Here is a 61065-nt window from a genome sequence, read left to right as displayed (position 1 = left end):
TACTGGAACTACTGAACTATTGGAGACATCTGCACACAGCCAAGGCAAGCAAAGTGTTAACAGCCCAGCCTCTGCACATGCCAACAAGTCGCTGCTGACAGGTTTCTACATGCATGGCATCGTGTGAATGGAGACAGAAGAAGGGATTCCAGCCCTGGGTCTCCTGCAGGTGTGAACCCTCCCCAATCTTTTACCTGCCTACATAGATGACAAGATGAGGTTTGGTCACTGTTGCAGGAGGAGCCTGAGAGTTTACACTAAAGTTGTGCTGTGGTTCTCAGAGTGGCCACTGGGGGCGCCCTCCTCATTCTGCTGGCCGGAGTTTTGCTCGGGTCTTGTTCTCTCTCTCTGCTGGAAATGTGCTCTTAATTATCATATGTATAAGAGAGTTTCAGGAAGGGGCTGAACAAGGCGAATCCCATCAGAGCCAAGAGCAGGCAGTAACATCCAGGGGGCTGGAAACAGAGCCCTGGAATAAAAGTGCAGAGGACAGGACAGAGCAGCAGCAGCAGAGCCGCAGAGCTGAACTCACTCAGCCTTTGTGCCTTGGATTCTACTTCAGCCACTTCTCAAGAACTTGCCCTAACTTTTCCTCTATGTACAAGCTGGGATTGTGATCTGCAAGGACTTTGCTCCTGGGATTGTCAGCAGAGGACAAAGTCAGAGACTGTCTGTGCTGTCAGAGAGCAAACCTGGGCAGCCTGGATTTAAAGAAAATTGTCTCTAGTTGCTCCACCAGCATGCAGAACTACAAGTATGACAAGGCAATGGTGCCAGAGAACAGGAATGGGGGCAGCACCACTCTGAACAACAATAATGGCCCAGGAAACTGCAAGAAGATCCTGCTCATCTTCCTGGATCTCTTCTGCCTTATAGTCGGTGAGTCAACTCTTAGGTTTTCCTTTACACCTTGGGCTCTCAGGTCAGAGCTGCGGGGCTGTCACAGTGTGTAAGGTCTGGCATATACTCCTCTGACAATGCACACTGCAATACTTACTATATCATATTGGATTACGGTACACTGTGCATTATATCATGGCTGCAGCAGATATAGACTGTCCTTGGATTGTGCAATATTCTGCATTACATTACGTTTGCATTATATTATATTTTGCATTCTGTCCCTTTACATTGTGTTGTATGTTGCATTATCTTGTGCTTGTCTTGTGTTATATTTTTTACTATATTGTATTTGCATTGTGTTGTATGTTGCATTAGTTTGTGTTATATTATGTTACTATATTGCATTTGCATTGTGTTGTATGTTGCATTAGTTTGTGTTATGTTGTTATGTTACTATATTGTGTTGTGAGTTGCATTGGTCTGTGCTTGTCTTGTGTTATATTACTTTACTTTATTGTGTTTGCATTTTTTTTTCCACTGCATTGTTTTGTGTTTGCATTGTGTTACACTTTGCTTTATATTCCCTTTGCATTGTGTTATATGTTGCACTGGATATTTTGCATTGTGTTGTGTTTGCATTATGTTACAATGTTGCAGTAGATTGTTTGCTTGCATTCTATTTTGCATTGTGTTGCTTTATGTTGTGTTACATATCGCCCTATGCTGTGTACGTTTTGCACTAGTCACTATAAGTATTATATTGCGTTCCCCCTGCAGACTGATGCCGGCCCCCCACCAGCCCCTTACCTTCAGCTTTTACTACCCACAATATTTTCATTCCACTCCATATTTTCAGGAAATATTTTTGTTAGGAAAAAGTGATGTGTAACATTGTATCCTGTCTGCTCCACTTCTGCAAACTCTCACTGACTTCATAGTCCTAGTGCCTGCTGGAGGTGCAGGGTTGAGTTTCGCTTGTGGTGTAAATTGTCACAGTAAAAGGGAAAGTGCGATTAATATGTGGAAAGCACCAGCAAATCCAGATCGACCGGTTGTATTCCACAATATTATAGTATTTCCCAATTAAATTCCACAACCATCACCAATGTCATGGATTTGGGCTGGATTTCTGGGTCTCTGCCATATACAGCCTGCAGGCACATATGGAGCAAGACTACAACTCTCAGCATCTAATGAGTATATGGCTGTATATGGTGCTGATTATGGACACCCATCTGCTGGGAGTGCGCGCTTGTGTGTGTTTAGATTGTAGCTTTTGCTGTATAAACCATACAGATGGAGTTGTACACACTACTGTGTGGTCTGGGAGAAGGCAGCTTAGGTTCCTATAGATTGTATATGGGAGAGGCATGTGATATCCCCCAGTGTAAAGCAGCTGGTGCATGTATGATGGGGGGAGCTGGCCAGGGGGTTATGGGTTGTCTGGGTCTGTTTGGGGAGAAGGACTGCCTCAGTCTTATCAGATTGAAGAAAAATCCCATCAATATCATCAAAGACCTTCCCTTGTCCTGTCAGGCTTGGTCTGAATTCTCCACATTGCCTTCTGCAATCTCCGTTGTCTGACTTCTCCTCCACTCAGCTGTACAACACTTATGAAATGATTTTCCAAAACCACAATTAGACCCCCCTCCTCCTTCCAGCTTACTGTGGGCTGTAACCTGATAAGTAGGAGTAAGAGGCGCCGGGTCTACAGTCACTTACTGCAGCAGATATATGATCAGGACACTATCATTGCACCGCCATATGCTGCCCCTTTAAGAGTGCCCTCCATAGTGACAAATGTCCCATTCACCCTGACATGTTTCTAAAGGTCATGTCATGACAGCCTACGTCTATCAGGAACATATTGCAATGACTTGGCTCGGTGGCTAAGCTGCATGTCAACAGTGTAGTAAGTAGCCGGTCAATAGTAGATACTTAAAGTTGACTTAAAGGGTCTCTAAAGCTGAGCTGAATCCATAAATCATTATATAATTGACATCTGGTTTGCATTGTGTCCCATGTAACTGAGAATGGTTGGAGATTGGATAGCTTTAGGTCCTTTAAACTTCATGAGCGCCCCCTTGATATACAGTCTGCGTTGGCTTGGCTCCATCCACTACAGTTGAGATCTCACTTTGTGGCTGTCATTGCCGGGGTAAGAAGGTTTGTGTTACAACCATTAGTGCAGATTGCAAGGATTCTGCCTTAGGAGCTTTGCTGGGATTCAGAAATGTAAAGCTGATTCTTCTATCTTTCTATCTGCACTTCTACCTCCACCATTGACTCCATTGTCCGTCCAGATGAAAGGCGCAGATTCCAGATAACAGGACCCAGAGAGGAGAAGACACTTTGGCAGGTTCACTTGACGTTTGCTCTGTAAACTTTCCAAATATAGGAGCTAATCCCAAACCGCCGGCTAATCTCTGACCGTAATCCTCAGATCACTGGCAGATCCGTTTTATTTGTGGCTTTGCCCTATGATTGTAGTCATTCTAGGGTGTTTCTAGATTTGCTCTGTGATATACATGGGGGCGCTGTCTTCTATCTTCTATGACGAGTCTCCTGAGATCCGTAACTTGAGTGTGGGTTACCTTGCTCCTTTGAGGACGCTTTAGTGTCACAGGATTCTCCCTGTTCACTTTATGGCTGGCAGCTATGAAATCTGATGTGCTAAAGGTTTCTGCAAGGCGCAGCTATCGGGTGACACCGTGCAGGCGCCTCCTAAGCTGAGGGGGACTGGTCCTTGCGATCAGGCAGAAGATGTTGTAGATCTGGTGATCTGTAGTGAGTGGAATTATGGGAATTAAGAAATGTACAATGTGGCAGAATGGATACAATGAGACAACTTAGTGGTACAGACTGGACAGACGGGTCCCTTCTTCCCAAACTATCTCCCCATCATCTAGGACCAGATTTATAGAAAGCCAATAAATCTAAGTATGTTCTAGAGTGTAGAAAATAACTGAAGTGTCCAATGAAGACACAAAACTCCATCTAGAAGTTGCCCTGGGTCAGATTAGACCCGGGCTGTGACCTTAAGACTTCCTTCTGTAGGGTCTTCGCTCTCTAGGTAAGGAACCTGCTGCCGTCTTGACTGTAGACTTGAGACGAGTCCTGACTTCTGGGTCTTACCTTAACACTGAAGTGAAGGCTAAATCTTGAGTCAGATGTCTCTAAATCTAAGTCTATAAATCAAGGAGCGGAGACTTTGACTGTCAATAAGATGTCTGCTTTGCCAGGGGGAGTGAAACGTTTCATTAACAACTTCTGTCCTCCTTATTGCAAAATTCCTCAGGCCGAGGAGGTCGGAGTCATCTGTCTTGTCTGTCCATGTTTTCTTTTTTTGCATTGCACCCTGGTCCAAGTCCAAGAATGACTATTCAATGTGTGAGGGCGTTAACAGTAATCCCCAGAAATGGTTAATTGTACTTTACGGGTAATTAGTTTTGCTGCCCCAATTATTGTCATTATTCTCAGTTTCATCAGAAGCCCCTTCACCCGGGAACGTCTTGACAATGACTTCAATTAGAAGTGCTCTGCATCTTAAAGAACCTGCATGAAACTCATTTGCATGACAGATTGCACAGGCTGGCCTGTAGTATCATCCATAGTAGACAATCATGGTGGAGTTTCATGATGGGTGTAAGTTGAAGGCCACCATGGATGTTGGAGACCTTCATCATTAACACAAACTATATAAAGCGTACTATATAAAGCGTGCTCAACCTTTATAACATTCAGTCCAGCCCAGTAAGAAGTTGCATTAGTATGGCTTGGAGAGCAGAGGTTGCTATGACATGCTTAGAAGGTATCTTAGATAAGAACCAGGGTTTCCACTCAACACCAACATTCCCTGACACATTGATATGCATTACCCTAAGCACATATGACTGGAAACTGAGGGCAGATCCCACATTCTGGTTATTGTGATGGGATCTGGAGATTGGTACGACTGTGCACCTTGGTCGTCCAACTCCTCCTGGACTCTCTGTAATGTCTTGTTTGAGGAGTACCATGTATTAGTGAATGACAAGTGGTCAGGTTGCAAGGCCATGCTGGAAGGCATCTTGGAGAAGAACCAGGACCTGTACTCAACACCAGGATTCCTTGATAGACAAATGTACATTACCCTGAGCACAAATGACTGGAAACTGAGGGCAGATCCCACCAACTGGTCAGGGTGATGGGATCTGGAGAATATTACGACTCTGCACCTTAGTCATCCAACTCCTCCATGATTATATATGTAATGTTATCTGTGATTGATGTATACAAATATGTCTTGACTTATGTCTTGAAAGCCAGGGCTTCCACTCAACACCAATCCATTATCGTGAATAGGGATGACTAGGACTTGAGGGCAGAATCCACCATCTGGTGAGGTGAGCTGGAGGTTACATAGGCGCATACTACTCTCCATCTTGGTCTTGCTACCTCTTCACCACTGTCTAGAAGGTTCCTTTGAGGGGCACCAAGTAACATCAGAGTGAGCAGGAGGTTTCGCAGACTGCACCTTAGTCTTGCTACCTCTTCACCACTGTCTAGAATATCCCCTTCGAGGGGCACCACATAGCGGCAGAGTCCACCACCTGGTGAGGTGAGCTGGAGGTTACGTAGACTTGTAGGATGATCCATCTTGGTCTCGCTACCTCTTCGCCACTGTCTAGAATATCCCCTTTGAGGGGCACCACCTAGCCGCAGAGCCAAAGTTTTCTTAATGAATGATTGACAGGTGCAAACACTTCTGGGCTTTCCTTCGAAACACGCCAAGGAGATTTACAAGAGAACTTTCTTCATCCTACATTTTCCATGGTCTTAGATGGTATCGTAAACTTGAAGGTGGTAAGAAAATCCCAAGTATTTCACCAATGCCGGACAACACATTGGAGTAATTTCATCCACCCAGTTAATAATATTTACAGAAACCTTTCTGATTCCCGTCTTGCTACAGTGGAAGGGGCTTCGGGACCATCTGGAATAACTTTAAGAGGGAAGGGGGTTGTTTAACCCTTTGTGGTACCACCAGCCACAGACCATTGCTTTCTTCCACCCCACTGTGGCCTCCTCTGGGCCATTTGGGGACCAGGCATCTGCAAATCCTATAAACTTGAACATGTCTGTCATGTGGGCACAGACCAAGTGGGAAATGTAAACCTTCCAGGAAACTTCTAATGAAACAGCAGGTACCGCGCCATCCTCCTCTTGTGGTCAGAATTTTCGGAGAGATTTCGTTACTTTTGACTTATTTTTTCTTAATTAGTTTCCTTTTTTTTCCCTGGAAACTGGATCTCCCTGTTGGTCTTTTAAAGGGGATGCAGAGGAGGGGGCTTCGTGCTCCACAGACAGGCCGGACGGGGTCTGGAAACTGGCGGTCCGCTGATAGATTGGTGTCTGGCAACTTTTTTTTTTTCTCTGGTGCTTAATTTTTGGGAAAAACAATCTAAACCTACATAACCCTGTCTGTGATCTTTGATGTTAGCCTTGAAATAGGAGAAGCCCAAAATGGAATCTGATTTTCAGCTTTGGAGGTGACCGTGGGCCGGGCGTCTAATTCCTCATAGGGACAGTCATGTAGCTTGGAGCGTATGGACATATAGATTTGTATACACCTGCTGACCCCGATCTGCCATGCATCTCCAACATTGGGAGGGGGATTATCCTAAACTCTGATAATTCATTTGTTGATCGATTGATTCCGGCGCCACCTAGTGGTTAGTTATTCTGAAAAACCTATTTACAGATATGATTTCCTCATAGCTTTGAGCAGTGTTTTCTTTATAGGATCTTTTATGGGTGAAGTGCGAGTCTCCAGTGTGGGCGGCGAAGTCCCGTAAATGCAGATTCCTGTAAATGCCGCTCTAAAAAGTTACTAAGTATAGACCGAGCCATAGGACATCATCCAATTATACAATCACTTTACTGCGCTTCGCCCAATGCCACCGGCTACAGAACTGAGAGAATCTGATTAGGGCTATTAGCAAGGCAGCAAATCCTGGAAGACAACCAACATGGAGGGGGTTATCATCCAGCTTTCCCAGGACCAGATATAGGACAGTTCAAGGTCATATAGTGACAGGGGAAAGGCTAATATTAGTGTTACCATCTGAAAGCTTTGGGCTTCGAGGTCAGTTACATATTAACCAAGATATAGCCTGAGAATGGAAGTCAGAGGATGGAGGCTCTGCAGGCGCGGAGCAGGGTCAAAGTCTTGTCGGAGCTTGTAGTCAGGAGGTTCCTCTGCAGAATTTACTTTCCAAGGTTCCCTCACCTTCATCTTCATGCTCCATAGTGATAGGACATCTCTGGAGTCATGACCGGGATGTGATTTCACATTTATTTCTGTGTATTCTTCCAGAATTCTTGATGCAGTTTGAGAGACGTCTTATCTTCTTCTTCTTCTATTGGCCAAAACCCAAGTATGTAGGATCGTAACATCTGCAGGATTTGTGGGAACAGCTGACCGGAATGAACTAGAGTCATTGCAGGGCGCCCGAGAACTTCATGTCCGTGTACTCTACTATTTGGGGCACTGGACTGACCACCATTCCTCCATTGTTGAGTTATGGACTAGGATTTGGTAGACTGAAGTTGGTCATAGCCCCATTAGATGCTGGGGTCAGTGGTTGTACCTCCTATGTGGAGCTTTCTGATGTGTGGCAAAGAAGAGAAGGTTTGACAGGTGTCTCCATCACTGGTGGCCAGACTTTCCACCTGTTGAAAGACCTAGACCTTGACTGTCTATGACTTTGGCCTGGATCCAGTAGGAGGCGCTGTCTCGGCTGTGTTGGCTGTCCATCCACCAGCCTGTCACGACTAACACCCCCCACGCCTCGGCATTTGTTGTTGCAGTAGCTCCAAGTCGTTCCAACTAAATACATCTCTCCTAAATACAGCTCTTTCCTTAACCCGCTAAGTTTGCGGTAGAGAGATGGCGCCTAATACTAATAGTCACATGAGGTGGTGTGGACATCAGAACTGAGACAGCGCCCCCTACTGAATCCAGACCAGATCAGGGAGAACGTACTTCTAACCTCTCCATCTAGTATCTCGTCTTTCTTTGGCAGTTACCCTATTACGTGGCCTTTATGATTCCTCCAAGATGACAGGTTGTCCATTAGACAACCTCCCTTAGACCTAAGAAAGTCACGCTATTCCTTAGAGGTCGTCCACATCGACCAGGGCTTATGTGATGTCATTACCGGTAGTAGGTTGTCTTGTTACCCAATGGTTTGGCCAAAAAGTATCAAAGACTACTGATTCCATCAAGATGATGTGCAATGGTCTCTCTTAAGTCAAACACCAAGAGACATAGGAAAGTCACCCCATCCCTCAGAAGAAGACCAAGGACTTGTCATTACTATTAATACCCAATTGGAACCATCCAGCAGTAACTTGGCTGCATGGAAGTTTGGAGTTGTGCATTGACTCCAGTGGACAGAGAGGTGTCTCACATCTAATAGATAGACCTACCCACCACCTAAGAAAGCGCCAAGTGTGGGAAGTCTGAGGCCTGAGGTCATCTTCTAGTCTAGGCCTTCCTCCTCTGGTCTCCTCTGAAGGCTCCATCATTGCGTCACCTTGTTGCAGGACGTCTCCCATCTCTGCTCATCCACCATGACTCCTTCATCTTGTGTCGCCATCTACCTTTTTCGTGTCTCTCTTCCCGTCAGCCCATTTGATTAGGAAATCAAGACGAGCGGAGAGGGGCGAGAACAATGCCCCTTTCAACTGCCTGATCTAATTTAGTATCTTTGAGAAGTGAATACCGCCTTGTACTCGGGGCTTTCACCGGCCATACAAATGTCTCTGTGAATGCCAATTCATGCCGCACATAACTCCGACAGAGCCAAATGGCCGTTATTTTTTTCCCACCAATTCTATTGAAAAGTTTGCACAATGGACATTGTTTCAGGGCTGTCGCCTTGGAAACCGCCATTGATGGCCGATCGTACATCTCAGTCCCAGTAATCCGTCCTGGTCCTGTTATATGACCCCCCATAAACAACCTAAAAATTCTGGTGAAGTATCAGAAGGTGACAACTTGTGTCAGGGCTCCGTCGTGTTCGCACCTTCTCATGGCCGGGCCTGAATATTAATTGATACTTTGTAACCTGTTTGGAGTCGGGTTGTGTTCAGACTTGTATGAAGTCTCCTACAGAAAGTGAGGACGGCCGCATCCTTAAATTACACGGCGTGGTTTACGAGCTCTGGCTAATAAGTCTTATCATTGGGGTTTCCCGCAGTGAAAGGACGGAGGTTTGTGCGGCAGGTTCAGGGCGCCCCGGCCCATGGTCAGAGCCCTATTCACATGAGGCTTTAGCTGAATCCTGCAGTGATTAACATGGGATGGGATCTGCTGCGCTGTGTGTACAGGGCCAGGACGGGCCCCGGGGAAGACGAGGCGAGATAATAACAGTGTGATGTGTTATGGAAGGCTGGGACTTGTAGTGTCATTTGTATAGGGTAGTACAATGTCAGACTATATAGAGTATAATAGGATTGTATTATGGTCGTGTCCAGTGGTCGGTCATGTTGGGGGTTGTAGTGCCCTATATATAGAGTATAATAGGATTGTATTATGGTCGTGTCCAGTGGTCGGTCATGTTGGGGGTTGTAGTGCCCTATATATAGAGTATAATAGGATTGTATTATGGTCGTGTCCAGTGGTCGGTCATGTTGGGGGTTGTAGTGCCCTATATATATAGAGTATAATAGGATTGTATTATGGTCGTGTCCAGTGGTCGCTCATGTTGGGGGTTGTAGTGCCCTATATATAGAGTATAATAGGATTGTATTATGGTCGTGTCCAGTGGTCGTTCATGTTGGGGGTTGTAGTGCCCTATATATATAGAGTATAATAGGATTGTATTATGGTCGTGTCCAGTGGTCGCTCATGTTGGGGGTTGTAGTGCCCTATATATAGAGTATAATAGGATTGTATTATGGTCGTGTCCAGTGGTCGCTCATGTTGGGGGTTGTAGTGCCCTATATATAGAGTATAATAGGATTGTATTATGGTCGTGTCCAGTGGTCGGTCATGTTGGGGGTTGTAGTGCCCTATATATAGAGTATAATAGGATTGTATTATGGTCGTGTCCAGTGGTCGGTCATGTTGGGGGTTGTAGTGCCCTATATATAGAGTATAATAGGATTGTATTATGGTCGTGTCCAGTGGTCGGTCATGCTGGGGGTTGTAGTGCCCTATATATAGAGTATAATAGGATTGTATTATGGCCATGTCCAGTGGTCGGTCATGATGGGGGTTGTAGTGCCCTATATATATAGAGTATAATAGGATTGTATTATGGCCATGTTGGAGGTTGTAGTGCCCTATATATAGAGTATAATAGGATTGTATTATGGCCATGTCCAGTGGTCGGTCATGTTGGGGGTTGTAGTGCCCTATATATAGAGTATAATAGGATTGTATTATGGCCATGTTGGAGGTTGTAGTGCCCTATATATAGAGTATAATAGGATTGTATTATAGCCATGTTGGGGGTTGTAGTGCCCTATATATAGAGTATAATAGGATTGTATTATGGCCATGTTGGGGGTTGTAGTGCCATATATATATATATATATATATATATATATATATATATATATATATATATATATATATATAGTATGATGATCTCTGTCCATTGTCTTGTATATTCTTCCACTTTGCCGCCAGTTAACCCCGTCCTTGCCTCTCGGTCCCTTTATCTGGTAAGATATAAAGCAGTAGCAGAAAGTATACAGAAGAGTTTATCGTTTCATCTCCAGAATTGGCCGCATACAGGAGACCCCGGAGCCGCCGCCGCGACTTTATCGCAGAGTTCCAGAACTCTCTTTGAACCCGCTACACGTTGTTAATCCTTCTTTGTTTTTCTTTTAAGAAATTGCTTTTATTTCCTTCCCATGAAAAGGTTTCCTTGGAGCGGTCGCCTCTTCTAGGGTTTCCAGGCCTATTATGAGCACAGACCTGCTGGCAGAGCTCGGTTTCTTCTCAAACATTTCACCCGTTCAGATCTTTGGGGTTCAAGTTCAGGATAGCGAGTATCTGAGAGCTGCGGGGGAAACACAATGAGGCTTTTCAGGAGGCCGCGGCCGCTTGGCGTGAATGTAGAGCGACTTCTATAGAGGAGAACACTTGGGAATGTGCGGAGAACAGGAGCCGCCATGACAGACAACGCCTCCCATTTGGATTCCTTCAATCTGTTTCTGCTTGGATTTTCTTTAGTGGGAAATTCATTTACAGAAGAGGAAAAAAAAAAATCTTCAGAAGTTTTTGTGTTTGTGTTGGAGGAGCCGGCGAGTAAATGGCCCTGAATTAGCTGGGAACTGATCCCTGCGCTCATCCCTCCAGACTACACCCGTATACTCCACTTCATATGATCCCCGGGCCCAGCCTACACCCGTATACTCCGCTTCATATGATCCCCGGGCCCAGCCTACACCCGTATACTCCGCTTCATATGATCCCTGGGCCCAGCCGTACACCCGTATACTCCGCTTCATGTGACTCCGGGCCCAGCCTACACCCGTATACTCCGCTTCATATGATCCCTGGGCCCAGCCGTACACCCGTATACTCTGCTTCATGTGACTCCGGGCCCAGCCTACACCCGTATACTCCGCTTCATATGATCCCCGGGCCCAGCCTACACCCGTATACTCCGCTTCATATGATCCCTGGGCCCAGCCGTACACCCGTATACTCCGCTTCATGTGACTCCGGGCCCAGCCTACACCCGTATACTCCGCTTCATATGATCCCCGGGCCCAGCCTACACCCATATACTCCGCTTCATGTGACCCCGGGCCCAGCCTACACCCGTATACTCCGCTTCATGTGACCCCGGGCCCAGCCGTACACCCGTATACTCCGCTTCATGTGACTCCTGGGCCCAGCCATACACCCGTATACTCCGCTTCATGTGACCCCGGGCCCAGCCTACACCCGTATACTCCGCTTCATGTGACCCCGGGCCCAGCCGTACACCCGTATACTCCGCTTCATGTGACTCCTGGGCCCAGCCATACACCCGTATACTCCGCTTCATGTGACCCCGGGCCCAGCCTACACCCGTATACTCTGCTTCTTGTGACCCCGGGCCCAGCCTACACCCGTATACTCTGCTTCATGTGACCCCGGGCCCAGCTGTACACCCGTATACTCCGCTTCATGTGACCCCGGGCCCAGCCTACACCCGTATACTCTGCTTCATGTGACCCCGGGCCCAGCTGTACACCTGTATACACTGCTTCATGTGATCTCCGGGCCCAGCCGTACACCCGTATACTCTGCTTCATGTGACAGTCTGCTAATAGAGTCTCCATAAATACATATATGTTCATAATGTGATGTTTACATCCATGTAGTCATGTGGGAGGAGCTTAACATGCTCTAGTCTCAAGGGAGGGGCTTAGTCAATGCTCCAGTCAGGTAGGAGGGGCTTAGTCAATGCTCCAGTCAGGTGGGAGGGGCTTAGTCAATGCTCCAGTCAGGTGGGAGGGGCTTAGTCAATGCTCCAGTCAGGTGGGAGGGGCTTAGTCAATGCTCCAGTCAGGTGGGAGGGGCTTAGTCAATGCTCCAGTCAGGTGGGAGGGGCTTAGTCAATGCTCCAGTCAGGTGTGTATGGATTGGGCCACCACTCGATGCTCTGTATGGGAATATCCCGATCACTATAAGGTATTGGTCGTTCCCTTAGTTATAGGGTTACCTCGGCTCCCGCGTGTGACTTATAATTATTAACCCATTATTGTTGATACAAATTAGCTACAAGTTAATGAGCAATGATTGAAGACGACATTAGAAGGTTTGTAGTCGAGAGAACATCTTCACCTTGGGTGTAAAGGGCAATGGTGGGTTCATTGTGGAACCTGCATTAACTTCCCACCTTGGATCCTTTGCATTCTTGCCTCCATAGATTGCTAGCTCTTGGGACCAGCGCCCTCCACGGTCTATTCCCAGCACATGTATGTCACTAATGTCCTGTATGAGATAGACGTGTTCTCAGGCATGTTCTCTCTTCCATGGTGTCATATCCTCCAGCGTCTTGTGGTTTCGGACCCTTCGGACCATGTTATGTCTTCCATACTGCTTGGGTTTTTCTTGCAGGTTTCCCACTGAGCTTTCTCCAAAGACAATGGAGAGACAATGTGTCTTATCTGTATACCCTGAGTACAAGCAGATAGCAGGCGCTCTGGAGAGACTCTCGGCCTTAGTGATTAGACGGTGCCAAGTCAAGATGTCGGGTGCTGGAGAGCAAAGGTGGAGGCTGCAAGGAATGGATTTGATCTGGAGAATGGTTATAGTGGGGGGGCCGAGAAGCGATAGTGGGGGGCCGAGAAGCGATAGTGAGGGGCCGAGGGGCGATAGTGGGGGGCCGAGGGGCCGAGCACCCACAGGGGCAATATAATATAATAGACCGGTGACTGGTCAGTGTAGGGTCCTGGAGCTTCTCATTGGGAGCAGCAGAGGTGAGTAGAGCCGTGTACACACTTACTGAGCGAGACTGCATTGTCCAGCCACAGAGCAAAAGAGAAGAAGCGGGAAATGTAACCCGGAGACTCCATCACATATTATATAACCTATTACTGTATACTGTATATCACATATTATATAACTTATTACTGTATATCACATACTATATAACATTACTGTATATCACATACTATATAACATTACTGTATATAACATACTATATAACCTATTACTGTATATAACATACTATATAACATATTACTGTATATCACATACTATATAACCTATTCTAACCTTCCTGTCCTATTTCAGTCCATTTAATGACAGACCTCACAGGCACTTGGAGAAACTCATTATCCTCAGCTTGTGGGAGGGGAAGGGTCTACAATTACCCCTCCCCCACCTTCTCACAGACACTTAAGTGTCAGCACCTTCTCCTCTGTGTCCAGTCTTATGTTATTCTTGTATTTTATCATCTGTCTAGGTAACAGTGGAGAAGTATTATTACAACCCAAACTGGATATATACTCTGTATACTAGAGAGCTGTGACTGACCTATCCTTTATACTAGAGAGCTGTGACATCGCTGACCTATCCCCTATACTAGATAGTGGTGACATCACTGACCTATCCCTATACTAGAGAGTGGTGACATCACTGACCTATCCATATACTAAAGAGTGGTGACATCACTGACCTATCCGTATACTAGAGAGCGATGACATCACTGACCTATCCATATACTAGAGAGCGGTGACATCACTGACCTATCCGTATACTAGAGAGCGATGACATCACTGACCTATCCATATACTAGAGAGCGATGACATCACTGACCTATCCATATACTAGAGAGCGGTGACATCACTGACCTATCCATATACTAGAGAGCGGTGACATCACTGACCTATCCATATACTAGAGAGCGATGACATCACTGACCTATCCATATACTAGAGAGCTGTGACATCACGGTTCCCTTAGGATGTAGATGTGTAGTTGACACCTGCGAGCAATAGTGGCCTCCTCCTTCTATAGGTAATGACTTAGTCACTGGCTGGACACTTCCAGTCTTACTTGCTCTGCTGATTATACCGTTTCCCCAACCCCCTCTCGCTTGATGATGGTTTGGCCCCCGGGTGCCGCCCGCACTCTCCGCCAGCTCCTTCCCTCTTTATGAGGTGCTGCAGTGTTTTTGCCTTTTTTAGGAATGACCTTGTCGTCTTCACACCCGGCTGGGAGAGTTTTTGCTCCCTGATTAATTGGAGCATTGAGCGTTGCGGTGAGTAAGACCTGGCAGGGTCTGATTATTATCTGAGTGAGGGGCCCTGAGACGTGACGTCCGCCCGGGGGCCCCATGACTGTCAGCGGCCCCTGAGCCGGATCCCGTTGCATCTAACCACCCATTTCTGTGACATTGGTGACAAGTTTTCCAGTTCCCTCTGCAGTGAGGTTTGGAGAAATCCATTCACAAGCTGCAGGAACAAAAACATTCAAAAATTTCTGCAGCAAATCTGCGACGTGTGAATTGACCCCGAGAGTGGCCGCCTCCCCGGGAGGACATTCAGCGGATCCATCTGTATTTCTACGCCAGGACAGAGCGGATATTGTGCCGGGCGCGGTGAATGACAGGGTTTTTTTTCCTCATTTGGCCGTAGAGCTTAACCTGTTCACTGCTGGTGGGCATTAGAGGGGCGGCCAGTGTGCAGGGCGGAGGGGACACAATGGCTCCTTCATAGCCGGCCCTTTGTCTCTCTGGGAGTAGGAGAGCGGTGAATGGAGGTCAGAGGCTCAGCCGCCATCACAGTGAAATCCCTCCCGTGGGAATTGAAAGGACTCCCTTGTCACCCTGTGATCCGCACAAACCTGCGTGCCACAACACAATGGCCGGGGATTTAGTGCGGCAGAACCCTATTCACACCAGGTGATTGAGCAAATGTAAGCAGAATCCGCCCGGCCTGAATACCAGCGCTATCCTGAGCAGTATACAGGGGCCGCCCCAACACCGGGTATATACCGGGACCCTGGAGACTGTATGGCAGCAATATCTATCTATCTATCTATCTATCTATCTATCTATCTATCTATCTATCTATCTATCTATCTATCTCTCTCCTATCTATCTATCTATTTATCTCCTATCTATCTATCTCCTATCTATCTATCTATCTATCTATCTATCTATCTATCTATCTATCTATCTATCTATCTCCTATCTATCTATCATCTATCTATCTATCTCCTATCTATCTATCTCCTATCTATCTATCTATCTATCTATCTATCTCCTATCTATCTATCTATCTATCTATCTATCTATCTATCTATCTATCTCCTATCTATCTATCTATCTCCTATCTATCTATCTATCTATCTATCTATCTATCTATCTATCTATCTCCTATGTATCTATCTATCTATCTATCTATCTATCTATCTCCTATCTATCTATCTATCTATCTATCTATCTATCTATCTCCTATCTATCTCCTATCTATCTATCTATCTATCTATCTATCTATCTATCTCCTATCTATCTATCTATCTATCTATCTATCTATCTATCTCCTATCTATCTATCTATCTATCTATCTATCTATCTATCTATCTCCTATCTATCTATCTATCTATCTCCTATGTATCTATCTATCTATCTATCTATCTATCTATCTCCTATCTATCTATCTATCTATCTATCTATCTATCTCCTATCTATCTATCTATCTATCTATCTATCTCCTATCTATCTATCTATCTATCTATCTATCTATCTATCTATCTATCTATCTCCTATCTATCTATCTATCTATCTATCTATCTATCTATCTATCTATGCCATCCATATGTCAGGGGATAGTCGGGGCACTCCCATACACATTATATGATTGGCCGGTCTTGTTGGTTGATATGTAATGTGAATGGTGACATAAGCAGCGCTGTCGGCCCGCAGAGCGGTTTTGTATATTTTTGGTATGAAATTGTCTATAAAATCTACTTTGCAGGATATGTCGGGGACACAGAAGTGATGGAGCGTCTAATAGTCCATATACAACATAAACTTAGGAAATACCTTAAAAGACCCCCCACCCCTCCCCCCAATATAAAGTGATTAGTGGATTTTTGGAGGGACTCTTAATATTTCCGCTCTGCGCGCTCCGGGCTTGGCTTTCATGCACATTCATGGCCGTGCGCTGTTTGTGCAGGTGGCAGCTGTCGACGCTGAAGAGAGATTTCCAGATCCACAATAGATACATTGACAGAGCGGCGGCTGGCGCGCGGCCGGGACGCACATGATACATAAATTTGCTGCTTTATGGCCGCATCCTGGGATTCTGCTGAATCGGATATTACATTAAGCAGCCATTCACCGAGTGACGGCCACGGCGGATCGGCAGGAACCCAGTGTTTACTATTATTGCCTTTTACGAGATTCAGAAATGTCGTTACTGCGGCGGAAATCGCCCATTAAAGCCGCCGCGTACAATCCCGTACTGTCCTTAAATTGGCTACTGCGACTCAAGTGCCGGTAAATAACCTTTTATTTCTCTCCGCTGTTTCGCTTTAAAGTGGCGGGAAATGGATGGCCCACAAAATCATAAATAATCTGATTGTGGGAAAGCTGGGTGACAAACAATCCAGCTCTCCCGGGGATTAGGATCCAGCTTTCCCAGACAACTGAAAGTCAAATCTGCCTAATTAGCCAGTGATTGATTCCCTCCTAAGTCTGTTTGGTCTCTCCTCCTTACTTTACACTGCAGATTTGCAAGTTCCAGAATTTGCCTAGTGGTCTCTGCTACTTGTCCGCCATGCTTTACAGTGTAGATCTGCCTAGTCCTACAGTGAACTCTTGTACTTGTCCGCCATGCTTTACAGTGCAGATCTGCCTAGTTACACAGTGATCTCGGTGGTCTCTACTATTTGTCCCCCATGCTTTATAGTGCAGCTCTGCCTAGTCAAACAGGCTGCAGTGCTGGATTGCACAGGAGGCCTTCAATATCTCAGGTTATCTGAGTTACCACCCCTTTAAGAGCTTACTGAGGGTCACCCAGCTTTCCTACCATTTCTGCTGGGGGTTCTTTAATTAGGTTTAGGCTGGAGAAATCTCTCGCTCTCTCTGATCTGTTTCCTTCCCGTCTTTCCTGGCATTGTCTGCCGGACATCGGTCACCTGGTTGAAACTATAAGGGTAGGGGGTGCGAGTGTCTATACTATAGAGGATAGAGGGTGTGGGTGTCTATACTATAGGGGCAGGGGGTGCGAGTGTCTATACTATAGGGGTAGGGGGTGCGAGTGTCTATACTATAGGGGTAGGGGGTGCGAGTGTCTATACTATAGGGGTAGGGGGTGCGAGTGTCTATACTATAGGGGTAGGGGGTGCGAGTGTCTATACTATAGGGGTAGGGGGTGCGAGTGTCTATACTATAGGGGTAGGGGGTGCGAGTGTCTATACTATAGAGGATAGAGGGTGTGGGTGGCTATACTATAGGGGTAGGGGGTGCGAGTGTCTATACTATAGGGGTAGGGGGTGCGAGTGTCTATACTATAGGGGTAGGGGGTGCGAGTGTCTATACTATAGGGGCAGGGGGTGCGAGTGTCTATACTATAGGGGTAGGGGGTGCGAGTGTCTATACTATAGGGGTAGGGGGTGCGAGTGTCTATACTATAGGGGCAGGGGGTACGAGTGTCTATACTATAGGGGCAGGGGGTGCGAGTGTCTATACTATAGGGGTAGGGGGTGCGAGTGTCTATACTATAGGGGTAGGGGGTGCGAGTGTCTATACTATAGGGGTAGGGGGTGCGAGTGTCTATACTATAGAGGATGGAGGGTGTGGGTGTCTATACTATAGGGGTAGGGGGTGCGAGTGTCTATACTATAGGGGTAGGGGGTGCGAGTGTCTATACTATAGGGGCAGGGGGTGCGAGTGTCTATACTATAGGGGTAGGGGGTGCGAGTGTCTATACTATAGAGGATGGAGGGTGCGGGTGGCTATACTATAGGGGTAGGGGGTGCGAGTGTCTATACTATAGAGGATGGAGGGTGTGGGTGGCTATACTATAGGGGTAGGGGGTGCGAGTGTCTATACTATAGGGGTAGGGGGTGCGAGTGTCTATACTATAGGGGTAGGGGGTGCGAGTGTCTATACTATAGGGGTAGGGGGTGCGAGTGTCTATACTATAGGGGTAGGGGGTGCGAGTGTCTATACTATAGGGGTAGGGGGTGCGAGTGTCTATACTATAGGGGTAGGGGGTGCGAGTGTCTATACTATAGGGGCAGGGGGTGCGAGTGTCTATACTATAGGGGCAGGGGGTGCGAGTGTCTATACTATAGGGGTAGGGGGTGCGAGTGTCTATACTATAGGGGTAGGGGGTGCGAGTGTCTATACTATAGGGGTAGGGGGTGCGAGTGTCTATACTATAGGGGCAGGGGGTGCGAGTGTCTATACTATAGGGGCAGGGGGTGCGAGTGTCTATACTATAGAGGATGGAGGGTGTGGGTGGCTATACTATAGGGGTAGGGGGTGCGAGTGTCTATACTATAGGGGCAGGGGGTGCGAGTGTCTATACTATAGGGGCAGGGGGTGCGAGTGTCTATACTATAGGGGCAGGGGGTGCGAGTGTCTATACTATAGGGGTAGGGGGTGCGAGTGTCTATACTATAGGGGTAGGGGGTGCGAGTGTCTATACTATAGGGGTAGGGGGTGCAAGTGTCTATACTATAGAGGATGGAGGGTGTGGGTGGCTATACTATAGGGGTAGGGGGTGCGAGTGTCTATACTATAGGGGTAGGGGGTGCGAGTGTCTATACTATAGGGGCAGGGGGTGCGAGTGTCTATACTATAGGGGCAGGGGGTGCGAGTGTCTATACTATAGGGGTAGGGGGTGCGAGTGTCTATACTATAGGGGTAGGGGGTGCGAGTGTCTATACTATAGGGGCAGGGGGTGCACAGTGCTGGGCTGAGAAGTGAATGGAAACCCTTTGACTGTAGCTTTTTCCTATTCTTCGCCTTGTCCTCTGTTCAGTCATCTCGATACATTGTAACACTTTGTATCCACTTCCTTCCTTCTATATACAGAGGATCTATAATGCTTCTATACCTTGCTATACTGTATGGCTCCAGGCCCCACATCACATCTGGAGTACGCTCCGTCCTGTTTTCATGATGCTGGAATGTTACTGGATACCAGTATACACCAGTATACACCAGGATACGACTACAGATTGGTCAGTGGACCCCAAACTAGCTCTGGCTTGTGGCCCCAGCCTGTAGACGCCTCATAAGGATCAGTATACAGGAAAGCAGGTTATTTCTCACCAATATAGGAAGTGTTCAACACTTGGATCCTTAGGATATGTTCACACTGCAGGTTTGTTACAGAAAGTTCTACATCACAAAACCTGAATGTTACCTTTCACAAATTTCTACAAGCCCCAGATAGTTAATGATGGTGGAAATATCTGCAACAAATCTAGATAGTTCCTAGGTATATAGATATAACATACGTAGATAGGAGATAGTAGGTAGATAGATAGATAGATAGATAGATAGATAGATAGATAAGAGATAAATAGATAGATAGATAGACAGGAGATAGATAGATAGATAGATAGATAGATAGATAGATAAGAGATAAATAGATAGATAGATAGACAGGAGATAGATAGATAGATAGATAGATAGATAGATAGGAGATAGATAGACAGGAGATAGATAGATAGATAGATAGATAGATAGATAGATAGATAGGAGATAGATAGATAGATAGGAGATAGATAGATAGATAGATAAGAGATAAATAGATAGATAGATAGACAGGAGATAGATAGATAGATAGATAGATAGATAGATAGATAGATAGATAGATAGATAGATAGATAGATAAGAGATAAATAGATAGATAGATAGACAGGAGATAGATAGATAGATAGATAGATAGATAGATAGATAGGAGATAGATAGATAGGAGATAGATAGATAGATAGATAGATAGATAGATAGATAGGAGATAGATAGATAGGAGATAGATAGATCCAGCAGGTAGGTGTGAGGACAGGGGCCCTATGACCTGGGTAAGTACACATAAGACATACCAGGCCCCACAGATGACTTCCGGCGTCTTCTAGTAGCGGCGCGGTTGCGGCACATCCATGGCGTTGTGTACACAGACATCATTTCTTCATAAACCTTACGGCTTCAAAGCTCTCGGGCAGAATATAAGACGTCGTTCACTCTCAGCCACTTTGGCCAGGAGCCAATTTCAATAATTTGAGCGTCTATTACTACCCAAATGAGGTTTACAGCCCCCCTTCCCTGTACCCCCCCCCCCCCCCCTCAGCTCCAGTAGCCCTGAACTGCTTAAAATAGCCCCCTGGTCACAAGCGTGCAATCATAATATTTAGAGTTTGCGCCTGCCCTGGTATCACATGCCCCTCCGCGCCGCGCTCAGACCTGGCAGGGTGGGTTTTTCGTTTTCCTTTCTAGTCATTGGCTCGGTTCCCAAAATTAAACAGCTACCAAATATTAAAGAGAAATTTCCAAGCTCCGTCATCAGCCCAGCGAGCCTTGTCATGGGGAGATTAGCGCTAAAGTGACTGTGCGGCTCCAGGAGCCCAGCGGCTAATAAATGGCCCCTTGTTGTATTGGAACTTAAAGGGACGGCATCTGAAGGGGTCTGGAGATTCAGGGGGGCAGCTGTAGGGGGCGTAGTAGTCACACTGGGGGATGGTTACTCCAGTATTATAAATGGCTTATGGTCAGTGGGGTCCTTGTACAGATTTTGCATTAGGGACCAGAAGATTCAAGCTGAAATTGTCTAAATTGGTACAAAAAGAATAAAATCTTGAAAAACAAAATTCACATAAGAAAGCCTGAGCGCTCACATTACAGCCCACAATGCATCACAAGTCAGAGGTGACCCCCACCATAGAGGGGCCTTGTAACTGAGCCCTGACTATTCACAGGGATCCTCCTTCACTCCTCAGGGGCGGGGTTAATTTTGTGCAGACCACACCTCCAAGGAATGGGTAGATCATACAAGGAGAAGATGGAGATATATCATGACATGATTTTTAGTTGCAATTCTTTATCAATATCCAAAACTCTGCTCTTAGGAATCGGACTATTCTTATACCCAGAGGCCGAAAATCTGTTCTGGCCATTCTTACAGCTGAAGGTTTGTTACAGTTGTAAGAATCCACAGAGAGCAAAGATACCCGAACTCCAGACGGATACGTTACCTGCACTGATACCTTGTAACAAGACAGGATTGAGAATGGTTAACTTTATAGAGGATTGTCTAGACTGGATACAATTGTAACAAACAGTCACCTGTAAGAAGATAGATAGATAGATAGATAGATAGATAGATAGATAGATAGATTAGATAGATCAGGGATTTCCGCCACACTATAACATTTCCATTCACTTCCAGCAAGCAGAGATCTTGGTAGATTTTACTCAGTGATTTCGTCCGGCGCCGCCATCGTCTGCCGCTGCGATTCTCTCGGTCACATGGTCCGTGGCTGGAATATAAGGTGAGGATTGTGTCTTGTAAACATCTCCACGCTCCTCGGCATCTGCAAACACTTAACCTCTTCAGTTCTGATCCCTTCCAGTAACAAAAGGATTAAATGGCTTCCCCCGGAATATCACAACATGTGCGAGATTTCTCACGTGCGACCGTCTTCCAGGGATTAAGCGGTTAACGTTGCGTTCCCCGGAGTAACATGTGTTTTACAGATTTGTCATGTGTGATCCATTTGCAGAAGAAGCCGTGTGTAAAATAATCGCAGTGACACAAAGCCACGTAACTGCAGCTCCGCAGACCTGGCCGCCAACGCCGCTGATCTGTCTTTCTCGTGCAATCGGATTGGTTGGATCTGATCTGCACTAAAGCTTCTCCTTACGATCCTGGCTGCTCACACTGCACAGACTCGGCCTTCTTCGCAGACGCTTGGCATCCCGGAACGGCTGCCTGGCCAAGTTGGCCGCCAACTCGAATGTTTAGGTAGTGAAATAGAGATGAGCCTGGTTTATATAAGATGCTTCACCGTTCTGCTCGCAGATGCTGAAGGGCGCTCTGTCCGCAGGAGAAAGACCTCAGTGTGCGCAGCCTCGTGCAGTGTCAGAGGAGTAATGCCTTTCTTAAAGGAGTTGTGTTGGCTGAAATCTTCCACAAACAGCGCCACATCTGTCCTCAGGTTGTGTGTGGTATTGCAGTTCAGCCTAATTCACTTCAGTGGAGCTGCAGTACTAGACACAACCTTAGGCAGGGGTGGCGCTATTTTCTAATCCTTTACAACCCCTTTAAGAAGTAAATTGTAACATTTTTGCTATATTGTGTTCTTGTAAGGCCGGGGTTGTGTGACAACTGTCTCTTCACGGCCGTCCAATGTTGACTTGCGCAGTTTCTGATCTTCCTGTGAATTGTTGCACATCAGCCCCGGCTTTACATTTGCTCTTATTGTTTGAAGTCTGGCACAATCATTTTCTCTCCATCATGTTTTCTACTCCAGTCACATCTAGAGCTGCATTCACCTATGTTTTTTACTCCAGTCACCTCTAGAGCTGCATTCCCTATTGTACTGCCGGCCAGTTATGACCTATCTACCTTTTACAAGCCGACCCTATAATTTTCTAGACTCTATTGCATGGAATTCCGGAAGATGTTGCGACGTCCGCGTCATACTGCTTGGTGTAAACATTGCGCCTTCCGCACGGAATCGCGGCAGAGTGCTGGGTGTGAAATAAGAAGCGGCGGGACGGGGAAGAGAGTTGGAAAGTTCTGCAACCTGACAAATGTCAAAAAGTAGAAATGAATGAATGCAGCTCTGGAAGTGAATGGAGCATAATCTATGATGTCCCATGGTGGAGCTATGTTTTAAGGATGACCTTCACCAACCAAGAGCAACTCCAGCTCTTTTGCTACTTTAATAGCCACCCCTTTAATGATTCCGGTACAGTTGGAATTTTTTCTCTCGCCCCCACCTTTCCTGAGCAAATTGTCCTTAATACAGTCACTAGACTTCCTAATGACAAGTGGGTGGAGTCAGGCAGGAACAGACAAAGAAGTGTGACAGAGCTTTAATTAAAAATCAGACAGTGTCAGAGCCCTGAGTCACACCCAATTGCCTGACTCCACCCCCTTGACATTAGGGAGTCTAGTTTACATATCAGGCCCCATAAATACCAGCACTGATTGCTCAAAAACGCTGAGGGCTAGAGAAAAAATTCCAACTGTGCCGGAATCCGTGGAGGGGCGACTATTAAAGGAGGCAATGCAAGGTCCTCTTTAAGGGGGGGCTCCAGTTGTCTTTTGGTGCCATATTTCTAGTATTGCATTGTGATTGTGACATTTCACTATTTGTCCTAACAGTTTGTGCCCCGGCAGTGGTGACCAACTGCACATCTGTCATCTCACCCTACCAGAGGGGCTTTTACTGCAGTGATCACAGCATCCGATATGAATTTAAGAAAAGCACCATATCGATCCCACTGCTTCTGGCACTGGGAGTGCTGTTGGCGTTGGTGTCTGTAAGTGACGTGTGGCACAGGAGCCGGCCCGCGCGGAGCCCTGCCCCCCTCCCATAGTAAGGGTGGCGCCCTGGGCACCATCATTACACCTGGGAGGTCCTGCACAGCTCGGCGCCGCCCGCCCTGCACCGTGAGCTCATGTGTTTTATTCTGTGCATTGACGTATCTCCCTTTTTGTGTTTTTCTCTCTTGCTCTGTGGCTAGCCGCCCTCCCTTTCCTGATTATTGAAACTAACAGAATCCAACCGTATCATCGGGGGTTCTACTGTAAGGATGAAAGTATCCGGTACCCCAACAAATCGGGAGAGACAATTAATGACGCTGTGCTATCTGCTGCTGGCATTCTAATTTCCATCCTTGCTGTAAGTCTGTGAACTGCCAATCACAACAATCTACCCGGATGTATTCTCTATGTATTGCCGCTGATGAGGGTTCTTAACCTCCGGGCCACTGAGAGGAGCCCTGACATACCTATTGGCCTTCCTGCACCCAAACTCCAGCTCTTTTCATCCTTTAGTAGCCACTCCTCCACAGATTCTGGCACAGTTGGAATTTTCTCTCTAGCCCCCTCCATTCCTGAGCAATCAGCGCTGGTAGTTTTGGTGCCCAATTTGATAACTAGACTCCCTAATAACAAGTGGGTGGTGTCAATAGGGAGCAGGGAATGGGATGTGGTTGTGAGCTCTAACACGGTCTACCATCTGATTGGAGCTCTGAGTCACACCCTCTACCCGCGTCTTTCTGACGTCACCCTCTTGACATTAGGGAGTTTAGTTATCATATCAGGCACCAAAACTACCAACACAGATTTTTTGGGGGGATAGAGAAAAAATTCCAACTGTGCTAGAGTCAGTGGAGGAGCGGCCACTAAAGGATGAAAAGAGCAGAAATTGATGGAGACGCTGAAAAATGGAATGATAATAGAAATGGGCGGAGCCGTGACAACTTGTCAGTCATTCTAAGCCAAAAAAATGGCATAAATCTTATCTGTGTATATTTGGCCCTTTATGGAAGCAACAAGCTAAACCTTAATAAATGTAAATATTCACAGGCCATACGAGCCCACAAGGAGGTTAAGAACTCTCCAGCAAAAATTTCTGTATCAAATCTGTTTGTATCTGAAAATATCTGAAATTAATTCTAAATTGACAGCTTTCTTTGTTCCTGATACAGAGCTCCAGATCTCCTGCCTAGACAGAGGGAGAAAATGAAATTCTATCCTCCTGCGGCCACCACTAGAGGGAGCTCTGGAGCTTGCTGCATATATGGAGTTCTATACTAGCACAGTATGCAGTCAGCTCCTCGGCTCCCCCTAGTGGTGATCAGGATTTTGTCTTTGCAGGGGATTTGGAGATTTGTATCAGAAATGCTGAGCTTTGATTCCTCTGATGATAAATTGTGCAAACCCAGCGTCCCTTATGGGGCAGACATTTCCACAATTGCAGTTCATCTCAGAGTTCGGGGTCATTTGTTCCTCCCCGGTTTCTTGCAGTAATTCCTATTATTGGAGTTTGTTTTGGATCTGGGTTTCATTATTTCTGATTTATTCCAAGTTATCTCTGCTTTTGCATCGGTGTTGGGAAAATCCTTTGCTTTTCTTCCATATGTGGATTAATCCTGTTATGATCGCCCGGGCCCCTGCGCTAAAGCTTTCCAGATAGAAGATTGCGTTCCAGGGACAGAGGTCGAGACGGACTGCACAATCCGTCTCTGTATCCGCCACATCAACATTATGATCATGGGGCCAGTAGATGTCACCCTGTTTTGTGTATGCAGGACTTAGGAATATACAGGGTTAATTTTCTGATTTTACTGATCTTGTCTTAGGATCCGATCATCCAACATGGTCTCCCAGAATTCAGTGCTCTAGCATATAATAGGGGGTCACACAGGGGCCCCGCGGGTTGTGGACCTTGTATCCGTTGTGTCTCTGATGATGACATCATCAGGGGTGACAGCTCATATAAGAAGGAACGGTGACCCGCGTGATGCCACCAGCACAGACGCCACTTTCACAATTACTAGTGATCGGTATTTGGGGCTATTAAGTTCATTAAGTTATTAAGTCATTGAAAGTCAAAGGAAGGAGCAAAAGGTTCACGAGACGTCTTATTGTGTAATAACCCAACTAAGGAGGTGACTGACAGCACCCGAGATTAGTGACAGGAGCGCATCGTGTGTCACAGCCGATAATCCAGAGGTAACAATGTAACAGTAAGAGGCATGACTGTATAATACTGAAGGGGTAACAATGTAATGTCAGAGGGGAGACAGTAAATAGTGAAGGGGGTAACAATGTAATGTCAGAGGGGTAACAGTGTAATGTCAGAGGGGTGACAGTGTAATAGTGAAGGGGGTAACAATGTAATGTCAGAGGGGTGACAGTGTAATAGTGAAGGGGGTAACAATGTAATGTCAGAGGGGTGACAGTGTAATACTGAAGGGGGTAACAAGGTAATGTCAGAGGGGTGACAGTGTAATACTGAAGGGGGTAACAAAGTAATGTCAGAGGGGTGACAGTGAAATACTGAAGGGGTAACAATGTAATGTCAGAGGGGTGACAGTAAATACTGAAGGGGTAACAATGTAATGTCAGAGGGGTGACAGTGTAATACTGAAGGGGTAACAATGTAATGTCAGAGGGGTGACAGTGTAATACTGAAGGGGTAACAATGTAATGTCAGAGGGGTGACAGTGTAATAGTGAAGGGGGTAACAATGTAATGTCAGAGGGGTGACAGTGTAATAGTGAAGGGGGTAACAATGTAATGTCAGAGGGGTGACAGTAAATACTGAAGGGGTAACAATGTAATGTCAGAGGGGTGACAGTGTAATAGTGAAGGGGGTAACAATGTAATGTCAGAGGGGTGACAGTGTAATACTGAAGGGGTAACAATGTAATGTCAGAGGGGTGACAGTGTAATAGTGAAGGGGGTAACAATGTAATGTCAGAGGGGTGACAGTGTAATAGTGAAGGGGGTAACAATGTAATGTCAGAGGGGTGACAGTAAATACTGAAGGGGTAACAATGTAATGTCAGAGGGGTGACAGTGTAATACTGAAGGGGTAACAATGTAATGTCAGAGGGGTGACAGTGTAATACTGAAGGGGTAACAATGTAATGTCAGAGGGGTGACAGTGTAATAGTGAAGGGGGTAACAATGTAATGTCAGAGGGGTGACAGTGTAATACTGAAGGGGTAACAATGTAAAGTCAGAGGGGTGACAGTGTAATAGTGAAGGGGGGTAACAATGTAATGTCAGAGGGGTGACAGTGTAATACTGAAGGGGTAACAATGTAATGTCAGAGGGGTGACAATGTAATACTGAAGGGGTAACAATGTAATGTCAGAGGGGTGACAGTGTAATACTGAAGGGGTAAAAATGTAATGTCAGAGGGGTGACAGTGTAATAGTGAAGGGGTAACAATGTAATGTCAGAGGGGTTACAGTGTAATAGTGAAGGGGAAACAATGTAACATTAGTGAAGGAGTAACAATGTAATGTCAGAGGGGTAACAGTGTAACACTGAAGGGGCTAACAATGTAACATTAGTAAAGGGGTAACAACACAAAATGAATGGGGTGACAATTTAATACTAGAGACAATCTCTGCCCCACATGCAGATCCTGATACCCCTATCGATCAGTTGTTAAGCAGAGGGGCAGGTTAGGGTCACTGCACAAACGGGCGACAGCGTAAGACCTAGTGGGGCTGAGACAGTATCACATAAGGGGGTTCCATATGGGTCAGGGGGCTCTTACCCGTCTCTATAGCCTTAATACATGTGGTTTTAGTTAACCCTCCTCTGATTTATTTTACACAGCCTGCCCCATCTGACTATGAGGGCCGAGGGCTTCATCTAGTCATGGGCCTCCCAGTCTCTGCCCGAATGGTCAGTTGTAATAATAATGACCCCCCCCCCCCCAAACGCATCCTGATAATTGGTAATTGGACACAGTGTGACATCTGAGATCCGCGCGCGCTCACCTCTGCTACATCTGTGAGGAGTCAGGACCTTTGCTTGCCCCGATGGCCGGCACAGAATGGACGTCTGTTCTGTCTCTTCTGCTTTCCAAAAAAAAATAAAAAAAGAAAAACTTCTAGTTAATTCTCCAATTAATTCTTTACAGCTCGATGCATCTGTGAAGACCACCAGCGATGTCACGTGAGGGGGAGGGGACCCTGATAGGAGAGTCACTATAGGTACAGGGGGGTCCCGGGGCTGGGGAAGGATTCAGGACTGCTATGAGGTGGTCACTATGAGGTGGTCACTATAGTGGTATGTCCAGCCATGATGGGGCGCAATACCTGGACGGTAAGAACTTTTGCAGCAGAAATGGGGCTGCACCCTGGGGCCTGTGTAAGAGGTGACCATCACTATAATAAGGGGCAGCGGTCTGTGACCACCACTATAATAAGGGGCAGCGGTCTGTGACCACCACTATAATAAGGGGCAGGGGTCTGTGACCACCACTATAATAAGGGGCAGCGGTCTGTGACCACCACTATAATAAGGGGCAGCGGTCTGTGACCACCACTATAATAAGGGGCAGCGGTCTGTGACCACCACTATAATAAGGGGCAGCGGTCTGTGACCACCACTATAATAAGGGGCAGCGGTCTGTGACCACCACTATAATAAGGGGCAGCGGTCTGTGACCACCACTATAATAAGGGGCAGCGGTCTGTGACCATCACTATAATAAGGGGCAGCGGTCTGTGACCATCACTATAATAAGGGGCAGCGGTCTGTGACCACTACTATAATAAGGGGCAGCGGTCTGTGACCACTACTATAATAAGGGGCAGCGGTCTGTGACCACTACTATAATAAGGGGCAGCGGTCTGTGACCACTACTATAATAAGGGGCAGCGGTCTGTGACCACTACTATAATAAGGGGCAGCGGTCTGTGACCACCACTATAATAAGGGGCAGCGGTCTGTGACCACCACTATAATAAGGGGCAGCGGTCTGTGACCACTACTATAATAAGGGGCAGCGGTCTGTGACCACTACTATAATAAGGGGCAGCGGTCTGTGACCACCACTATAATAAGGGGCAGGGGTCTGTGACCACCACTATAATAAGGGGCAGGGGTCTGTGACCACCACTATAATAAGGGGCAGCGGTCTGTGACCACCACTATAATAAGGGGCAGCGGTCTGTGACCACCACTATAATAAGGGGCAGCGGTCTGTGACCACTACTATAATAAGGGGCAGCGGTCTGTGACCACTACTATAATAAGGGGCAGCGGTCTGTGACCACCACTATAATAAGGGGCAGCGGTCTGTGACCACCACTATAATAAGGGGCAGGGGTCTGTGACCACCACTATAATAAGGGGCAGCGGTCTGTGACCACCACTATAATAAGGGGCAGCGGTCTGTGACCACCACTATAATAAGGGGCAGCGGTCTGTGACCACCACTATAATAAGGGGCAGCGGTCTGTGACCACCACTATAATAAGGGGCAGCGGTCTGTGACCACCACTATAATAAGGGGCAGCGGTCTGTGACCATCACTATAATAAGGGGCAGCGGTCTGTGACCATCACTATAATAAGGGGCAGCGGTCTGTGACCACTACTATAATAAGGGGCAGCGGTCTGTGACCACTACTATAATAAGGGGCAGCGGTCTGTGACCACTACTATAATAAGGGGCAGCGGTCTGTGACCACCACTATAATAAGGGGCAGGGGTCTGTGACCACCACTATAATAAGGGGCAGGGGTCTGTGACCACCACTATAATAAGGGGCAGCGGTCTGTGACCACCACTATAATAAGGGGCAGCGGTCTGTGACCACCACTATAATAAGGGGCAGCGGTCTGTGACCACCACTATAATAAGGGGCAGGGGTCTGTGACCACCACTATAATAAGGGGCAGCGGTCTGTGACCACCACTATAATAAGGGGCAGCGGTCTGTGACCACCACTATAATAAGGGGCAGCGGTCTGTGACCACCACTATAATAAGGGGCAGCGGTCTGTGACCACCACTATAATAAGGGGCAGCGGTCTGTGACCACCACTATAATAAGGGGCAGCGGTCTGTGACCATCACTATAATAAGGGGCAGCGGTCTGTGACCATCACTATAATAAGGGGCAGCGGTCTGTGACCACTACTATAATAAGGGGCAGCGGTCTGTGACCACTACTATAATAAGGGGCAGCGGTCTGTGACCACTACTATAATAAGGGGCAGCGGTCTGTGACCACCACTATAATAAGGGGCAGCGGTCTGTGACCACCACTATAATAAGGGGCAGCGGTCTGTGACCACCACTATAATAAGGGGCAGCGGTCTGTGACCACCACTATAATAAGGGGCAGCGGTCTGTGACCCCCACTATAATAAGGGGCAGCGGTCTGTGACCACCACTATAATAAGGGGCAGCGGTCTGTGACCACCACTATAATAAGGGGCAGCGGTCTGTGACCACTACTATAATAAGGGGCAGCGGTCTGTGACCACCACTATAATAAGGGGCAGCGGTCTGTGACCACCACTATAATAAGGGGCAGCGGTCTGTGACCACCACTATAATAAGGGGCAGGGGTCTGTGACCACCACTATAATAAGGGGCAGGGGTCTGTGACCACCACTATAATAAGGGGCAGGGGTCTGTGACCACCACTATAATAAGGGGCAGCAGTCTGTGACCACCACCATAATAAGGGGCAGCGGTCTGTGACCACCACTATAATAAGGGGCAGCGGTCTGTGACCACTACTATAATAAGGGGCAGCGGTCTGTGACCACCACTATAATAAGGGGCAGCAGTCTGTGACCACCACCATAATAAGGGGCAGCGGTCTGTGACCACCACTATAATAAGGGGCAGCGGTCTGTGACCACTACTATAATAAGGGGCAGCGGTCTGTGACCACCACTATAATAAGGGGCAGCGGTCTGTGACCACCACTATAATAAGGGGCAGGGGTCTGTGACCACCACTATAATAAGGGGCAGGGGTAACACTGCCTTCCCTGCGCTCTTGGGGTCCTGGCCCCTGGCCTCAGTATTGGGGGGCCGGTATGACCCCCTGGCGCTCTGCAGAGGTGAGAGATTTGGAGCCGCTGATCCTCATTATGTGCCTGTCAGAGGAGTCGGAGCCTCTGCAGGTCATTACTGGGATTTATGGCTCTGTCACATCCAAGAGGCTTCACTGGGAGTTGTGGAGTCCATGACGGGAGGATTTACTGTCAGCCTTGTGCAGCAGAGGTCACTAGGAATGGGGCGAGCGGTGCTGGGATGACTGGTATTAATGGGGGGGCGGCCATTGGGGGATAGTCTGTAACTATAAGTCATGGCTGATATGATGTGCACAGCTGGAGGGGCCTATAGACCGGAGACAGATGTGGAGGGGCCGTCAGCGCATATACACTAAGCTGCACATATATACTATAGACTATATACATACACTATGGACATACACTGCACACATAGACTTTATACATACACTATATACTGCACACATAGACTTTATACATACACTATATACTGCACACAGACTTTATACATACACTATATACTGCACAGACTATATACATACACTATACACTGCACACAGACTGTACACATTCACTATACACTACACACAGACTGTATACATACACTATACACTGCACACAGACTATATACATACACTATATACTGCACACAGACTGTACACATTCACTATACACTGCACACAGACTATATACATACACTATATACTGCACAGACTATATACATACACTATACACTGCACACAGACTGTACACATTCACTATACACTACACACAGACTGTATACATACACTATACACTGCACACAGACTATATACATACACTATATACTGCACACAGACTGTACACATTCACTATACACTGCACACAGACTATATACATACACTATATACTGCACAGACTATATACATACACTATACACTGCACACAGACTGTACACATTCACTATACACTACACACAGACTGTATACATACACTATATACTGCACAGACTATATACATACACTATACACTGCACACAGACTGTACACATTCACTATACACTACACACAGACTGTACACATTCACTATACACTGCACACAGACTATATACATACACTATATACTGCACACAGACTGTACACATTCACTATATACTGCACACAGACTGTATACATACACTATATACTGCACACAGACTGTACACATTCACTATATACTGCACACAGACTGTATACATACACTATACACTGCACACAGACTATATACATACACTATATACTGCACACATAAACTATGCACATACACCATACACTATACACTACACACAGACTGTACACATTCACTATACACTACATACATAGACTATATACATATAGCCTATATATACAGTGCAAAGACATTGGACATACACTAAACATATACAGTAATATATACATACACTACTCACACATCCCCTATATACACTACACACAGTGTACAGACATTGCACATACACTACTCACACATCCCCTATATACACTACACACAGTGTACAGACATTGCACATACACTACACACATCCCCTATATACACTACATACAGACTTCGCCCGTTGATCGCCTCCATTGACTTTCTTTCCTTCCGCTCATTCATCTCCAGACAGATTCCAGATGAAAATAACTTCATGGGAAAGTGAGTGATGTCCGACTGATCCAGATCTCGGCATTCATGTGTAAATAGGGAGTAATGGATGGGGGACTGTGAAAGGGCCCGGGCCGGAGCCCACTCCATTATAGTCACATTCTGCCCTGATATCTTAGTTGTGGGGTCCGGGGAGGCCATTGTGCTTCATGGCTGGCTGGATTCTCTGAATGAGCCTGAATTTGCTGCAGGTTGTCTAAGCCCCATATAGACACTCGTATGTCCAGATAATCCCCGGGCCATGTGCTTGTCATAGTGACGGACATATTGTATTATAGAAGGGGTCATCTGACTGACAGGGTCTCTTCTACGTAGCGTAGACTTTGGTGTCCGAGTGGACAGAGATTCTCCAGAACGTCCTGTCTTGTGGTTGGGTCTCCAGGGTTCGCGGTTCCTTGGATTATCTCCATCATAGTAGTCATCCTCTTCCTTCTCCATCGACTCTCCCGAGTATGATTGTCTTCTCCAATGGGTTGGTCTTCTCAATAGCATCTGTTTCCTCACCCTGGTCATCTTGCTTTTGCGGCAGCTTTGGCTTGATGTGGTTCAGGATCTTCTCTATTGGGGTCTTCTAGAGCTTCTGAGCATTGGCTGCTCCTCGGGGGTGTTGGCTCTTGTTCTTCTGCCTGTCATCGTCTTGGAGGTCACTAATGAAGGCTCCTTGTCTTTGCAGATCATTGTGGGCGAGTTCTTCCGGATATACTACTTGAAGGAGCGTTCGTATTCGTTCATCCAGAATCCTTACGTCTCCGCCTTGTACAAGCAGGTCGGATGTTTCATCTTCGGCTGTGCCATAAGCCAGTCCTTCACAGACATCGCCAAAGTGTCGATTGGACGTCTGCGCCCCCATTTCATAGAAGTTTGTGATCCGGATTTCACGCAGATCAATTGTTCTCTTGGATATATCCAGGATTATAAGTGCCGGGGCGTGGAGAGTAAAGTCACGGAAGCAAGGTAGGTGATGGGTGGAGGACGACTAGGCATTGGTGTCCATAGAGGGGCCCAGAAAAATCAAAATGGGACCCTTTTATGGTTCTGGTTCGAGGTTGATGCTTTTTATCTTCTGCCCATCCATATGTTGAGTGACTGTGCTGAAGAGGGGGCCGGACTAATCCTAGCAGCTCCTCGGGGGCGGTCTCTATAGTATATACTACTGAGGGTTGGGCTATATCCTCCATATCTGGTCCAGTCAAAATAGCAAAATTCTTATTATTTTTCTTCTCTGTTCCGCTATCTCTGTCCCACCTTCATTTATTAGACATCCATAAACCCTAAAGTAATAAATGCCGCAACATCCGGGTAAGAATTAGTCACGACTCAGTCTGTCAGGTCCATTATCTCCCAGTACACCCTGTATCACATCTCTTCCTTGTTTACAGTCAGTATATATATATTATATATATCTACCTGTACATGTCCTGGAGACTGATGAGTGACCAGATAAGGCCGTGACTCAGGTCTTGCTCAGTTTTTACACCCCCTTGGTAAAAGTCCATCGTGTTCTTATCTTATATTTTTTTTCTTTTACAGGAAGTCGTTTTTCTCGGGCCACGCCTCGTTCTCCATGTATACCATGCTGTACCTGGTGGTAAGTTGTATATATTGTATCCTACATAGCCTAGAACTCCACAAACCAGAGGTTCCAGCCCCCTTACATGTGGGCACTTTATATACTGTATATTCTGGATGGATCGGTCCTTTATATACTGTATATTCTGGATAGATCAGTCCGTTATATACTGTATATTCTGGATAGATCGGTCCTTTATATACTGCATATTCTGGATAGATCGCTCCTTTATATACTGTATATTCTGGATAGATCGGTACTTTATATACTGTATATTCTGGATAGATCGGTCCTTTATATACTGTATATTCTGGATGGATCAGTCCTTTATATACTGTATATTCTGGATGGATCGGTCCTTTATATACTGTATATTCTGGATGGATCAGTCCTTTATATACTGTATATTCTGAATAGATCGGTCCTTTATATACTGTATATTCTGGATGGATCAGTCCTTTATATACTGTATATTCTGGATAGATCGCTCCTTTATATACTGTATATTCTGGATAGATCGGTCTTCTATATACTGTATATTCTGGATGGATCAGTCCGTTATATACTGTATATTCTGGATAGATCAGTCCGTTATATACTGTATATTCTGGATAGATCGGTCCTTTATATACTGCATATTCTGGATAGATCGCTCCTTTATATACTGTATATTCTGGATAGATCGGTACTTTATATACTGTATATTCTGGATAGATCGGTACTTTATATACTGTATATTCTGGATGGATCAGTCCGTTATATACTGTATATTCTGGATGGATTGGTCCTTTACATACTGTATATTCTGGATAGATCGGTCCTTTATATACTGTATATTCTGGATAGATCGGTCTTCTATATACTGTATATTCTGGATAGATCAGTCCGTTATATACTGTATATTCTGGATAGATCAGTCCTTTATATACTGTATATTCTGGATAGATCGGTCCTTTATATACTGCATATTCTGGATAGATCGCTCCTTTATATACTGTATATTCTGGATAGATCGGTACTTTATATACTGTATATTCTGGATGGATCAGTCCGTTATATACTGTATATTCTGGATGGATTGGTCCTTTACATACTGTATATTCTGGATAGATCGGTCCTTTATATACTGTATATTCTGGATGGATCAGTCCTTTATATACTGTATATTCTGGATGGATCGGTCCTTTATATACTGTATATTCTGGATGGATCAGTCCTTTATATACTGTATATTCTGGATAGATCGGTCTTCTATATACTGTATATTCTGGATGGATCAGTCCTTTATATACTGTATATTCTGGATGGATTGGTCCTTTACATACTGTATATTCTGGATAGATCGCTCCTTTATATACTGTATATTCTGGATAGATCGGTCTTCTATATACTGTATATTCTGGATGGATCAGTCCGTTATATACTGTATATTCTGGATGGATCAGTCCTTTATATACTGTATATTCTGGATAGATCGCTCCTTTATATACTGTATATTCTGGATAGATCGGTCTTCTATATACTGTATATTCTGGATGGATCAGTCCTTTATATACTGTATATTCTGGATAGATCGGTCTTCTATATACTGTATATTCTGGATAGATCAGTCCGTTATATACTGTATATTCTGGATGGATTGGTCCTTTACATACTGTATATTCTGGATAGATCGGTCCTTTATATACTGTATATTCTGGATGGATCAGTCCTTTATATACTGTATATTCTGGATGGATCAGTCCTTTATATACTGTATATTCTGGATAGATCGCTCCTTTATATACTGTATATTCTGGATAGATCGGTCTTCTATATACTGTATATTCTGGATGGATCAGTCCTTTATATACTGTATATTCTGGATGGATCAGTCCTTTATATACTGTATATTCTGGATAGATCGCTCCTTTATATACTGTATATTCTGGATAGATCGGTCTTCTATATACTGTATATTCTGGATGGATCAGTCCTTTATATACTGTATATTCTGGATAGATCGGTCTTCTATATACTGTATATTCTGGATAGATCGGTCTTCTATATACTGTATATTCTGGATGGATCGGCCCTTTATATACTGTATATTCTGGATAGTTTGGTTTTCTATATTCTGGATAGATCGGCCCATTAGGTGACATGTCATAGTTTTATTTTTATGATTTTTTGCACAAATCTCGGGGGGGCAGACACTTAACCCATTCATAAGCAGCCCCTGCAGGCTGCGCCCGTCCGCACAGGGCTGTTGTGTTCTAGAAGTTTCTCTCCTCCGTTTTATGGTATTTATTTTGCTTAATGTCTGGAAAATGATTTGAGCCCCCGACTCCTCGCTGCCGGGCCGTAAATATTACCTGCCGCAGGTGTTAGAGGGGAAGGTGCTGCGGCCCCCCCCCCCCCCCAGCCCTGATACCCCCGGCCCAGCTCGGGTCCTATGAAAACATTTGGGCAGCTCAGCCCCTCTAGAGCGGCCGTCACTTTTATTTTGTGCTGTTTTTTTAAGCCCCTTCCCCCAACTTTTATTAAAACAGAACTTGACCTATTTCTTTTGCTGAATGAAAGTTTTGTTTTGCCCCCGACTTCCATTTTCGGAGGTGTCCGAGGACCGAACAGCGGCTGCTATTTATAGAAACGCTTCTCTCTATATAATTACTAGAAAAATATACAACCCCGTGTCAGATAGGAGGCTTACCTCATTACTGCCCCTTTAAGACGGGGGGGGGGGGGGGGGGGGGGGGTCCGGCAATGGCTGACACCAAAGTCACCTGGAAGCATTAAAGTGTGGTTTCATTGAAATCTGCTCCAGTCACCTCCAGAGCTGCGCTCCCACACTGCTCTGCTCTCTAGTAGCAGGAGATTTCCGGATGCAGCTTTGGCTGTGATTGGAGTATGACGGGAGATGTCATGTTTTTCCTGAGACCTGCTTGTAAGCAGTCGGTGCAGTTTGGCAGGTAGCGTGTGAGCTTGGCCAGCGTTCAGATTTTTCCTTTCAGAAATTACCGCGGTAGAACCTGTCGGGCCAGATATTACATCAGAGCACTTGGCAGCGGGATAGCGGTAGAATATCGGGGTGTACCGGGCGTCCCCCGCCTGCTGGATGGCTCAGAGCTATAAACACCAGGAGATAAGATACTGGAAGTCTGTGTGTGTATACAGGACGCGATATCTCGGAGAAACGGCGACTTCCTTACGAATGAATCACCCGGCCGTTCACCTGGAGATCTACAGGGCGATGACTCCGTATAATGGGACGCTGGCTCTTTAAATGTCACACCCCTGATCTATAGATCATAGTCTAGGGGGGGGGGGTCTTCATTTCACCCCTTAAAGGGCAAGTCTCCCCAGGGCTGGGTCCGCTTGGGTTATATTGTCCTATCAGAGCTGGACCAGGAGACAAAAGTCCTTTCCCCAGATATCCCCTAGCGGGGGCAGAAAGGGGGCAGAAGAGGTGAGATCTGCCCCCTGCTAAATTCTAAGGGCTGTACAGCAGTGGGTCATGTGACACATAACCTTTATGTTAGGGTTCGGTCAGGATAGCACGTGGTCTTATCTGTGTCTGGGAAAGCTGGGTGACTACCACTGTCTTTGCCTTCACAGGCATTACCACCCAGCTTTTCCTGACTGGTGATCAGTAAGTCTGCCTTGTTTTGTAGTGATTACCCCCCCCCCCCCCCCCCAGATATGCCGCTCAGGATTCTAGGGAAGCTGGGTGTATTTTTTCTATTATCGATCTGGATGACAATGTATCAGGATACAGGATGAGGATATTGAACATCTACAGAGATAAGTGGCGGTGTCATGTCATGTTAATGATTCATCGCCCCAGATCCTCGCCCCTCGCCCTCGCAGAGCTGTGTCGGGTTATTGTTTGACAGATGTTTCACCTCCCTTATTTCTGCTGCCATGACTCTGATGGATCCGCGCACCTCTGCTGCCACCGCCATACATCAGAGTGCCCATCAGTCACCCCCTGCAGGTGATCGTAGGGTCAGGGGGTCCCGGTCCGGCGTCCACATCCCAATATCCCAGGTCCGAACATTTTGTAATCACTTTAATATTTGCTCTGACAACTAAAACTGCTTCATTACCAAACAATGGGAATTCCAGCAGCTGTAATATAAACAGGCGAGCTGCGGGGGTGTCCGGCCGCCAGCCAAATATAGGCCACGTGTGTCCCCGGCAACTACAACTCCCAGCAGGTTACTGGTTATAGTCACATATTATCTGCTTTGCATTGCTGCTCCCTATAGCTGAGCTTGCTGATTGATGAATAGAATGCAAGTACTGCAGTACAGACTGACACATGTCAGATATAGAGAAAACGGGTGTAAATGGGGTATAGGGCAACATTATGGCAATGTGGATATCTTTTGGGAATGGGTATGTTCTGCATAATTATAGGGGGACATTGATCTTAAATATTCCCTGATCTGGTCGGTTACACATTGACTCAGAGATCGTCGCCCGGAATTTATCAGATGTCATTAAAGTTTTACTCAACCGGAAAAATCTTCAGGGTCATGAGTGTCACCCCGGGCTATTATGTCTGTGTATCCATCCACATAGACCCCCCCCCCTTCCCAATCACATGACCGCGTGTAAACCAGAATTAGGCATATGAAAGAGGACTACAAACCCCAGCATGCCATGACATACAAGCACAGACCCTCTATCAGCCCTCTAATAGGACATCTTGTAGGCGCCGTCCCTTTAAATCTATTATTATACGTTAGGTCATAACATTTGATACTATTTTGCAACATACAGAAATAAATAATGTAACCGCATTGTCTGTCACTTTCCCCCTCGCTGACCGACCCTGACACGCGAGTCACCTCGGATTTTATAGACGACCGCTTGTAATGACCAGGCGCTGACTAAGTCGTGACAGAGGAAGTCTCAGATCCTGTGTCATAGAGGGCAGCGCTAGGAAGCCAAAGCCCCTGCCATTTGACGTCACCCCGAGACAAGCGAAATCCGTCATCTGTCCGGGGGCCGGAGAGAAAAGCTGCAGAGCTTGCAGGAAAAATCGCAAAATCAGGGTTGACCAGGAACAGGCGGCAATAGAAGCAGAGGCAGGAAGCGGAAAAACTGGGAAAAGTGGCGATTTTTGTAAAAAGGCAAAAATTTAGTTTAATTTAGATGACAGCAATGTGAGGTCTGGGTGGTATCTCCCTCCGCTGCCATCCTAGGAAAGCCGGGTGACTAGCTGGGGTTGTCAATGAAACCTCCTTACAGATACATTTGTAACAACTTCTTGTAGTTTTTGGGGCCGTGTTGTGGCTCTTGACCTCTACATGTCCAATCCCCCCGAGGACTCTCCTGCCGATTGTATGAAGGTATATATATATATATATATATATATATATATATATATATATATATATATATATATACAGGTCACCTCCAGCCGCGGCGTCCAGGCCTTACCCTTGGTTTCCTTCCTATAGGAAGGGAGGGGTCCATCGGGGGTCTTATCGGCCTCCTGTTGTGCTCATCCCAACCTGCTCATGTCCAAAACTTTTTGATTTGTGGGACAAAAGTCCAAGTTCCCTGCATGTCTTCCCCTTTGTTTCAGAAGGTTCCCACAGAAATCTGACAAGTGTCCTGGGCCCGAGTCCAAGGGGAAATAGCAACAATGAACCTCTCGCAACGTATACAAATATACATATATATAGATTCAATGTACACTCACGTTTCGGGCCACACGGAGGTCTTAAAGGGGTAACCTTCTATAGGACATTGGTGGTGGAGTCCCCTACTCAGGACACTATCTGCAGGGAGATTTGGAATCCATGTACATTTTTGAAAACTTTCCATTTCTAAAATTTCCATTTTTTTTAGGAATCTTCATAAATTACAAATTTGGAAATTCTATTATTTTTTTTTAATTGTTGTGTTTGATGTTAACATGACTGATTCAGAATGACCCTCGCCCCTCTGAGATTATTTTGTTTAGAAGTTTCCTTGGCCTAAATTTCTTTTTAAAAAAAATTTTGAAACTCAAAATTTCCATTTTAGGTATTTTCGTAAATTAAATTACAATTTTAGATCAAATATTTTATGCATTTGATGGATTTTTGACTGGGATCAGAACTAACCTCGCGCCTCAGAGTTTAGGTTGGATTGTAATTTCCTTGGCCTAGACGAAAAATGTTTGAATATTTTATCTTAATTTCAATTTTTAGTCAATTTAATTTTATAAATTAAATTACGGTTGAGTAAATGATATTGTGTTTTTGATTTCCTTAAAAGCTGATGCTTCCCTCCGACTCTGAAGTAACCTCGTGTCCCAAAGTTTACCTTGTAAAGTAGTTTGAGTATTTTTTAATATTTTTGTAAATTTTAACTGAAATAAAATAAAAAAAAAAAAATACAATTTTGGAAACGATATTATGTTTTTATTTGATTTATTTCTTGTACGCTCTGCTCTGATTCAGAAATAACCTCGCGCCTCGGAGCTCACAGAGGTTTCCTTGGCCTAGACCTTTACAAGCCGGCGGCATCCTCCATAGTGACGGATCTCCCGGCCTTGACTTGCCTTAGGCCTCCTTCTGTTGGTTTTTCCCAGTAAATGTAATTTTGGCTATATTAGGAGCCCGGTTTCTGCTGCAGCGCCCCTAGTGGCCAGATTATAACTGTATCATTCATGTATATGCTGGTGATTATTTGGCTCTGATGGTTGTCTTCTTCTTCTTCTTCTTCTTCTTCTTCTTCTTCTTCACTAGTTTTACCTCCAGTCCAGATTTACATGGAGAGGAGCCCGCCTACTACGCCCCCTGCTGCAGTTCACGCTCCTCATGATGGCCTTCTACACAGGGTTGTCCCGAGTCTCAGACCACAAGCATCACCCCACCGACGTGCTGGCTGGTTTCGTGCAGGGAGCTCTGGTGGCTTATTGCATAGTAAGTATCGTACGTGGTGGAAGGATCAAAAAATATATCAGCAAGCAAAGATGGTGATCAGGAGCGGCGATCAATCTGATCCTTGTGACCTAAGGGCACGACCTCTGTTTTTAGATGTGAATTTTTGTATTATCTCTAGGACTACTTTACACACGGCTACTACAGGACTTGTATTAATTTGCCCCAAACTAAGAGCCTTGAAGTATATTGAGCCATGTCCGAAAATCACAGGGTAGATCTTTCCAAGAGGATTCCCAGTTCATACCATATCTAGATACATTGTAATTGTTGATGATGATGATACATTGTATCTCCTTAGTCCTTGACTTAAAGGGGATTTCTCAACTCTCCTGAATAGTCTATTTTAGGAAATACTTGGATTTGCCATTTACCATCTTTCTTAAAGGGGACCCTTCACCGCTCTTGCCTATTTCAGCTCTTGATAGCTGCCCCTCCTCTAATTCTGGCACATTTGGAATTTTTTTCTCTGGCTTCCACCGTTCCGGAGCAAATACTGTTAGTTTCTGCACCCATTTTGGCTGCCTACCATCAGGTGGGCGGTCCTAGACAGGAGCTGAGAGTCAGGCACCGCCCACTCGACAGTAGACAAGCTGAAACTAATAGAGCGGATTGCTCAGGAATGGTACAGGCTAGAGAGAGAATTCCAACTGTGTTGAAGTCAGCAGAGGGTCGGCTGTTAAAGGATGCAAAGAGTTTTGGTTAGTAGAAGATCCCCTTTAAACCTGCACGTTGTGTGTTTCCTCCTGGAAATTGGAAATGAATGAGCAAATTAACAGCTGAGGTTCTTCATTCCCCATGGAGTGTGAAACGACAAAGCCTGACATTGTTCTGACAGCGAGACAAACTCTATTGACAAGAGGAATGGCAATTTATTCATATGTTGCCAGGAAGGATTACAGAGGAACAGCACAATACAGAGTTCTAAGAAAATGTTATGGTTGTTCATGCAAGAATTCACTAAAACAGATGAGTCAGGAGATGTCATCGTAGCTTGATCCCGTGAAATTTGGCGTCTCCAGCAGCAATAATCTGGAGTCTCTGGCCAATGTAACCCTGAGAATTTCTGAGTACAAGTCTGTGCCCCCCGCGCCAGCACAGGCCTGCCCTGGGAACCTCTGCCAGCTTGTTTTCATTGGAGACGTAACAGAACCCTCCAGATTGTAGATCTGCACTAACCACTTGACCATGATTGCCGCTTGCAGCCACATTGCTTGTTCTCAGGCAGTTTACACAACAAGCAGCGCCCCGGCCGCCACTGGCTTTTTTTTAACGAGCTGCCGGCCATGTGTTACCACTTAATTTAGGAGCAGAGTGGAAAAATGATCGTGTAATCAGGTCGTGTCTGCAGTTTTATCAGAGATGGAGGCTCTGGGTCAACAAAAGAAAAACACCGGAGAAAATGCTCCAGATTACACAGGCAGCAATTTACTCAGTTGTAGGTCTGGACCGTGAAGGGAAGGGGGGCAAGGAACTCGGCATAGGCAATTTTCCACGAATTAGCTCTGCAGCTACTGAGAGAAATTTGAAGAACTTTCCATAAGTTGGAATTTCTCGCTTTGATAACATAGACGCCCCATTATGAGTTCTACTTGATGGCCATTGAATAAGGACTTGTTTGGGCTACTTGAGAATTTTTTGGTGGCCAAGTCCATGGTTCAAGTCTACTTGCAAGAGTTGAGTCATGCAATGTACACTGATGGACTGTAAGTTTCCATTGACTTGTGAAGTTTCCATTGGTCAGAATTTCCCACTTTGTTAGCCCAATTACCAGTTCCACTTCATGGCCACTGAATAAGGTTTGGGCTACGTCAGATTTTGTTACCTGGTGCAAGTCTAGTCCGAAGGTTTGAGTCATGTGATATCTTTTCCATCACGGAAGTTGATTTCTATGAGCGTCGTGAGTTGTGACTCTCTGGTGCTCTTATGGAGTCCTGGTCTTGTTGTGCACCCAAAGACACCATGAACCCTAAATATAAGTATCGGACCCCTGTTACTGTTACATGGCTATTGACCATGTGCCCCTATAAGGCTGAGGCCTTGTGCACCCAACGACATCTTGTATCCTAAGCATAATAACGATATTACATGTGTCTGACCCCAATTACAATCCCATAGCTCGGCCACGTCACGTCCATTGCGTCTCTTGATCCATCCCCTACACGTTCTCGTAATTGTTGTCTACCGGCGTACTGGTGACCTCTACAAATGTCATCGCATGTTTATTTTCCCGTTTCCATGCAGATCGTCCCAGTCTTGTAAAACGTTTGGGGACAAAGCGGTTTTTATAGGCTGACGTATGACCACCACGTAGGAAACAGCTGGTCTTCCATAGGGGTCGTAAACCATTGTGTGTTCTTACACAATGCCCTGACATTCTGCACTACGAAAGACCTGAGAAGACACAGACGTACTGTCATAGTGTCACATGGGCTGCCGTGTTGTTGCAAATGGCGCCGACTGCAACACGTTTGCAACACTTGGCTCAGTCGTGTCAAAAATAGTCATTGTGGGTCTTTGTTGGACTGAGCACTGACAAGTTATTGTGTTGTGGACGCCACCATCGCTGCCGCAGGCTCTTCAGTGTCGCACAAATGTCAGCGCTCATACAAAGCTGCAGCCACAGACTGAGGTCATTCCTTCCCGGACGTAGGGCTGAATCTTTCCTGACTATGGGTGATGGTGGCGTGATAATATTTCACCGCCGGCGCTTTGTGCTGTCATGAAACCATCATATTTCTATAGGAAATGTACACTGTCACCCGCGCACCCGCAGCAGGATGTGAGCGCACGCTGACCTTTATCATATCCCATATGGCTAAAAACACAGCAACGCGCCCGCAGGACAGAGAGTCATTGTCAAGTCCGGGCATTAGTCACATTGCAAAAGTGCCCACCCCCAAAAAAAAAAATTGGTGCAAATTCTGTAACTTCTTGTCACCCAGCTGCCTCGAGAATGGTCAGAGAACTAGAGCCTAACCCCATTTCTTATTTTTCGAGCACATCTGGCTCCAGGTAACTCCAGAATCCAAAAATTCCAGCGTCAGCACAAGTCTCTAATATTTCGCCCTGGCAGCCTCGGCCTGTACGGTTTCCAGAGCTGTGTTTGATTTCCACTAAAATCTGCAAAAATAGATGAAGAGGTCCAAAAAAATTTACAATTTGACACATCAGCCGGAATGAGCGCACATTCCTATCCGGGAGCAGACCCGCGGAGTTTATTTTTTGGGTGGAGAACATCACTTTGCAGGAAGTGGACCAAACCCAGTGCAAGAAGCTTTTCCCTCTCCTCTCTCTTTGGTCTGTATTCGCCGCCCTTCATTGTGTGACCCGGAGAGGAGAATTTGCAGAGGTTGTATTTCATGAGCTCTGCCAGTTGTTTACATAACCTCCAGCCATAGGGAAATGGTCGACAGCTGCCGAAAAAGACAAAGTGCAACGTATTAGTGAGCGAACAATTCCAGGCCTGTCACTCCGAATACCTGGAGAGGCTTGAAAAGAATTGCACATATATAGTAAATTACTCTACTTACTCTAGAAGACATGGTGGACAGGACAGTCATCTCCTATAGAAGACATGGTGGACATGACAGTCATCTACTATAGATGGCATGGTGGACATGACAGTCATCTCCTACAGAAGACATGGTGGACATGACAGTCATCTCCTACAGAAGACATGGTGGACATGACAGTCATCTCCTATAGAAGACATGGTGGACATGACAGTCATCTCCTATAGAAGACATGGTGGACATGACAGTCATCTCCTATAGAAGACATGGTGGACATGACAGTCATCTCCTATAGAAGACATGGTGGACATGACAGTCATCTCCTATAGAAGACATGGTGGACATGACAGTCATCTCCTATAGAAGACATGGTGGACATGACAGTCATCTCCTATAGAAGACATGGTGGACATGACAGTCATCTCCTATAGAAGACATGGTGGACATGACAGTCATCTCCTATAGAAGACATGGTGGACATGACAGTCATCTCCTGTAGAAGACATGGTGGACATGACAGTCATCTCCTACAGAAGACATGGTGGACATGACACTCATCTCCTATAGAAGACATGCAGGACATGAAGGTTCTCATGGAGGACATGAAGGTTCTCCACCCCAACCTTGCTGCTTGTTTTTGCAGATGCCTTGCTCAACAAGCAAAACGGAACTCCATCCATCATCCAACCAACCAGTCATCCATCCATTATTTATCCATCTATCAACTATTTGGAACCAAAAACTAGACAGGCTGCCAATTAGTCTTTTGACCAAGATGTCTATCTATCACTACCTATTTCAAGAGGTCTTCGACAATGAAAGCCAGCCATGGTCAATATACTTTTCCTAAATTATTCGGTCCCACCAAAATCGGCTAGTACTAATCCAATTTAGATTCCATGTGTGATTGAGCGGTCATCAAGTCCTTTCTTGACCTTTGGAAAATTGCATTGTCTACCAACACAGGGCATGAAACAACTGAGGCCTCTCTGACAAAAATGTAGTATCGCTATCAGATGCCGGGACCCCAGGACAGCTCCTAGATCAGATTGTAGACTTGACAATATATGGCCACATGACATGAGTATATTTTTTTTCTAATCATTATATAATGTCAAAAATTCCAAAGCCAACGTGCAAATGTCCGTTGCGACCTCCGGTTACTTGTAGCAAAAATAAGCTGTGTAGTAACAACATACAGAACTTCTTGTAAAATTGAGCAGTAACACAGCAGTCACAGATGACCCCGGAGGGGGGAGAGGGTTTTTTTTTCTTATCCTACACATTTTTCCGCCTGCATTGTGTGCTGTCCCCAGCTGACACTTCTCTCTGTAGGAAGCTAGGTGGACCTGGCCGGTGATTTCCCTGCACACACCCCTCGGTTCCGTTGTGACTCTATCCCAGCCCTGATATGTTAAATGTCGTCTATTTCACATCCTGCAGGCGGCTTCCGCTATTGGGTATTCAGGAAATCGTGGCCAAATATCTCTTCCTTGCATTGGTTTTGACCTAGATGTCAGCAGGGAGCGGGAGGTATTATTCCAGCTGTGGGATATATAGAAGAACGACAACCTCATAGAAGTTTAATCTACAGTTTGGCGACTTAAATTTTTTCTAAAATTTTTGTGCAATTTTTGATACAATTAACCGTCTTTTTCTTTGCAGGTGTTTTTCGTATCCGACCTCTTCAAGACACCGAGGAAAACCTCTCCCACTCCCCCTCCCGTGAAGAAAGACTCTCTGTCACCTGTGGACATAATTGACCGAAATATTGTATAAAAAAACCCACCGTGAGCCGAATGCAGAAGAACTTCTGACAGTGAATTCATTGACCTGCTGCTTTCCAATCTCATCAGACAGTAGAATGTAGAGAAAGACTCTTTGACCCAACCAAACGGAGACTCAAAAAATATAACAAAAAATGTCTGCTATGAGGCCTTTCGATTGCAACGTGGCAAAAAAAACGTCGGGGAAGTTCAGACTGACGGGCGGCCAAGCGAGGATGAAACGCCGACTTGGAATTCCAGATGTACAATTGGTCGTTATCTGTTCATGTTTTAATGAACAACCTATTGTTCGTAAAGTTATGAACTCTAAACTTAAAACAAAGAAAGGGAGTCATCTTTGACTATAGATCTTCTAGTAAAGCTGATACGTAAGGATAGCACTATATAGAGGTGTATAGAAGACATAGCACTCGTATGTCGTAAGACCATCCGCCACTCATGGATGGGGTTGGTGTCTTCATGATTGACCATAGCCGATGGACCTTCTTACACAAAACAAAACTTATATATGTATAGATATATAGAAAACCCATCACTGACCCTGCCAAACCCGAGTCAGGCGTTCCCACTAAGTTGTCGCCCTTCCCGTACCTCTAGAAAGCGGCAAGACGTCCCCAACACAAACCCAACACGTCTCTTGGCCAGAAGACTCTTAGATGGGGTGGCCTGTCTTGCTTGAGACTTTGTAAGCACTATAGACTTTGGGTTTGACACCCAATGGACATGACCTACAGCAGTTTTTGGGGTACCGCTGGACGGTATTACGAACCCGAACCCATTGTCGTCTGTCCAATCGCGTCGACGTTCATTGATAGAGTCATGACATTTCACACCACCAACCACACAATATGAAGTGTTTTCCGAACCAAGTAAGGATTTCAAGGCATATATATATATATATATTAAAAAAAAAAAATTTTGTAACCTTTAAAGGGATTATCTATATCGGTATAAATTGACCGCGATATTAACGACAAAACTATAAACTACAATCCGTCCTATCATTTCAACAATAGCGAGCGAGCTGATCTTTTTGTTGTTTTTTTATATTATATATTATATAAATAATGTATAAAACAGTAAAAAAAATTAACTATGTAAAATATTATTTTTGAAAAAGAGGAAAAAAAAAACACAAAAAAAACAAAATAATTTTTAGATATATCCACTATGATCATTAACGGTGTCTCGACCTGTGTTATTATTTTTTTTGCTGCTTAAAATTAAAAAAAAAAAAAAGCAACAATTTTAATTTTTTTTTTTTTGTATAGTCAACTAAAAAATCTTGTTAGATCTGTGGTAGTAATTTCACTATAACTAGTGGCAATTGTATAAAACAAAGGAAATTGTCAGTATTTTTGTAATGTTTCATACTGTAAAGAGAAAAAAAAAAACGAGGGAAAAAAAAAAGAATATTATTCGTTTTGTAGAATACAAAATCAATTTTTTTTTTTCTTTTGCAAAAATTGCTGTACAAAGATGCTTTTTAAAATAAAAGCTCATAATGGATAATTATTCTATCCCTCCGTGTCTTGTCTCTTGTTACATTCCGGGTTCTCTGTATTTGTAAAAAAAAAAAAAAAAAATTTTTACAAAAATTTTTGGAAAAAAGTTATTGGGGCAAAGATACCCATTGGACAATGTATTTTGCCACATTAGGGTTTAAAGGGGTCTTCTGGTATTATGATCTTAATGACCTGTACTAGGGATAGGTCATCACTATCGGGGTGGCGGGGTCAAACCTCTGGAGCCCCCACAGATCAGCTGTATGGAGGAGGGATCCGACCACTGCACTGACTATCTAGCACAGCGCCGCCCCTTATATAGTGGCTGCAAATGGAATCAAAGAATGTGACGTCATTGGCTGTGGCACCCACGCAACTGCAGGGTCAAATAGCTGATCGGTTTGGGTGCCAGGTGTCAGACCCCACCAATCCTGGGGCTCCGGCTTTACATGGGAGTTATTTGGGACAACTTTTTGAATTTGGAGGAAATATCTTGTGAAATTTTTGAAGTCCAGTTTTCAGTCGGCCCCCTGGCCGCCGGCTGAATTTCCAGTTGTGTTGGGATTTTCCTTCTAAGCTTTTCCATATCCTATAAGATGTTTTTACTTGAGCTCCTATTTTTGGGGTCTTTAACCCTTGGAGGTGCCAGGCCGCCCCCTTGGAAAGTTGTAAAGACCAATAATCCCATCTGGACACTGCGGAGTTAAATTAGTTCCTGGCAGTCCAGGTACAGCCACAACCTGGCAGAGGCGTCAGGACAGCGCGGTCCCACACACGCGACGGCCTCCAGCACAGGGACCTTGTTGTGCTGCTGCCACGGCCCGACACAGGAGCTTCACATATTTTACTCATTCCCGGAGTCCCCGGTGATCTGATACTAATGGGGGCAAAAAGTAGAGCCCGAGAGTGACTCTGGTACCTGTGACACTCTAATATATCTCCTAGCACCCTCCTCTCTGGAAATGACCTACATGACTGCGCACCCTGACCTCTAGTTGTGGAATAGAATACCAGAATTGCGGTGAAGACTGACACACTGACCACGTCATTACTGACCTCCACCATTGAATTCATCTTTATTATGTCTTTTGCCAGAGTTTTGTCTCCGAGGTGAAGCAGAGAGTCTTCTAAGGTCGGCACAGCAATAAGAAGCCTCACAATGGCAGGAGGAGCCACGTTACAAAGGAATTATATGTGACTAATATTTATGGCCAGGGCTGGGATTCATTAGTGGTAAATTTAGCAATTAATCAGGGTCCCTGTATGGCAGTACTATTTAGGTATCATATGGCCATACTATCTGCACACTGATGGGTCATTTTATTTGGACATTGGATGGCGGTATTATTCAATCAATATCTAGCACTGGTATGAGGGTACATTACGACACTATAGCTTGGCTTTTGTATGGCAGCATTATTTAGGATGTGTATGGAGGTATTATTTAGACATTGAATGGTAGTTTTATCTATTTTACTGAATGACAGGATTGTTTGAGCAATATATAGCATTAATAATACATGGATAGGGTATGGCAGGTTTGTTGAGGGATTGTGTGGCGGTATTATGTGGTTTGGATGGCAGCATTGTGTGAACAATATACAGCAGTGGTATGAGGTCACTAAATGCAGTATAATTTGGATTCTATATGGCAGTATTATATGGGACCTTTATGGCGGTATTATTTACACATTGTGTTGATATTGTGAGTAGTGGTATGAGGGGACACTATGGTTGTGTATTTTGGATATTGTACAGTGGTATTATTTGGGCACTGTATGGCAGTATTATTTACTGTAATATATGTATATATTCTAGCAGTCCTGGCACCAGGCATCACTAACTACGGCAGCGTTCTTACACTTGTGGGGCCCCTCTTGGACACTTGGATAGATCCTTTAAGCTACCTTAGACCCAGTTTACATGTCCTTCTAACCTTATAACGGACTCCTTATATCGCTATTACACATGGTGTCTCACGGATCTGGGCGACGTCCTGACTCCTGTTTTATATCATATAATATCATTGCAGCCATTTTTACCCCTTAACAAATAAGAGAGGATTATAGACGGCGATAAGTCTGTCTGGACTCGGATTATTAATCTGTCTCTATATGGGCGGGTGAAGCTTCGTTCTGCGGCCAAGGTCGCCCGAATCCCAGACGCAACTGATAAGTCCAAGGATGTTTATCCCATAGATACAAATATAGTCGCAATAGGAGGAGGATTTCGGCTTTACATTCCCACCGTGCACTTGTGTGACCCGTAAGGAGTAACATATAATGTATAAGATCATCCGTATAGTCCGCTGCTCACTAGAATAATAACGTCATCCTCTTCCAGATGTATCTCGCTTATATCTGTTTCTGGGAAAGCTGGGTGACAGCCAGTGTCTGCGGTGACAGATCCCACTAGAGGTCTCAGCTACTTTTCTTAAAGGTTTGCCATGATGAGATATGAAAGGGAGGAATGTATAGTCACCCAGCTTTCCGAGACACCAGGAATCTCATAGACTTGAAGTTGCCTTTTAAGGTCGGCGCCCTGTGGGGTGTGAACGCTGCGGTGTCCCTATAATGGAGGCAGAAAGTCCGCAAAGGAAACCTCAGCAAACAGCGAAGCTAAAGATCCAAGCATTGATTTTATTGTTACATTGTATCTATCTTACAATCCTGATTCACATTCGCATGTCCATGGTAACAGACAGCAAACAAATAGAGATGAGCGAACAGTGTTCTATCGAACTCATGTTCGATCGGATATTAGGCTGTTCGGCATGTTCGAATCGAATCGAACACCGCGTGGTAAAGTGCGCCATTACTCGATTCCCCTCCCACCTTCCCTGGCGCCTTTTTTGCTCCAATAACAGCGCAGGGTAGGTGGGACAGGAACTACGACACCGGTGACGTTGAAAAAAGTAGGCAAAACCCATTGGCTGCCGAAAACATGTGACCTCTAATTTAAAAGAACAGCGACGCCCAGGTTCGCGTCATTCTGAGCTTGCAATTCACCGAGGACGGAGGTTTCCGTCCAGCTAGCTAGGGCTTAGATTCTGGGTAGGCAGGGACAGGCTAGGATAGGAAGGAGAAGACAACCAACAGCTCTTGTAAGAGCTAAATTCCAGGGAGAAGCTTGTCAGTGTAACGTGGCACTGACGGGCTCAATCGCCGCAACCCAGCTTTCCCAGGATCCTGAATGGAATACACTGTCAGTGTATTCCCGTATACCCGATATATACCCCGATACCCGTTCCAAAGGTGTGCCCCCCCACCTTCACCCCAGAAATACCCTGCAAGTCCCCTAGCAATAGAATTGGGGCTATATACACCCACAATTTTTACTACTGGTATACAGTGCCATTGTCTGACTGGGAATTCAAAGAATATATTGGGAATACAAATACCCTCATTTCTTGCTACTGCCATATAGTGCCAGTGTCTGACTGGGAATTCAAAGAATATATTGGGGTTACGTGCACCCACAATTTTTACTACTGGTATACAGTGCCATTGTCTGACTGGGAATTCAAAGAGTATATTGGGAATACAAATACCCTCATTTCTTGCTACTGCCATATAGTGCCAGTTTCTGACTGGGAATTCAAAGAATATATTGGGGTTACGTGCACCCACAATTTTTACTACTGGTATACAGTGCCATTGTCTGACTGGGAATTCAAAGAATATATTGGGGTTATAAATACCCTCATTTCTTGCTACTGCCATATAGTGCCAGTTTCTGACTGGGAATTCAAAGAATATATTGGGGTTACGTGCACCCACAATTTTTACTACTGGTATACAGTGCCATTGTCTGACTGGGAATTCAAAGAGTATATTGGGAATACAAATACCCTCATTTCTTGCTACTGCCATATAGTGCCAGTTTCTGACTGGGAATTCAAAGAATATATTGGGGTTACGTGCACCCACAATTTTTACTACTGGTATACAGTGCCAATTTCTAACTAGGAATTCAAAATGCGCAAGGCTCCCGGAAAGGGACGTGGACGAGGCCGTGGGCGAGGTCGGGGGAATGGTTCTGGGGAGCAAGGTAGCAGTGAAGCCACAGGGCGTCCCGTGCCTACTCCTGTGGGGCAGCAAGCATTGCGCCACTCCACAGTGCCAGGGTTGCTTGCCACATTAACTAAACTGCAGGGTACAAACCTTAGTAGGCCCGAGAACCAGGAACAGGTCTTGCAATGGCTGTCAGAGAACGCTTACAGCACATTGTCCAGCAGCCAGTCAGACTCTGCCTCCTCTCCTCCTATTACCCAACAGTCTTGTCTTCCTTCCTCCCAAAATTCCGAAGCTTTACAGAACAATAACCCAAACTGTCCCTGCTCCCCAGAGCTGTTCTCCGCTCCTTTCATTGTCCCTCAACCTGCCTCTCCACGTCACGATTCCACGAACCTAACAGAGGAGCATCTGTGTCCAGATGCTCAAACACTAGAGTCTCCTCCATCTCCGTTCGATTTGGTGGTGGATGACCAGCAACCCACCCTCATCGACGATGATGTGACGCAGTTGCCGTCAGGGCATCCAGTTGACCGGCGCATTGTGCGGGAGGAGGAGATGAGACAGGAGTTGGAAGAGGAAGTGGTGGATGATGAGGACACTGACCCGACCTGGACAGGGGGGATGTCAAGCGGGGAAAGTAGTGTGGATGTTGAGGCAGGTGCAGCACCAAAAAGGGTAGCTAGAGGCAGAGGCAGAGGTCAGCAGCTTAGGCGAAGCCAGGCCACACCCGGAATCTCCCAAGATGTTCCAGTTCGTACCCAGCCCCGAAAAACTCCCACCTCGAGGGCACGTTTCTCGAAGGTGTGGAGTTTTTTCAAGGAATGCGCCGAGGACAGATATAGTGTTGTCTGCACAATTTGCCTCTCGAAATTGATTAGGGGCTCTGAGAAGAGCAACCTGTCCACCACTTCAATGCGCCGTCATTTGGAATCCAAGCACTGGAATCAGTGGCAGGCAGCAACGGCAGGACAAAGGCCGCCTGCCGTTCACGCCACTGCCACTGCCTCTGCCTCTGCCTCTGCCACTGCCACTGCTGACTGTGCTGGCGATGCACTCCAGAGGACGAGCCAGGACACCACTTCATCTGCCTCCGCCACTTTGTTGACTTCTACCTCATCCTCCCCTGGTCCTGTCTTATCTCCTTCTCCTGCACCATCAAAGGCACCATCAGGCGTTTCTTTACAACAACCCACCATCTCTCAGACATTGGAGCGGCGGCAGAAATACACTGCTAACCACCCACACGCGCAAGCCTTGAACGCCAACATCGCTAAACTGCTGGCCCAGGAGATGTTGGCGTTCCGGCTTGTTGAAACTCCCGCCTTCCTGGACCTGATGGCAACTGCGGCACCTCGCTATGCCGTCCCTAGCCGTCACTACTTCTCCCGGTGTGCCGTCCCCGCCTTGCACCAGCACGTGTCACTCAACATCAGGCGGGCCCTTAGTTCCGCGCTTTGCACAAAGGTCCACTTGACCACCGACGCGTGGACAAGTGCATGCGGACAGGGACGCTACATTTCACTGACGGCACACTGGGTGAATGTAGTTGAGGCTGGGACTGCTTCCCAAACTGGCCCGGTGTACCTCGTCTCCCCGCCTAACATTCCTGGCAGGGACACGAGAAGAACACCCCCCTCCTCCTCCTCCTCTACCGCCTCCTCCTCCGCCACCGCCTCCTCCTCCGCCACCGCCTCCTCCTCCGCTGTTAGATTGACCCCAGCTACGAGTTGGAAACGTTGCAGCACTGGCGTTGGTAGACGTCAGCAGGCTGTGCTGAAGCTGATCAGCTTGGGGGACAGACAGCACACTGCCTCCGAGGTGAGGGATGCCCTCCTCGATGAGACGGCAATATGGTTTGAGCCGCTGCACCTGGGCCCAGGCATGGTCGTTTGTGATAACGGCCGGAACCTGGTAGCAGCTCTGGAGCTTGCCGGACTCCAACATGTTCCATGCCTGGCCCACGTCTTCAACCTAGTGGTGCAACGTTTCCTAAAGAGCTACCCCAATGTTCCAGAGCTACTGGTGAAAGTGCGGCGCATGTGCGCCCACTTTCGCAAGTCGACAGTAGCCGCTGCTAGCTTAAAATCTCTCCAGCAACGCCTGCATGTGCCACAACACCGGCTTTTGTGCGACGTCCCCACACGCTGGAACTCAACGTTTCAGATGTTGAATAGAGTGGTTGAGCAGCAGAGACCTTTGATGGAATACCAGCTACAAAACCCTAGGGTGCCACAAAGTCAGCTGCCTCAGTTTCACATCCATGAGTGGCCATGGATGAGAGACCTTTGTGACATCCTACGGGTCTTTGAGGAGTCCACAAGGAGGGTGAGCTCTGAGGATGCGATGGTGAGCCTTACAATCCCGCTCTTGTGTGTTCTGAGAGAATCCCTGATTGACATCAGGGATAACTCAGATCACACAGAGGAGTTAGGGATAGCATCCGATCCGTCACAGCTGGAGAGTAGGTCCACACATCTGTCCGCTTCACTGCGTTTAATGGAGGAGGAGGAGGAGGAGGAGGAGGAGGAAGAAGAGTTGTCCGATGATGTGATGGTGATACAGGAGGCTTCCGGGCAACTTCGAATCGTCCCATTGTTGCAGCGCGGATGGGTAGACATGGAGGATGAGGAGGAAATGGAGATTGAACTTTCCGGTGGGGCCAGAGGAGTCATGCCAACTAACACTGTGGCAGACATGGCTGAGTTCATGTTGGGGTGCTTTACAACCGACAAGCGTATTGTCAAAATCATGGAGGACAACCAGTACTGGATCTTTGCTATCCTTGACCCCCGGTATAAAAACAACATTTCGTCTTTTATTCCGGTAGAGGGGAGGGCCAATCGCATCAATGCTTGCCACAGGCAATTGGTGCAGAATATGATGGAGATGTTTCCAGCATGTGACGTTGGCGGCAGGGAGGGCAGTTCCTCCAGTAGGCAACCAAGTTCTCACCGGTCCACACAAACGAGGGGCACACTGTCTAAGGTCTGGGACACCTTGATGGCACCCCCTCGCCAAAGTGCCGCCACGGAGGGTCCTAGTGTCACCAGGCGTGAGAAGTATAGGCGCATGTTGCGGGAATACCTTTCCGACCACAGCCCTGTCCTCTCCGACCCCTCTGCGCCCTACACGTATTGGGTGTCGAAGTTGGACCTGTGGCTTGAACTTGCCCTATATGCCTTGGAGGTGCTGTCCTGTCCTGCCGCCAGCGTCCTATCTGAGAGGGTGTTCAGTGCAGCCGGTGGCATCATCACTGACAAGCGCACCCGTCTGTCAGCTGAGAGTGCCGACCGGCTCACTTTGATAAAAATGAACCACCACTGGGTAGAGCCGTCATTTTTGTGCCCACCTGTGTAAAGCACCCCAACATGAAACTCCATGTCTGTACTCAACCTCTCCAATTCCTCCGCATCCTCATACTCATCCACTATAAGCGTTGCACAATTCTGCTAATACTAGGCTCCCTCCACCCTGATTTCCCCCAACTCTGCTGGTTAGAGGCTCCCTCCACCCTGATTTCCACCAACTCTGCTGGTTAGAGGCTCCCTCCACCATGAATTTGCCCAAACTGGGCTGTTTAGAGGCTCCCTCCACCATGAATTGGTCCAAACTGGGGTTTTTAGAGGCTCCCTCCACCATGAATTGGTCCAAACTGGGCTGGTTAGAGGCTCCCTCCACCATGAATTTCCCAAAACTTGGCTGTTTAGAGGCTCCCTCCACCATTAATTGGTCCAAACTGGGCTGGTTAGAGGCTCCCTCCACCATGAATTTGCCCAAACTGGGGTGGTTAGAGGCTCCCTCCACCATTAATTGGTCCAAACTGGGCTGGTTAGAGGCTCCCTCCACAATTAATTGGTCCAAACTGGGCTAATTAGAGGCTCCCTCCACCATGAATTGGTCCAAACTGGGTTTTTTAGAGGCTCCCTCCACCATGAATTTGCCCAAACTGGGCTGTTTAGAGGCTCCCTCCACCATGAATTGGTCCAAACTGGGCTGGTTAGAGGCTCCCTCCACCATGAATTTGCCCAAACTGGGCTGTTTAGAGGCTCCCTCCACCATGAATTTGCCCAAACTGGGCTGTTTAGAGGCTCCCTCCACCATGAATTGGTCCAAACTGGGCTGGTTAGAGGCTCCCTCCACCATGAATTTCCCAAAACTTGGCTGTTTAGAGGCTCCCTCCACCATTAATTGGTCCAAACTGGGCTGGTTAGAGGCTCCCTCCACAATTAATTGGTCCAAACTGGGCTAATTAGAGGCTCCCTCCACCATGAATTGGTCCAAACTGGGTTTTTTAGAGGCTCCCTCCACCATGAATTTGCCCAAACTGGGCTGTTTAGAGGCTCTCTCCACCATGAATTGGTCCAAACTGGGCTGGTTAGAGGCTCCCTCCACCATGAATTGGTCCAAACTGGGCTGGTTAGAGGCTCCCTCCACCATGAATTTCCCAAAACTTGGCTGTTTAGAGGCTCCCTCCACCATGAATTGGTCCAAACTGGGCTGGTTAGAGGCTCCCTCCACCATGAATTGGTCCAAACTGGGCTGGTTAGAGGCTCCCTCCACCATGAATTGGTCCAAACTGGGGTGGTTAGAGGCTCCCTCCACCATTAATTGGTCCAAACTGGGCAGGTTAGAGGCTCCCTCCACCATTAATTGGTCCAAACTGGGCTGGTTAGAGGCTCCCTCCACCATGAATTTGCCCAAACTGGGCTGTTTAGAGGCTCCCTCCACCATGAATTTGCCCAAACTGGGCTGGTTAGAGGCTCCCTCCACCATGAATTGGTCCAAACTGGGGTTTTTAGAGGCTCCCTCCACCATGAATTGGTCCAAACTTGGCTGTTTAGAGGCTCCCTCCACCATGAATTGGTCCAAACTGGGGTGGTTAGAGGCTCCCTCCACCATTAATTGGTCCAAACTGGGCTGGTTAGAGGCTCCCTCCACAATTAATTGGTCCAAACTGGGCTAATTAGAGGCTCCCTCCACCATGAATTGGTCCAAACTGGGTTTTTTAGAGGCTCCCTCCACCATGAATTTGCCCAAACTGGGCTGTTTAGAGGCTCCCTCCACCATGAATTGGTCCAAACTGGGCTGGTTAGAGGCTCCCTCCACCATGAATTGGTCCAAACTGGGCTGGTTAGAGGCTCCCTCCACCATGAATTTGCCCAAACTGGGCTGTTTAGAGGCTCCCTCCACCATGAATTTGCCCAAACTGGGCTGGTTAGAGGCTCCCTCCACCATGAATTGGTCCAAACGGGTTTTTAGAGGCTCCCTTCACCATGAATTGGTCCAAACTTGGCTGTTTAGAGGCTCCCTCCACCATGAATTGGTCCAAACTGGGGTGGTTAGAGGCTCCCTCCACCATGAATTTGCCCAAACTGGGCTGTTTAGAGGCTCCCTCCACCATGAATTGGTCCAAACTGGGTTTTTTAGAGGCTCCCTCCACCATGAATTGGTCCAAACTGGGCTGGTTAGAGGCTCCCTCCACCATGAATTGGTCCAAACTGGGGTGGTTAGAGGCTCCCTCCACCATTAATTGGTCCAAACTGGGCTGGTTAGAGGCTCCCTCCACCATTAATTGGTCCAAACTGGGCTGGTTAGAGGCTCCCTCCACCATGAATTTGCCCAAACTGGGCTGGTTAGAGGCTCCCTCCACCATGAATTGGTCCAAACTGGGGTTTTTAGAGGCTCCCTCCACCATGAATTGGTCCAAACTGGGGTTTTTAGAGTCTCCCTCCACCATGAATTGGTCCAAACTGGGGTTTTTAGAGGCTCCCTCCACCATGAATTTGCCCAAACTCTGCTGGTTAGAGGCTCAATCCACCCTGATTTTCAAAACAAATGTTGGTGCCAACCTCAACTTACTACAAGGGCCAAATTCACTGCTGGTGACAAGCTCTCCTCACTGCAAGTGCCAAATACACGTTTCAAGGTGTTTTCCTACTGTCAGAGATGTGGTATTGCGTGTGTAAAGTGTGTAGTTGTTAGGCTGTGATGTTGGGGTAATAGAGGGTCTTTGGTGTGTTAGATGCCCCCAGACATGCTTCCCCTGCTGTCCCAGTGTCATTCCAGGGTGTTGGCATCATTTCCTGGGGTGTCATAGTGGACTTGGTGACCCTCCAGACACGGATTTGGGTTTCCCCCTTAACGAGTATCTGTTCCCCATAGACTATAATGGGGTTCGAAACCCGTTCGAACACACGAACATTGAGCGGCTGTTCGAATCGAATTTCGAACCTCGAACATTTTAGTGTTCGCTCATCTCTACAAACAAACCCTGTGTCGTCAGACCCCGCAGACCTTTATGCTTACCTACTGAATTTATGTTATTAAGACGTAGGGATCGGACCACAAAGACACATCGGAGATCGAGATGAATAGCTCTGCATAGAAGCTGTTCACACAAGACAATGGGAGATCTTCTTAACTTAAATTTTTTTGTGGTGTTGCTCCATTTTTTATTCTATGCAGTGGGACATGGACTGCGAATGCGGAGCCTCCCTTTAAGGATCTGTAGGATTTGCCGCTTCCTCCTACAGTCACGTTGAGTTGTCAGGAGAATAAACAGAATCTTTTCCATCTCGTTCTCTTGTGATTCTGGTTTGCGACCTCTTCAGCGTAACATCTGAGAGGGTTTTGTCCTTGGTGCTGTGTAACGGCTGCGGTTGGGTCAGTCATCCTTGTGACTCGCCTGTCACCCTGTGTTTGGGTTGTTATAAGGAGCCCGAAATCTTCACCAAACTCCTCAGTCACCAAAAATCTATCTACAGATTGATACGGAGCTGCTGCTTAAAGGGAAAATTTCATTTTACACTCAACATATATTAAAAGATTAACTTAAAAAAATTCCATTATATTATATAATTTTTTTTTTAAAAAAATCTTTAAAATCCTGCAGTTCTGATCACTAAGCCAAATAATATGCTGAGACTTCCCGTTTTCTGTAGCAGATTTCTTTGCAGCAGTCTCCAATAATATAGGGAGGGAGGAGGGGGGTGCAGCTGCAGTTTCCATCTGTGAGCCGGCATGCTGTGGGAGGGGAGAGGGACGGGAATTGCAGGAAGCTGCTACATTTGTATCCAGTGTTTACAACCTATGTGAGCTATAGAGCCGGGATGTCCAATGCTCTCCTGTCTATCTAGTCTCCAGCACGATATCACGGGGTCACATTTACTAAACGTGTCTCATTTTACCATATTCTGTCCTATGTGCTTGTCTAGATTATCAGGTCACATCCTGGTTAGTATTTCTCTTGTGTGGTTCTAGAATCTTTGCACATTGTACAAGTAGAAGGTTTGGTTCTTGTAATCTGAGTTTCCCCGGGGGGTTTCTTGTCACCTTAATCCCGGGTCACCTCCTTCCAGTCACCTCATACCTGGGAGAATAGATCTCTGAGCTTGTGCGGTGCCGTAAACGTGGCTTGGCAGGGGCCGCGCGTCTTTGATTCGGTGCAGTCACCGGGATCTGCTCGCCCAGTAAATGTGACATTATATAACCAGACACTTTTATATCGAGCCACTTCATTTTTAATCAGATTTCCATTCCCCTCCAGGAAGCCGTTCCAGGAAAAACATCACTTTTATTCCCTGACAAGAAGCTTTGTAGAAAAATCCTTTGCTAGAGAAGAGAAGCAAAACCATTTAGGACGGGATTCGGGGGGGGGGGGGGGGGACGTTTGGTTAACAAGGCGTGAAAAGTATCAAGACTTCACCAGTGTCACCAGTACCGGCCAGTACAGTACCAGTGAGTATCTACATGGGGTGAAGATCACCGATCAGTGGCTTCTAGATCAAGGATCCTAACTTAAAGGGAAACTCCAGACACAGCTCATATTGACATGGATGATGAAGGAAATATTCCTAAATTACAGGGTAAAGGGTGAATTATATATCCTTCTAAATACTGTATTTATATCATGGATGAAGCACTTACTGAAAGACTTGTCCAGAATAACAAAAACAAGGCTAATTTCTTGCTAAAGCAGCGCCACCCCTGTCTACAGGTTGTGATTGGTATTGCAAATAATGATATTCACTTCCATGGAACCAAACTGCAACACCACATACAACCTGTAGACAGACATGATGTTGGGGGAGAAGACAGCCATGTTTTTCTATTCCTTTCTATTCCTATTCCTTCAATATTTTCTTGGGTGGAGGTTTTTCTCATGCTCATTGTTGCCCCTCACTGACTTTCTAGTCCTATCCTTCCAACTGGCTGGTCCGGACCCAGGCTGCAACCCCAGAACAAAGTGCAAGAAAACAAGGGACTTGCAGGCTGAGGATCAGACTAGAGACCCCATTGGTGGGCAGAGAGAGTAACACACAAGCAGAGATGAGAACCAGGACAGGAATTACCAATACACAAGCAGAGGAATGTCAGAAGTCCAGGCCATGGTCAAGTCCAGAAGGTCAGAGATAAAGCCAAATTGGCAAGAGAAGGGTAAACCAGAAAACAAGGAAAGATACTGGGAATGAGGTCAGAGAACACAGAGCCTGAAAACTAAAGTATTCCCAGGCACCGGAGCAAGGAAAGTGTCAGGGTGAAATACCCCGCCTCAGCCCCGGATTGGCGGCTGTAACCTCTGACTGACTGGTAGACATAGCAAGCTTAAAGGAACAGCCATGTGGCAGATGTAAATGTTGCACAGACTCTCCCCCAGCAGTGCTGCACAAAAGAGAATGTCAACTAGGCGGAGAAGTAGTCGCACGGATTAGACCTCCTCACAGAGATGCAGTTTCTGTTTCTGTCTCTGAGACTGCATGCTGTGAGAGGGGAGAAGGAGCAAAACTGGAGGGACATCTGACTTGATACTGAGTACTGAGCTCGGCATCTCCACAAAGAGTCGGTTACTGTAGCGGAACATTATGACACTATGTATATAGCAAACTACTTTGCTAAAAATGTAGTGTCCCTTTAAGGGAGGTTCCATCAAAACCCCATTTGCTCATTAGGTTTTTGAGGTTCTATTTTCTGTCACTTCCCTCACTTGGTCATCTATTGGCTGACATTGGGCCCATCTGACCAGATCTACGTGATTGCATAATGATTTATATTAGGGAGGATGCAGTACACGGTGATCATGTGACGAGAGCGTACTGGGGTATCGGCCATGTTTGGTATCACCCTCTCTATCATTCCATTAAGCTTCTTATTCTCTATAAAGTTGTATGAAATCCTCGGCAGAGTAAGATGTAAGCGTCCTCAGCTCCTCGGCC

General features: G+C 46.1%; 1 protein-coding gene across 2 annotated transcripts; it reads left to right on the top strand.

The window, feature by feature from the left end:
- The first annotated feature begins 498 nt into the window (after positions 1 to 498).
- PLPP3 (phospholipid phosphatase 3) lies at positions 499 to 47547 on the top strand. Of its 2 annotated transcripts, none has more exons than XM_075286467.1 (6): positions 499 to 879; positions 23695 to 23852; positions 33211 to 33491; positions 34068 to 34125; positions 40836 to 41012; positions 46211 to 47547. In XM_075286467.1, exons 1-6 carry the CDS (start codon positions 741 to 743, stop codon positions 46322 to 46324), a joined length of 927 nt encoding a protein of 308 aa, XP_075142568.1. In that variant the 5' UTR covers positions 499 to 740; the 3' UTR covers positions 46325 to 47547. The 2 variants fall into 2 exon arrangements, with proteins under 2 accessions (XP_075142568.1, XP_075142567.1); XM_075286466.1 differs by lacking the exon at positions 23695 to 23852 and adding an exon at positions 24057 to 24214 and having other exon boundaries at positions 511 to 879.
- The last annotated feature ends 13518 nt before the right edge of the window (positions 47548 to 61065 follow it).

The sequence above is a fragment of the Leptodactylus fuscus genome, chromosome 9 (assembly GCF_031893055.1).
Source record: "Leptodactylus fuscus isolate aLepFus1 chromosome 9, aLepFus1.hap2, whole genome shotgun sequence".
NCBI classification, from domain to species: Eukaryota; Metazoa; Chordata; class Amphibia; order Anura; family Leptodactylidae; genus Leptodactylus; species Leptodactylus fuscus.
Note: the sequence above shows the minus strand (reverse complement) of the source record. Positions and strands in the feature narration are given on the sequence as shown.

What these genes read in the sequence shown, in the direction of transcription:
- PLPP3 (XM_075286467.1), top strand. Translation starts at nt 741, where the DNA reads ATGCAGAACTACAAGTATGACAAGGCAATGGTGCCAGAGAACAGGAAT. An exon ending in AGTAAAGTCACGGAAGCAAG is followed by an intron (nt 33,492 to 34,067) that starts GTAGGTGATGGG and finishes TTTCTTTTACAG; the next exon opens with GAAGTCGTTTTTCTCGGGCC. An exon ending in CTCTGGTGGCTTATTGCATA is followed by an intron (nt 41,013 to 46,210) that starts GTAAGTATCGTA and finishes TTTTCTTTGCAG; the next exon opens with GTGTTTTTCGTATCCGACCT.